Source organism: Macrosteles quadrilineatus, unplaced genomic scaffold, assembly GCF_028750875.1.
Source record: "Macrosteles quadrilineatus isolate MER2022 unplaced genomic scaffold, UCM_ALF_1.0 Scaffold_8__2_contigs__length_117827958, whole genome shotgun sequence".
Taxonomy (NCBI): domain Eukaryota; kingdom Metazoa; phylum Arthropoda; class Insecta; order Hemiptera; family Cicadellidae; genus Macrosteles; species Macrosteles quadrilineatus.
The window spans coordinates 100,186,181-100,258,269 of NW_026542601.1; the positions used below are offsets into that span (position 1 = coordinate 100,186,181).

Consider the following 72,089-nt stretch of genomic DNA (forward strand, 5'->3'; position numbering starts at 1 on the left):
CAATGATTAGTAAAACTAATCAAAGTGCACTCATGTAAATCAACTCTCGTGGTCATAGAACACGTACACCACTCACGTAATCCGTTACAATTCGCGTGGTTTACAATCAAACAAGTTTAACGAGTGAGGTTTGTGAGCTCGTAAATAATTATAAGTGTTGACAAGCTTTTTGAAGCTTGTTTACAAAACTGTGTTTTGGCAGCTCACTGTTTTATGACTTGTAAATGTTCCCGATATATTCTTAAAATTAAGTGTATTTTAATACTTTAGTGATATTCTGTATTGAGATATTCTGTCAAGAACCCAATTCTATAAAGGGAATTACGTTTAATTTAAATTGATTTACCAAAAAAAATCCAATTTTTGACGCAATTACTTTTAAAATCATTGTGGATGAAAGAACTTTTAAATTTACTGCGACAGATAAAAGACATTACTTGTAATGGTTCCTGGTAAAATTGTAATAATAAACTTTAATATTTGACAATACCCAATGTTTACACACAGTTTGTTAACAAAACCACAGGGTGCTGGTTTTACGTTATAATGCGTATTTACTTATAGTCTAATCCATAACAGTGTTTTTGCACATTTGGGAATAATTTTATTTGATATAGCTACTCCCTTGGGTATTTTTAGTTTCCGATTTGTGTCGGCTTACAATGACAAAAATGTATTGTAAATTGAGTTTCTATGGAATATCTTATGATTTTTTTCTTGGTATATAATCTGCAAGTAAAAATATATATGCCAAAATCTTCGTATTTCGTAGAAGCAGTAAACATAATATAGGCTAACTCCTAGTTTTTGCTAGAATAAAGGAAGACAAAATTCGTTTATTCACCCGGTATTCAGGGCTAATATAACTTCTAATGTGAAACGAATCTAAACATAAATGTATACATCCATCATAACCAGAACAGTTTTTTATATTTATTTTAGTTTACTTTTTAGTTTATTTTTTAAATCATTAAAATCCTCATAAATACTTCAGCATAACCAAGAGGGCTCAAGTGAGAGCTTTATAAAATGTGACTACAAAGTGCGCTTGAAACTATAATTTCCTTAAAAACACTTCTTTACATTAAGTTAAATGATAAATCACTTCACATATTTAGGTACAATTATATATATTTTCCCTTGATACATCATTTTGAGTTCCTATAATAGATATCGGTTTTATTATGCCTTTTAGCGAATTTCCCATACAGGAAATAATATTATTTAAATAGGAAATAAATATGACAATTTTAAGGGAATACTTAAGTAGAAATCCAGCCCTGTAAATGGAAATTCGCCTAGACCGCAGGTTTGCTGCGGCGGAGGTATTTTATTCATATGAAGTTCCATCAACTCCTGACATGTTAAATATGTTGCAAAGATCAACAGTTATATACACAGTGAAATAATTACAATGAGGACGAATTTCTTGGCCGTGGTTTAGAGTTGGATGAAAATTATTTGAATGTCGTCTTGATCCATGCTTTACTAAAATCCATGATTCATTAAAATAGTTTTCTCCTTGCCAGTCCCTTGATCACAACCAAGTTAAAAGAAATTCTAATTTTACGTATGTTATAAACAATGGTTTGGTCACCACATAGACACTGATTGCTGAAATAAATACGAGTTAAGGGGTTTTGTCTATTAAAACAGTTTACCAAATTAGATACATTTGCCTTTCGGATTTTGACCTCATCATCTTGGGGTTTTATCTGCCGTTCTGCTCAGCAGCATTTTCTCCCCCAGTCACTTAACAGCGTAAGAACTTTCTTAAATTACGTAACCTAAGGTCTGTGTTTAACTTGAAAAAGCTGATACAATATTTTGGAACAACATGAAATTTGTTAATAAATACAGTAGGTACCTACCTATAGTAATATCGTGAGTACAAAAATGTATTAATCTCCAACAGCTTCATCTCATTATAAAGGCATCTCAGACCTCTCTAAAGTTTAAGCTTCTCATCAGTATTCATTTCGCCAAACAGCTTTACACGAGAGCTGAAGTCACTCTTGAGCGATGAGTCAATATTATTTATCCTGGCCTAGTAAAAATAATACTCGATAATTTTCCAAAATTTGTTTAAGATTTTTTTGGTTAATATTTTATAAATTGCTTAGGGGTTAACATTATATAATTTGAGTCACCCACCCTTCTTGATAGTAGTATCGCTCTGGTTAAATATGAACGTTTTCTTCTTACACTCTTCCTCTGGATTCAAGATAATAATTTAACAACTTACCTCCCTCGACACAGGACCGAACCATTTAATCTAACAATAATTGAAAATGTTAGTTCGATTAAGAACAGTGTATTTTAACATACTATCCGGACCATGAGATTAATGCGATGTCTCCGAAGTCAATCGTGCTAACTACTAAGCCAATAACTCACCCGCAGTTTAGTTAACAAACATTACATATTGTACTGATTATTGTTATATATATTTTTTAATTAAAAAGAACCTATTATGCAAAAAATGTTATAGATGCGTGTTCAGTAAGTATAAATAATATTTTGTGTTAGTTCCATTTGATTTTATAACCCATGTTTCAAAACTGTTTCTTAACAGGTTGTTTTCATTCATATTATTTAATAAAATATTTGTGAAGTTTGTATTTTAAGTTTTATTGGAACCAAAGTTAACAGTTCTTCATGAAGCAGTTTTATAATTATTTATCAAAAGTGATATAAAAAAAATAAAATCTTGTTTAATAGTCCACGTTTAAAGAGTACAATAAGTTTATACACATTTTGGTGTGATAAATATTTATATCACAAATAAATCATTTTATGGAATTTCAATTGGCATTGTTTATCGGCTGGGTCATAGTTTCATAGAGTTTTAGGTTCTGTAATTTTTCCTTTTTTAATATGGTTAAGCAAAATATACATTTTGTAGAACTTTACTGGTCATAAATATACATTGTTATAAAGTTTTATTTAACAACCAATGTATCTACACTGAATATGTGTTAAAATAGTGTTTTATGCCCTGTAACTTTGTACCAAGTATTTTAGCTCTATCTGCATTTTTTTTTTAAATATTAAACCGTTCCGGGACTTTTCAATCACACTGTATATAAGATAGAAAATCTTTTGAAAAAACCCGTAAGCCACACATATTAACCATATACTTGAATAAAGGTTCATGATATGGGATTTACGTGCTCTCGTAAGGGATTAGTGAATATCCAATACCTGTTACATTTATTTATAATTGTTTTTGTACCTTTTTCCTGAGTTAAACTTATGAATCTTACCATAGATTTTATATATCACACCATTAGAAGTTAAAACAAGTATTTCTAAGATTGGGTTAGTAATAAACCAAAAAATATCTTTTTTATAAAATGCATGTTTATAGCATTAACAAACAATATGAATATATTTTTTTTAATTTTTAGTATTGGCTTTTGATGGTAACAAGCAGTTTATATGGGAACATATTTTTTGTTCATTACTAAAAGAAATAGACAGTAGGTGTAAATTGAAAAGTTGTTCATCTTTACAAAACGCCAAAAGTTATATGCTATTTTACATATGTTGCCTTTTTATTTTTTTTATTTACAGGGCTACCAACATTACAACAAAATGCAATGTTGGTAAAAAATTATCATTTTGAACAATGTCACATGTTACACATCATTGTAAAGCTGTAAGAATTTTTAATCAGAACGTAAAGGTTTTAAGCTTTACGAAAATACAGGGTATTACGTCAAAGGTTCAAAAAATTCACAAAAATGGCCGCCATTTTGAAACGAATTGAGATAATTGAAATCTGATTTCACCAAAATGTTGCTCTAGGGAATTTGGATATTCAAACCCGTGGTTTTCATTTCTGGAACACCCTGTGCTTGGATCATTTTCGAAGTATTTTAAATGTATTCCTCATATGGGATTTAGAGGACAATAATTCAATTGCACGTTCCTGTGTAGAAACGTACTCCCGTAAAATTATGTGTAAGGGTTGTATGATTTACCCTGTATAAAACAGTAGAAATATTAACTTAAATTAAAATCAAATACAGTTCAGGTTTCTACATCACTATTATTTGTAATGTTTGGGACATTGTTATTGCAAACACAGTTTAACTATTTACCGCAAATACAGCAGTGAAGTTTTGTGTGGCTAAAGTTTGGAGGACTTTGTCGTGGATTGTCTTTGGTAAGATCGATTCATGCTGAAATGCCCCTTGGGACTTTTGATCACATTGACGCTTTAGTGTCATATTTTGTTGAAACCTATTGAAAAAAACTTGTTGTTGAGTAGGGTGGTTTACTTCTTTTAAGAAAATTGTCCTGTTGGATATTTTTATATGAAGAAATATACATCGATACCTGCGATCGATTTAAACATCAAATTAAAACTTGAAATAAAAACCAGATATTGTAAGTTGCAAATTGTACTTGAGGTACGAGGATCTTTTCTATTTGAAAAGTAATTTGACCTTGTTTAAACCGAAACATTCTCTCTCAAAAATGATTTGTTTAGAATTTAGATGAATTCTTGGAGGTAGTAACTATCATAGGTGCTATAATGGATTACTATGATAGGTTACTGTTATCTTATTTTTTATATGACCGATTTGTTTATTTTGTATAGGTACGTGTGTATATTTAAATTCTTACGTATTTTATGGGTACGTAACACAGCTATTTCATACTTATAGCTTGACCAGATAGATATAATTCATAACCGAATGAAAAATGGCATTATGGTCCAAAATCTATACTTAGAATCTAATCAGCAACCTTCAGATCTTAGGGTGAACAAATATGCCATGTAACACAACCGCTATTAAAACAGTTTCTTTGCTTAAAAAGTAATAAATAATTACCTTAACGAGACCAGGCCTAACGGTATATGACTGAGATTAGTTAACAGATCTTATTTATTGACGCAAACTGATTAGAACAAAAACATGTTAACAGTTTTAGTCTTAAAAAATTGATCTGTATATATTCTCATTACAAAAAATAAATTAAATGTATGTATAACTCACTCTCTAACCATATACATTGCAACATTAGTTAGGAGTTTTAAGTAAATAATTGAACTTAGACCAGTTTTTCCCTGGACACAAATGAATACACCTCGTATATTTTCAGAAAGAAAGTGAATAATGATCCACTCCAACCAAACATCCCTTCTTGAAAGGTGAGGTGAATGTTGAGCTCAATATGGTACTCTGTAAATACTCTAGTCCAGTCCACAGCACGTATACAGTTGAAATATACACATACCTTTCGTCTATATATAAATATGCAAATGGTGATCTAATAAGGTATTTAGATCTATGGCATTTAAAGAAATATGTGCAAATTACATGGTTTAAAAAGGAAGAGGGCAATAGTTATATTCACTAAGGTAACACATTCTTCTCAACCTTGGTGTGATTAATGTTGTGGGCTTGTTACAAACTACCTAATAATTAAAATTAATTAGGAATAAAATTATAGGATAGGAATGTATATAAAGGTGATAATCAGATGACACATTATACATCCGAAGGATTTTCTTGGTGTGTCAAACTAATTTTTAGAAATCAATTTCCTCAACAATTACTTTTCACTAAAAGTACTGCTAACTTCGTTTGATTGAATATCGGTTTTCTACTTAAGACTAAAGTATTTAATATATTAAATTGATGTTTTATTCTGTTATCTTGGGAGTTTTATTTTCAATCAACGAAACTTCCCTTTGCAGTGTTTTAAAATGCATGTTTTACCTTCTTATAATATCAATGTTAATGAAACGCTCTCCTTAACCATGTACTGTAATGAAATCAGCAAATTTAAATATAATCAAAGTATTACCTGTACTATTTAATATTATGTAACCTGTTTCATGTAATCATTTACATATTAATATAACGTATTTGATATTGTAAAATATAATCCATAGAATACTATATATGTACTGCACGGTAAAGTTCCATGTTAGGTATGTATACTAACCTGTTATTATTAATACACCAAAACTGTATACAAATAACAAAGCAGTTATAACTATATGAACAATATAGTTATAAGTTATAGTTATAGGTGTAACTATATAGTTATATAGTTATAGTCATATAGTTATAACTATATAACTATATGAAAACACAATTATTTAATATTATATTCATCCCTGTTTGAAAACTCCATACATAAGCTTCGATCCTAAAGTCCATAGTCAGTCCCTTAATGATGCAATTATTTGTTTTTTTTTCCTTTTATTAAATATAACTTGATAATTGCTTTTCAAAATTATTCTTTACTTATTTAACAGTAACCACAGATTTGAAATTATATCTAAAAAATAATAATAGCAATAGTAAAAAAAGTAATAGTAAAAATGTAGTTATTAGGGTAATGTCTGAATATACATATTACCATTACAAGCCACCCCTTTTCACTGGGGAGGGGTAGAAGCCCCTGAGGTGATCTCAGTGGTAATTGTAATGTAATCCTCATCAGTATCAAATCTGGCCCCCAACACATGCAGTGCTTCCTTGTAATCTGTTGTGTAATAGAGTAGCGACGTGTGTTTGAATAAGGTATTGCAGTCCACTTACTATATAGGAATTATTTCAGCCAAACTATGTTTTTACCTCTTCATACTTAGACTTATTATTTTACTTTTTCTAAACAACAACAAAAATTAAAAAAAAATATCAATACGAATTAGACATTTTACAAATTTTTTGAAAGACGTACTCCATTTCACAGAACGTGTAGGTTTTAAGGGATATTAAGTTTATCATATTTTTATATTTTTACTATTGGAGTTCTATAGATAATTAACACATCAGGTCAGTCTGAGACTTGTTAGCGCTCGATTTACTACCATAAGAGTTGTCCTAAAGTCCACTGAGCTAAGATTTTATTTGTCTTAAGGATTATTGAATGAATATTTACAGTTCTTACAAGTATCAGAATCCAGTTAGTTCAAAAACTATTCTACCATCAAAAAAAAAAAAAACAATCTAAAGCATGAATAATTAAATATGATAGAAAAAAATATTAAAGTTCCTACGATGGTTACCGACTACTTTAGAAGACGTCAGCAACAATAAGCAAAACACTTGTGAAAAATATCTTGTCATTGTAACATAACACACTTTTTAAAATTTTTGTATACACGCAAAAAAAACCCTTACCATCATAATCGTACATATGACTTAACAAGATAGGACATTCCTCATTGGCTGGCGTAAAGATATTTAAAAGAATTGTCCTGGTTATTATTGACGATCCATCTAAGTAAAGCTTAATCAGTAAATTTACTTATCTTAAGAAAGGTTCTATACTTATTGACTAGAGAAAAGATTAAGTAAATTTAACGAAACCTTTCATACTAGACCATAACAATCTCATAATGAAATATATCTTTAGGCTTTGTCGAGCTCTACCAAAACGTTTTATCAAAATAAATATAAGAAAATGAAATGTAATATTACTGCCATTGTTAGATGATTTGTTTGTTTCGAGAAACGATCTTTAAAATATAAGTTTAAGTTGTTAACATGAAAAATCAACCGATGGAGAATAGTTCCTAAACTATTTTTGACAAAACTCTGTAAAGAAAATAAATTAGAAAAGGTGTTAATGTTTACGTACTTATTGTTGTTAAAGTTCTATGTATCATTTGGTAATTACAAACCAGGAGTCATTGTTATACATATATCTACGTTCAAATCATATCTAAATAACCAACAACCTACAAAGGCAGACTGTGTATGAAAAGGTAAGTTTAATGTGTGTATTCCCAAACCGGAACACTTTAATGGGACAAACGACGGAAGTAGGGTAGAAAATTACGCAACCGGAAACAGGGAAACCCGACAAAGTAGGTGAGGGGTGAGAGGGCAGCTAGTGACAATCTTACACCAACTTATCCTGGTTGTGGCGTAATAACAATAAAACTTTATAATAATGGTAACAATGTTAATTCAATTAAGCTATTTGGTTCAATCGTCTTAGAATCTAAAACGATAAATTTGTAATGTATCCTAATATCTACTAAATTAACCTTTTTTTTTTTAAATAAGTTAATCATATCAAATCAGATTTTTTCAACGAAAATATTACAAAACATGACACATAATAATATTAAAATATGTGAACTGAGAGAGGTATATATTTAAAAAATCTAAATTGAAAGTAGAAATATCATTTAATTAAGAACTACTGATAACTGTTCAAAAGTGTATTTTTAATTGATGAACCCATTGTGAATGAATGTTAAATTAAATGCGGTAACGTCCTTCCATGCTACATTGTATCGACTATGGGATAAAATATCGCCAAAACAGAAATTATAGTGCTATAAATAATTGCTTGGTAGCAACATCATTGTATTTATTTATTACTGACATATTTCTGTTGTTCTGAAATTCACTCAAAACCTTTGAAATCAATTTAACATACCTTGCGTCATCCAAAGTTACCTTGCGTTTTCTATTGTTTATTATTATTGTATATTTCAATTATAAATGTGAGAGTTCGGTCGAAACAGAACATAATACAATTATGCAAGTTAAATTAAGACCTTAGCCTACAGTAAGCCGTAGGATTAACAAATAATGCTGGTTTTCCCCTCTAAGCCTGGTCTTAGACGCGTTTTCACTTTATATCAGGAATACGCTAAACGAGTAATTCTTAATGTTATTGTTTTCAGCTTTTGCTGCTATTTTAGGGAGGCAATTTTCTAATGAATGTTAAGTGTTAAGGTTATATTAACTGTTTTTATAGCATCCATCGTTAATGCAGTTTCAATAATACTAGAAAAAGTGCATTTGCTATTCTTAATATTTAAGTTTTAAGAAATTTTAATGGTTTTGGTTTAATTTAAAACCGTGAGCTTTACAAATCATAATATTGTTTATCGTAATGTGAAAGCCTGTTAGATGAGAGCATCTGATTCAACCACTTTTTCCACACAGAACAAAGTTGTAGTTTAAGTGAATTTAGATTAAAGACAATGCTGAGGAATAAATTAAAAATACATACGACCCCATAAAATCTGCATACGCTACCAAAATCAGTGTAAAAGGAAAATCCTTTTCATCTCGAGACAAAAGATATTACGAATTGCCTGAAAGTAGTTACAGCTTCCTTAACAAATTGGTGTAATTTGCATAAACAGCTGGGTTGTAAGTTTCTTTCCTATTAACGCCACAATTAATTTAACCTCGTGTACCTTTATTTTAAAAAATGTGGTTTTATGTTATATCTAAAACGTGAAGAGTTATTTTTTTATTTTTACAGCCCCTGATGTTACCATTCAATACTGTATTGAGTAAAATACATGTAGGTATTAATCTTGAAGAACCCTGTGTTATTTAATACGTTTTTTTACTTTATTGTTGATTCATATAAACTTTTCTTTTGCCAGTTAAAAAATCTGACATTTTTATGTCATTTGCCTCTAATGTTGCCTCGGAGATGGCACTAGCCTAGGCCATAGAGTATATCTAATGCGAAAACAATATTACTCGAGAAAATAATTTCCATTTATCGAAAACTTTATGTAGAAAGTTCAATTATAATGGTATAGAGTCTCATAATTAATTGTAACTAATTAAATATAGAATTTCTTGAAATAATTACCAACGATTAAACATGTACAAGCTTTAAATAAAAAAATTTTCTTTGAAAACTGTACTACGATTTGTTTAATTTAAATTTCCAATGAAGTATCAAATAAAGGTGAATGTAATGTCTTTATTAAATGTTATACATTATATTCTTATAAATTACATTTACATTTGATATCTTAAAAATAAAGTTAACAGATTACCTTCAGGATACATAGTAACAGATTTGGATAATGTACATAAGTAATGCTGTAAGAACGACGTAAAAGAAACGAAAAATAATATCTGCGAGAGGAAAATCAAATAAATAATTCATCCAGCGAAATGTTTCTCTCAAAGATCTTTTATTCATCACAAAGTTATATCACATAAGAACACATTATGAAAATATCTTTATAAAACCTCTTACAAATAACTGGCTTTATTAAAATCTTTCAACGTTATAAAATTAAACTAAAAAGAGGGTAATATCTACAGTTTCACACATATAAAAATACATTTTTCAAATTTGAATTCTTGAAAACACTTTATACACAACTTTACATCTTGAATAAATTACTTAAATTACAATAAAAGTAATAGGTAGTTTAATTACAAAAGAAATATTTAAAATTAATGATATGTTATTTTACACATTGCCTTACTAAATATCCTGACAAATATATGTTTTAATACATTGCGTAAAACTAACAACGAATAATAATGTATAGAAAAAGTTATAACTACGTAAAAATGGTGGGAGTTTCTGGAGGAAAACAAGAATGAGCGTGCTGAAACAAAATAAAGTTGTTACCATACTTTAAATACATATGTCTTTTAACTAAAAATGCTAAGTCATTATTCCAAACCATGATTACGGGCTAGTTTTAACTTTAGTCTTTTTATGCGTTGTAATTTACTTATTTGAATATGCAATATATTAAAATAAATATATAGGTTTGCTTATTATTTTGTTTTGCTTTTTATTTTCGTCTTTATTTAGTTCTTAAGGAGTTTTATAAATATAAACTAATCTACACATCGGCTAAAATCATCTACTTTAGGTAACTTTTGGTCTTATATAGTATTATTTAAACAACCATGGATAAAAACCACAAGAAAATCAACAGTTATTTGTAACTACAACTGATAATAACAGGGGGAGTGAACCCGTTGCATGAAAACGAGCACTTGTCAAGTACCGCTATTACAGGAGTTATTTTGAAACTAATAACAGTCATATTTTTCGGCCAGTTTAAAATAATTAACTAAAAGCTTAAGTAACTAAAGGAAATACTCACGCTGTTAATAACAGTAGGCCTAAATGTTTCATCATTTTCAGAAGCTGGCCTTTTTTAGTATTTTCTACAAATATTTCCTGACTTACCCATAGCTGCACAAATTTGTCCAACTGTGTATACTTATCATTGGCAATTCGATTGCAATTTGATTTGCTTTATTGACATTATGTTGGTTTGTTGCCGTAATATCGTAAATTATATTATTTACCTGAAGAAATGGGAGTTAAAAGGCCAGATGTTGTTCAGCTTTTTTGTTTCGCTTAACTATGAATATTTAAAAATCTGAAAACTACACAGTGATAATACTTGTATACTTGTATATACTCGTATGTCTCAAAATGTATGCCAAAGACAACAAAGAAATTACCATCCCATATTATGGAAGCTAAAATAGACAAGGAGGCGTGTCCTTTTCATAGAGTTATCAAGGAAATAAAAACCTGCTGTAAACTCATTTCTTACCTATAAAGCGGATCGGAGAAGTAAACACGTCATGAGCAATATCCTTTGGAAAGCTTGAAACGATGTCGACGACGACGATAACAGCTCGAGGTTTCGCTCTGAAAATAAACAAAAACTTAATTTCACTGTCACGCAACATTTGTTTACGAGATGATTTTTCGCATTAAAACTGCAATAAAAGTTGTCTTTATACGTGTAAACTAGCTGTTCTGAATTGTACATAGTTTTAACTGACTACTCAATTCCCGTACATAGGACGGGTTAACACCTCGTTTAGTGTAAAGATAAATTATTGACGATTCAAATATCAATTAAATGAAAACTACTGTGCGAGTTTTTCCCTCGTTACATTGTAAATGTCATGTTAAAATACAGAGTTACGGTAGCACAGTCCAAGTCAAAGTAGTAGAATTTGATTTGTCTAAATTTAATATGCAGTATATGTACTCATACAGTGATTGTTATAAATTACTAATAGTAATTTTGATTCATTAGAATATAGCCGATACACTTCATATCCGTAGAATACTTCTAAACAATAATATGCTTTACTTCACAACTAAAAATCGTTGTTCCAATTTAATCATGAATTTATAAAAATGTATTAGGATAATAGTAGCTCCTTGAATATTATTTTGCAGCCAGGTAAATAATGATCTTCTCGATTCATAGAGTATACAATGTGAAAAAAATTAAATTTGACTTTTTCAATCAAAGCTAAGACAAATAGGCATATAACAGGGATAAAATTAAATGACAAGCACAAAGGCTGAAAAATCTCACATACCTTTGTCTGAAAAATAATCTGAAATTCATGTGTTACTATTTAGTAATATGTGAAGAGAAATGGTGAAATCGAAAAAATCTACTAACCGAAGAAGTCATCGTCAACTCCGCGCGTGTAGAACTGGTATACGTCGCTGAGGTCTCCCCAGCCATATCTGTTGCGTGCCTGTATGTGTACTTGGAACACCGAGGCAGGCTGAAGACTCTGCAGGTGGTACCAGACAAAGTGCTGAGGGGGCCCTGACCTGGCCTGGGGGGAGAAACTAACCTCCTGCCACGTACCCAGCTGCTGGTGTGAGTCGTTGATCTGGGTAATACATTTCACATTAGTGACGTCATAGTAGTAATATACCACTACAGAAAATTAACATTAACAATGAACACAAATTAATTAGGTTGCCCTGACTTGGCCTGGGGGGGGCAACTCACTTCCCGCCACGTACCCAGCTGCTGATCAATATTATTCAGTGTCTTCATTGAATTATCAGAAGATCATAGAGGTCGTAATACTTATAACTTGGCGAAAACAGCATATTCATCGTTTACTAAGCATTAGTGACGACAGTCTAGTAGTGAATCACAAAATGTCAGTGACAGGTCAGACTAGTGATGGATTACAGGAAGATCAGTAACGTCATATTAATTATGTATGACAACTAGTTAGGGACTTCAGTCTAGGGATGGATTACCAAATACATGACGTCATATTACTGATAACTATTCGGTGACAACAGCGTATTTGTGCTTTACTTAAGCTCAGTTATGTAAATTCAGTGAAGGATTACAACAGGTCAGTGACATTATACTAATGATGGATCACTACTAGCTAATTAAAGAGAGTGTAATAAATATTGTGTGATTATCAGTAACAACACCCTATGTGTACCCTATAGTTACAAATCAGTGATATATTGTGATGGTTATCATTTTGATAGTTTTTTCATGTCATCGAACTTTTTTAACAGCATTAAACAGAAGTATTTACCTTTGTGCTCGTGTGTATAAGCTTATGGCCACCTCTAAAGCCAAGCACTAGCATGTAAACTCAATAATATTTTCTTGACATTCAAATCACTAATACATTTAAAATCACTATAGTATATCATTTTCGCCAAATGTATAGGGTGTTTAAAAAAGGTAGGGACATATTCTACGTAGTGATTCCTTGGGCCAAAATAAAAAGAAAAAAAATTACTTACCAAAATCGCTTCGTTAACCAAATATTTTCGTTTCGTATTTTTTACATAAAAATTTTTATCCATGGCTTGTTTCCACAGATGTTTATGAAACTTAGTATGTATGAGAGATGCATGCTACAAAAAAGTTACGTTGATAAAAAAAAATTGCAAAATGGTGATAATTTTAATTTCTTAAACTTAAATTACCAAGAAATAGCAGATTTTATGAAGAAATGTCAATTAAACTTGTAATTGACATTAAAATCTTCCTATGAAATTACATCAAGTTCCCAAAGATGGAATGAAAAATAACTGAAATATAGTTTTTTGAGTTGTACAATGAGGAAAACCTCACTAGCTTAGTCTTATAAATGGTCTTATTCTACCCCGTTTTACAACTAAAAATACTGATATTTCAGTTATTTCTTATTGGATCTTTTTTTTACTTGGTGTCGTTTGATAGGACATTTTAAATGACATATAAAAATCTAATAGACAAATGAACATTTTTCCCTAACATAGATCTCTTCTATCTTAACATACATACCAGATCTTAAGGTTTATAAAGATCAGTGGAAACAATATAAAGATGAAAATGATAATGTAAAAATACAAAATGGCGGATATCTGGTAACGAAGAGATTTTGAAAAAAAAACCTATTCCTGATTTTCTCTTTATTTTTACCCAAGGAATCACTACGTAGTTAATTTTGTCCCCACCTTTTTTCCGATTAACCTGTATAGATGTATATTACTAGTTTGTGTGTATATAATTTTTTTAGATATTTTTCTTTTTAGTGAAATTATATTTTCACCTTTATTTTGTGAGAGAACTAAATCGTACTGGGGGATTTAAACTTTTTACAATGCATAATTTATGAACGTAATTAACGTAATTTTATTTTGGTAACTTGGAAACTACGTGGTAGTATAAAACACTGGCTGTGATATAAAACACTTTTAACAAATATTGGTATTGTAGAGTGTTCACTGAGTAACTGAGTACCTAACAGTGATAAAAAGATAAACAAAAGAAAATGTGATAGGAGATAGATTATGTATTACTACCATATGTATGGAAGAAATACACATTTTGCAATGTCATTATAATATTCTCAGTACATTGAATTTATCGAATACTGTTGAAAATTTTTTTTTACATAGGTAGATCAAATTATTTTACTCCGAGTCATTTATTGATTGGATAATTCAAAGACGTAGATATGAGCTTACCAATATCCTCCGGTATATGAATCTCACTTCCATAATGGACGATACAGACTCGACCACTGCAGTCAGGTTGTAGCTGTTGACAGAGTAGCTGTATGGTGAGCTCACTACCTTAGCTCGACCTGGCTTGCCTGCAACAAATAAAGATAAAAATTATTATAGTCGCAGTGGACTATAACTAAAATGTATGTAAACTAAAATGTAATGTAAAATACATAATCAAAGTGTGTTTAGATAAAACAGCATTGGACAAAACAGAATAAAGTACAGCACGAAAATCATTCATATATTAATAAGTGTGTTTTTACACCATCAATTCCTACATTTAATTATGTAGTATAATTTATCTACGGGCATTAACTCGTCAACTGAATAGCCATCATAACACACACATCTTCCTTATGATCAAGACATACATTAATTATTGAAATGACTTTTTAATATATTCAGGGAGAGTTTTGAGGACTCGTATCGCAATACGTGTCAGTAAATTTTCAACAGTTTTTTTTTTAAGTTTTTGATGTAAATAGCAAAGTTTTAGTACCTCTAGTGTCCTAGAGTGTCCGTATATTTATATTTTTAAATCCTATTTTTAATTTGGCTGTTCACTCATAGTAGTATAAAAAACTAATCCTTTCTTAGAAGATGTTAGAACTATTTTTGTGTAGTTTTTGGTAATGTAAACCAATATGTCGATCCAATGATAGGTTACGGTATCAAATTATGTCATTTTGTTTAACCTTTATCTCACTTTGAAAGGAGGTGTTTTTTTATTGTAATTGTAATGAAGACCATTCAGTAAGTGCAACCACTAACGCTTCAACGCAAGTGAGACTTGATGCTGTATTAGTGTTGATCTATTTGATAAAAATATCCAGAGTTTACCACCCTGCCATTTTTAGTTAACAGAAACAATGGTTTTACAGGCAAACATATATAACATAAAGTCTAGTTATAAAATAGTAGAGGGCTGATATTAAGATCGAACAAAAGCTGCGAGAAGTAAGAAGAAAATAACACGAGAAAACTCATATCTGCTGCATCGTGTAATGCTACTGACTAAATAATGTTCAATATGGAACATCATATGCACAAACTGTCTCGTGCACAGAGCATATGAGCTCATATTATTATGACATCAGTAACAGTAATATGCTTCCATCGTTGAACTATTGCACAATGACGCTGTAAACGATGATATAGTGTTTAACGCAGATTGGTTTTCAATCTCGTGGAGACTGTAATTGAACATATATTACAATAATAGGTTCATCAATGATGAATTAGTTGTCAAAATTGACTTTTTAATGCATGCAAGTGAATTATATTTCAATTGATGATGAATAACTCAATAGGAAATATAACTGAAACATTTTGGTATTGTTTAGAGTATTAAAAATATTTTTTGCTAACTACTGTGAAATAACGTGCTTTCGTTACATGTTTATCGCTTTTGAAAATTCTACATTACATTGTTTAATACGGCAAAAGAATGTTTACTATGAGAAGGTCGCCTATTGGGTCTGATGATGATTGGAGTGTCCAATCAAAATCGATCACAACTTACCAACTTGTATATGTATTTACCGTCTTGTGAGTCAATAGTATAAGTGTAAATATATTATTACAAGTGTTATTTGACGTACAAATTGTTGTTTTTCAGGTCTTTCTATTTTAGCAAAAAGTAACGTTAAAAACACGATTGAAAGTGGGTCCATATCAACCATTTATAAATTGTTTGATAAATCTTGCCCTTCAAACATATGGTCTCAAATGTGTAATGACTCACTTTCTACTCTTGTTATGAAATATTCTATTTTTGCGAGGAACTTTCAGGAATTTCAAGATTACTTATTTGTATTACTTGGAGGTGTAATAGATATATAAGTGAAGAAATACACGAATTTAAACACAGAAATTCGGTGGACACACAGAATATTGGATACCACAGGTAAAATGGACTCTTAAAATTTTCATTAGGATTTTTTCTTAGTTAAGCATTATTTGTTACCTAAATTTTAAAAGAGGACTCTATTCATTTGCCAAAATTTAAAATTATTTATAAAACTATTTAATCTTTGTAGATTAGAATAAACTATCATTCTTGCCCCCTTACAATTCTATTTTGCTACTATCATACCTGTTATGTGTATGTTTTCCTTGGTTTTTCCTAAGGAGTTCTCGGCGGCGCAGGTAAAGTTCCCAAAGTCTGAGGACTGTATGTTGATGATGCTGAGAGAGTGACGGTTTCCATTCTTATCAAGAGAATATCTGTTGGAGGAAGTCACTATACTACCGTCTCGTATCCACACCATCTGATGACAATATTTCTACAGTTGTAATAATTATAAAATATCTTTATGCACGTTTAGTATCAATGAACTATTTAATTCTATAGTTATCATAAATAAAAAGGGTATTTTCGTGATCAAATGATGGTATAATTACGTATATTTAATCTATAAACCAATCATTTCCTATTCAAAATGCAGATTGAAGTATGAAATATAAATTATAACCCACTTTAACTGCTACTAACAAGATGGTAATGATATCTTTCTCTGCCACTTTTGTGCAACAAGTTATTCAAAACCTTAATCTTTACTTGCTGCTTATTTGTTAAACTATCTTTCACTATATTGATTTTCATACAATAGAGTACTTTTTATGTCATAGTATATTTCTACACAACCAGCCTGAATCAATCATGCCACACAAAAATATTAAATACTTAATTTTACTTAATCGTTTATGTAACTGTATTAAAACATTACAAGACTGATACGCAATAGTTATGTGGGTTAACGTCGCTTTCATTTCAATGAGGACGTCATGGTCTGAAAAGCCAGATATTGCAGTTCAAAAGAATTTACCTACGCTATCACAGAAGTCATCACTTTCTTGCGTATGTGACAGGACTACACTGACATTATAGCAACACAAAAACCAATAAATCGTTTGTAAGGATCTAGGATAACAGAGGTTTCCTCATGTCACTCAAACGTTGTTGAATTATGTAATCAACAATTATTTGACAAGCAATAATAGAAACATCTTGTGTCGTGTCAATTCAGTTTTAGTATTTTAGTAAGGTTTAATGGTTATTATTTAGGATTATTCCCAATGTAAAAATATAAAGTTGTAAATGGATGGGGTAGGTTATTATTTAAATGCTTCGATTTTCTGGTATTCATTAAAACATTTACTGATTAAAAATCCATATTTTAGAATTGTTATACATTTATCATAATAAATTAAAAGCCCAGGTAGTAGATTATCCCTCATGAGAACCGTTCTGAATGTTAACTCCAAATATAGCTTGTCTAATACGGTTACAATACTCACGTTAGGCGTTGGGTTGCCGAAGACGGTACAGACCAAAACCTCATTTCTCCCTTCTGCTGTCTGTACACGACAACGCTCCACTTCTATTTCTGGTGCATCTGTTGATAAAACAATAGTTTTTAAATATAACAAGCATTTAAAAATTTGAATCATAGTAGTTCAACATTTATTTTTACGATTACCTCAATAAACAGTAGGAAGCTAACATCTAACTAAATTTAAGTTGTAAATAATGTGTGTAATTGTAACTTTGATGGCACACAAAGGTACAATGAATATTTTCAGGTAATCAAATTAATAAGTGAACATTGCAAAATTAATTACTTGGAAAATGTATTTTAAGAGTGGAAGGAGCAACAATTACAATTCAGAACTATAATATACGATTATTTTTTGCAATTTAAAACAATAATTCCTTCCCTTTGGAAAACTTTGTTTCAAAAACAATATTCTGGTGCCTTGTTAGAATACTAATTATATGAACTCAAAAATATTTTTTTTTACTTATTGTACTAATTACTAGTCATATTTATAAATCTTTACATTAAGGCAAGAACCCATTACTGTGTATCTCAACCGGAATCTTAGGGAAGGAAAAGCGTAGACTAGGACGATAGAGTGATCTTAAGTATCTTTGTTATTAACGACCTTTGAGGTCGGTTTATTTTTTGGCCAGAACCGATCAACCTTAATAGATCAATGACTAGGGACAGCTGGACTAGGTTTCCAATCAAAAATAAACCGACTATGTATTGATAGCCAAGTAAATACAATAATTACTAATTAACCTCCCTACAATATACTACAGTGATTATATAAGTCTATCCTTTTTCAATTGCTAACTCGAAAGCTAAATGAAAACAATCAATATGACTATTTAATCACAACTCTTTTTGCACAAATCTATGAATTTAGTACGTGTCGATTTACCAGTAAAACAGTGTTCAAAAGCATCATCAAAAGCAGAGTTTAATCGTAACAAAACTCCAGCAACGAACAAAACCACATTGCAGTAAATATAACAATACAACGGTAACATGGTTGCGCTGTTTTCCAATTTTCGTCCCAAACATAAAATCCAACTGCCCCTATTTCGTAGCGACTGGTCCATTTTCAACAAAATTTAAACTAGTTCACCATCATACAAATATTTCACTTGTTATAGAATTGCGTTTTTTAACAACGGTTACATGAAAGATATACTGTGAAGTAAACTGACTAATGTAATAAAACTAGAGGTGTAGAAAAACATAGTTATAAATAGAATTAGTTCCACATGGTAAATAGAATTCGAAATTATACGATCTAAACCAAGTTAAATCTACGCTCTCTGTTCGGATTTCAATACCTTTATAGATGTAAATTGCTCTGATCAAACGCTGTTTAGAAAAACTATGTTAATGGTCTGATTATCCTTTTTCTTTCTCCCTCATGAATGAATGGATGGTTTATGGATCTTAAAATGTGCCGTAAAAATATTCGAATCTGTATTTTAAGTGGAATTATCTTTTTGTGTCCCCTGGTTTTCAAAGTAATGTTCGTGTGTGTGTGTATACAGAGCTACAAGGTTAAAGGTTACATGTGGTCAAATTTTGACAAAATTTTATGTGGGTATTTTTTTTCTATGTCCCACCTGGCATCCTACATCCTATTTCCACATCATTTTCACGTCAACCTTCACGATAGGTTCTAGTCCGGAACAAGTTTACACATTACTTAAGGCTACTCCTACAAAGTCGCAGCACTGTCACTTGGAGAAAGTCAATTGGTGATTGGTGGGATTTGAATCCAGGACCTTGGGCTCTGAAGCCCTGTGCTCGACCATTACAGCAGCTTGCTTCCCAGGTTAATGGGTACTAACCTATATCTCCAGAATTTTTAAGTGTTTAATTTTAATGGGTATTTTAACAAACACCCCTCAAACTACTGTATTTAGATTAGAATTTAGTATTTTATCGTCCTTCTCACTGTCAACAAATTAGTACAACCCCTAAAAAGGAAAAGTTACAGTTCCAAATGCATTTCAGTACTGTAGTTGATATTACCCATAAAAGGTGTATTTAGTCCTACCACTTACGGACTTCGCGAGTTTATGGAATAGGTTATGTTTAATTGTTTATTTTGGGTTGTTGACGTTAATGGTAGAAACTATGTGTCACTTTGCCGATATCGTTTAGGTTTTAAATTGTGTTATTCCTTGAATTCATTATAATTCTTATTTGAAAAATATGCTGTAAGCCTACATGGCAAATTTTTCAATGCAATTCTTTAATGAAACAGATTATGGGTTGATCAAACTGTAAACCAAATTTCATAAAGATATCTTAATAATTTTGTTAGAAATAAATTTGATACACAAAAAACGAAATTGTTGATATCTTGCTAAAGAGGCATTTTCGGTAATAATTTTAAACTTGATTTTCATTTTATTTTTACCCATTAAACCTATTTCTAAATTAATTGGTTTATCTATTTCAGAACACCATGAATAAGCATTGGAATTTTCATTTTCCACCAATCTTTCAGTACTATGTGCCACTCCAATATAATATGCTTGAACCAACTGCCCTACAACACCAAATTTAAAATGTACTCTCAATATTTTACAGTTCAAGATAGGAATGATATACAGTATAAGAAAATCTTTAGAATATAAACATATATTATTTTTTCTGAAACATTATTGTGCACAACAGAAGATGTTCTGTCGTACATTTTCACAAAGCCTTTTTCAAAACGTAGTTCCTGAAAATATAATGTTTATTACTTTTCAGATACACATACTTTAAATAGGTTTTGTTTTAAATTTAAAATGTACACAAAATATATGACTTTAAAGTATTTGAAAGAGTGTTAACCTAGGATTATCTGTTTATTTAGTTTTGCAATCGTATAAGGAAATACTAAGAAATCGCTGTATTATGATTGTATACTTTATACATGGACAAATGTTATAGGTCAAGGTATTTTATAGGGTTTATCTTAGCTTGAGCGTATGAAATAATTCGAAATATTATATGAAGGTAGTTTATGATTAAGTGTATTATCAAATTCCAATCTGCCTGTATGATGATGGTGCAAATTAGTACGGACATACATTAAACAACGCGTTTGTTGTTCATGTTTGGGATGAAATGCCAGTTCTGCATCGATCAATTCGTTAGTTATCAATGACTTTGCCCAGACAAACATTCACGCTTAACTAATGGAAACTCCATCAATATTAACTAAAACATTATGACATGTTAATATAAATGGAATAATGCATCGTATATCAGTTTACTTATGTTTTAGATATGAGGTTTAAATAGGTACTGAATACTTAGAACCATATTAGTTTTATTATATTTTCTATTTTATTATTCATTGACTCTTTTTAGCTATATTTGTATTATTAAAAAATATTTATATTTTGTTTGGACAACTCATGTCCAACATTATTATATAATTTAGTTTCGTTTTAGGTTTTTTTGTTAAACTTTTTTGATTTTTTTTAATAACACATTTTGATAAAGCCAACCTAATCAAATGAAAGAAACAATAAAAGACCTGTTAAGTTTGTTGGTGGACATAATAGGTATTGCCTTGATGCTGTATAGTTAACCCAGTATTTAAACATCCCATTTATTTAAAGTCGTAACTTTATACTATATTACCATCTACGTGTATAGAATATAGGGGTATTAAATAGGTTTGTTTATTCGTCGGTTTGGTAGTCATTACGGCTTGTTACTGTTTTTTTTCTTTGTTGGTTTGAATTATTGATGTTATGAATGACTTTTAGGCTTGAGAAGCTTTAAAGTTTTAAAACTGTTGGATCATTAGGGAGATGCGACCGTCGTCAGTATAAGGTACAGGTTTAGGTTGTTAAGAAATACATTAAAGGGTAGTGTATATTGAGTGACGTAGGTATCTATGTTTGTGGTTCAGGAGTTGTTGGATACAAAGCAGAAGCTGATCGTAGGCCTACATGTTGATTGCGAGTCAAAAGTCACTCAGGTAATGATAAAGAGTTTTGTGGTTTTCTGTTGGATATGTTTAAGACAATGTAAGATGCAAGTTACTCACGTAAGACGTCCAGTTGCAGGTCCACAGTGACTGGTGGTCCCACCCCATTGTTGGCTGTACACTGGTACAGTCCCGCGTGATGACGATCCACCCTCTCTATCGTTATAGAAAACCCCTCGTTGTGCAGTAATGGACTTCCCTGAAATAGGATATTTTACTTTTATTTAACGATTGACAGTAGTACATTGTACTCTGAAAAAATTAAGCAGAATATATTTGGAACCTTATATTCTGATCAAATTATACACGCTAACACCTCATTCATACATACTTCATTATACATTCGTACATTTTACGTTATGATCTATTGATAGGGTAAAAACTAGGTTGTGAGAGTCAAGTCTTAAGTTCCAGGTGTCAATAAGGCATTAGCAAGCTCTTAGGGTGATTTAGGGTTATAATAACAATTTACCTACATCGTTTATACTGAACTATATTTGTAGGTACTGTTTTTTTTGTTTGTTTTTTTTGTTGTTTTTTTTTTTGTAAGTGATGATAGCCAAATACTAGGTATTTTAGGTCACATATACTAGGTAAGCATATAAGATTTACACATCGTCTAATTCATCTCACACTATTACTTTATTTATTCTTTAAGTACCCTAAACACGACCTTACATATCTAGACGTAATGACGACAAGTGATCAACATACCTGGCGGTGCCAGATGATGGACGGCATGGGGTTGCCTGACGCTGTACAAGAGAGGGTGACTGTCCCTCCTTTCCTCGAGACCAGCTGACCGTTGGGGAGGGTCGTGTGTATACTGGGAGGAACTGAGAAACAGGAGGATACTAATCAAAGAAGGTATTAACTATCAAAGTCAACCCAAAACAATACAACTGGAATATTATTTGATATCTGATAACCCTTTCGCAATGGTGTGGTACAAACTTTCTTCTAGGAAACATAGTGACCTTGACATTTCGGTAGCAGTGAAGCTGTTGCTCATATAGGAAACAAAAATAGTTCTCGGTATTATTATATTAGTCCTTGTTCTTCATTTTTTATACCGAAAATAGTTTCTTATGTAGCATGCTGCACATGCATACTTTCCTAACATTTTTGATTACTTAGATTATAACTGATAATTAGCTTATGTGAATACCTGTTTCTTGTTATACACTTATAATACTGGACAATATTTCCTAAATCCAAATTGTTTACGCAAAGAATATTTTTTAATTATTCACTTTTTCTTTTCCAAAATGGAAAATATAGTTTTATAACGGTAATGAGGTTTTGGGGTAGCACGTTTTGTCAGTAATGAAACTCTGTTCCGAAACTCGTTATCATTGGAGATATACTGTACCTCTGACAAACTATTCACAACGGCGCTCTTCGGCCTCAGACACTCTCAGGTAAGGGACGTAGTGTACTAAACAGAGCTTACCAAATCAATTGAAGATTATACCCAGTTTCGGTTTAGTAACTGTTACGTTATTTCAAAAAGAGATATATGTAATATGTATGCTGTATGCAAGTCGCAATGAATACCACTGGTAAGATATAAAGTAACGCTTACATGATATGGTTATATTAAGGATTAACAATAGGGATTTAACGTGAATTTGTCATACAAACAATTGTACATAGAGATTTAAAATCTCCATTTTCAATCGACTAATTATGTAACAATAATTTACCTTCACATATTTCCCACCAATTGATTAAATTTGGAAGCAATATGAAACTAAAGCTTAACCAGACGGCTTTAATTAGACCATGTTTGTTATTTTGTACAAACGGTGGAAACCCTGTTGGGTTTATAATTAATTAGATGGTTGATTTGGTTCCTGTTATTCCGTATAAATAATCAGAGTATGACAACAATTAATTTTTATTTTTATCTTTTACAACCCATCTATGGACAATTGTCTGAAAGTAAACTCTCATCCCTTAGTGTATCTTACTGTGATAGCTGATGAGATATAATAATATTCTATGGTTTATAGTAAGTTTTTTTTTTAGGTTGGCATTGTAGTACATTAAAAAGTTATTATCGATGACCAGCTTCAGTTGCTACAAAAAAAAAAATAAAGCAAAATATTCCATGATGTGGCTATAATATTAGGTTTGAAATCAGTCTTCAAATTCAGTCAGTGTGCTACAATATGTAATGAAAATTTATACAAAGCGTTCATTGTTGCCTTTTAACACTTTATATCCATGCCAGTGTGAGGAAAATTACTTTAAAATTGCACATTTAATGACTTAATAACCATCATAGCCTAGTATGAGCATTATGATTTCGATAGAGGCACACACTTTCATAATGGATTCCTTTAGCATCCAAACTAAATAGATGGATATACTTGGCAATATTTAAGATTATTTGTTTTCTCTGTGTACTAAGTCATACTCAAGGTCTTATAGGCATTAATAATGTTCTCAAGCACTTACCCAGAACTTGCACGCTGTGGACCTGGTCCTTGGCTGGACTGTCGGCAATCTGACACAGATACTCTCCCGCGTCTTTGGCCGTGATGTTGGCGATCTTGAGGCTGAAGCCATCGTGGAGGCTGAACCTCGGGTCCCGGACAATCATCAGCTTGTCTGCTGTCAGCACAGTGGATCCTCTCCTCCACAGCAGCACGTACGACCCTTACATAGGTAGGAAACAAATTACTAATAATGGTCTCTTGGCAACATAAAACAAGGAAAAGTTATGACGAATATTTTGGAGGACTATGAGCAACAGATAGCTACATCATAACATGAAATAACGCTCATTCGGTATAAAAGACTGTTTTCCAGGAATATCCACTGAAAGCATTGGTTATAGTTTCAAAAAGCGTAAGCATATTGTAACAGGTTGCACATGCTGTTCTCGTGAAATTAAGAGGCAACAATCCGCTGGCCAGGTGTAAGGGAACTGTGAACCGCCACGTCGTTCACTGCCACCACCACTGGGGAACCTATTTATATGGGTCATTATATGGTCTCAGGAGGTGCAGCTACTCCAAAACATCGAGGCCACTAACAGCATGTTAGACGTAGATCTTCAGAATATTTAATAATGTTCTGTTAAAACATCTTAGATGTAAAAATAGTTCAAGGTTAAGCTTCTTCAGGTTGGTAAGTCACCACTGAATAAATACTGTTAAAGAATGCTCTGTTAATATGCTCTCTATTAACATTAAAATTATACTATTTTAATGTTGTAAAACTTAACCCTGAACCTAATCGCCATAGTCACGATTTAACCATAGACCTGTGAATACTACTTTTCTCTAAATTTATTTAACTCAGTATTTAAAAAGGACAATGTATTTAACAGCATAATTTAAAATGTAACTATCCTCTATTAGGGAGTTGAAAAAAAATGAGAGGCTAGAGACAGTCTAGAATAAATTTCTTTCTCATTTAAATGTACTCACTTTTAGTCAACTCACCAAGGTGGTCCACAGCACAAGGCAGTATGATAGTCTCCCCCTCTACTGTGTGATGTGTGTCTGACTTTGTGACGAACTTAGGAGGATCCGTACCCACTCCTGGAACAACCACGTAGATATAGTAACATATATAAACAGCTACTGGATTTTATATGAAGATCAGAATACCAGAAACTATCCATAAATAATATGCAAACCACTATTAGGATTGTGCTGTTAACTTCCCGTGTCTTCATATAATTACCATAGTTTATCTAATAAATCTTGAATTCAAAGAGAAGTTGTGAGTTTAATTCACTGGAAAACATACTTAGTACTTAAAACCACACGAAAATGTGGTCCTCATGTTCTATACAGGTGAAAGATCATGACATAATACTGTATGCTATCGATGGCAAGTTTGAACCAAAGTATGTATCAATTTCAATTGGTTAATAAAATCTAACCCCAAAACGGCTCAATAGAGGACGACGAAAACAATAAAAAAATGGCTTAAATTAACCTTGTTAAGACCAAAATAAAATACCAAACTTCATCTGAAATCTTACTTATTATTAGGTAGGTTCAAAGGTTCGGGGGGGCGACTATAAAAAGCGTTACCTGTTCGGAACAAGTTTAGCCCACAATATGCTATAATGTAAAAAGCAATTATCACCCCAAAAGAAACAAATTTCAAAGAAACTGTAGTAAGAAATAAGATGTAATCTCTGTTAAAATTTAAAATGGTTTAAACCACTATGTCCATAAATCAGAGAAAAAGTGAAAAAGACTATCTCATAACACATCCATTTTGCAATACAGATTTTATGTCAAAGGTTTAAATGTTTGCGATGAAACAATAGTTTCAAAGTCAATCCCCGGAGCGGTGTAGCCGACATGCGACACACATGAGAGTTCCAGATAGCTTGTCGGGCTCTGAATATGAATATCCATCGCTTTAAACTTGCAGTAATTAAGCAAAACTCACCAGCGGTGAATACAAATGTCGAGTTTCTTTGATTAATCGTTCACTTTTTACACCATCAACATGTCATTACTGGTTTTTATCACATTTCGTTTGTTCCCGTGAGTAACATCGTTCGTCATAAATTTATATTTTATATTTTGCATCTTGTTTTGTTTCCTGTGTTGTTGTCTGTGAAGTTTTTGTCTCCATTGTTTATCGTGTGTACAGTTAGTCGTTTTTATTGTTTATGGTTCCTAAATAACTTTTGATCAGTAATATATTATGAAATATACAGAATGAAAATAAAAATACGTCTAAATACACTTAAATCAAATATTTACTTATACTGTTAATTCACGAGACACGAAATGATTGGGGTACAATTGACTATAGACTTTATATAGACTTTATTTACCGTCATGTGAGTTAATAGTATAATTGTAAATATATGATTCAACTGTTATTGGAAATTATTGTTTCAATAAATTGTTTGATTGATTGATATTAGTACAGTAGTATTTTTTATTACTTCCTATGTTTACTATTTACATGATTTATCATTTTATATGTATTTTATATTTGTAGTCTAACACTTAAATTTTATTTATCGCAACTTTATGAATTGTCTGAACAGCTTTGATAACTAGTTGCTATGTAATTTATATTTTGTTTTTTAAGTATAAATGTAGTTTTCAACAGATGTTTTCATTAATTAGTTATAGGTGAATTCGATAAATAATATTTTTAATCGAATATTATGTAGGCTATTTCAATATATTTTGTTCAAAGAAAACATGGTATGATATATTTGTGTATGCTTATCCTGTATTCACAAACGATAGTTAAATGTTGTCTTCGAACTATCAAACCATTCTTTGATATTTAAAACAAAATCTAAGAGGAGGCGATACAAGATAACTTCTACCATAAAGAAAAGAACAACTTTCAGCCCACACATTCTCAATGAGCAACTTTATGCAAACAATAAGTAAACCGTTAGAGAAAACCATTTTCCAAGGAACTATTACCCTATTGAATATGATCTAATATATGGAGTCTCCGATTAGCTTCCCAACACTTTACACGTAAAATACTGTAATATTTTCATCTGATTTGTAATTTTTTATTTAATTTTGCCTGATGAATCGTATAGGCAGAAATATTATTTATAAGTGTTTTAGGGTGGGTGCTATTAAAAGCTCCGCCACTTCACAGCGAGCTCCCTGGTAAATTTAGTTAGGCCTAGTATATTTTGCATTATTGCATTACTTTAGGGTAAAATTTTGAGAAAAGCAAACCACTTTATAATAGTGTAATAGAAAAATATGTACCAGCAGAAACCTTTACATTGGTAAAATCATAAAGTTGAAATTTGAACATTTAATGTTTAAATATGGCTCAAATATTTATATAATGTAAAATACGATAAATCGTACTAGATACTATGTTACATACTGTTCTCTTACTTTGGGTTTTACAGTTTGGATGGCAAAGAGTTGTCTAAGTCTTAGCTACGAAAACATGTTAACTGAAGCGTGGACTTGCGGGCGTTATGCAAATCATGGCTATAAATTAAATCCTTGCTTAACAAACGAGCACGTTTCCAATGGAAATTGCCTGCTGATTTTGGACTGATAAATAGGGAGAGTAACTTGTTAGCCTAAGTCACCCCATTTATACAAGTAAGGGGAAGTGTTATCTTTGATACATGAGTTGGAAAATAAGACAGACATTTGTTTAAAAAATACCTCTATTTTGATTGTAGTTGGTATGCAAAAATAAATCCAAATTAATTCTAATTAATTCTTTGGAAGAATTAATTAGTAACTACATAATTTTAAACATTTCATCGACTTAGGCCATCAATATGTAGGCCGATTATAGGCAATACGTAAAGGCAATAAGTAAAGGCAATAAGTAAAGGAGGCTTAAACTTAAATATAATTAATTATGTTTATTTTCCTTGACTAATGAATAGCTAAAATGCTTCACGAATATAAATCTAATGTTCTCATTTAAAACTTGTAGTGTTCTAATATTTTTTAAGTTAAATTAAATACAATGCGTTGATATTTCAATATTAAGTTTTCGGTAATATAAGGAAACGACATCAAAAACATTACAAGATTAATGGATTTATTTCCATGAAATTGTATTTTTATGAACAGACAGATTTGACTGTAGTCAACTGTCAATACAGACCCATCTGAATTCAGACCTAATATAGGGATTATTCTACCAAGTTTTGCAAGAGCTTCTTTCATGATTATCATCATGATCATCATCATTCAACCATCTTTTTGTTTATAAAATATAATACTCGTATATACTGGTAGGTACTAATGTATTCGAAAACATCAATGTGGATATTAAACATGTATTTATTACTAAGTATATATTATTAGTTAATAATTAAGTAAAACAAAGTAAGTGCTAACCAGCTTCCTCCCACTGCAAAGGCATCTTAGCCCGTTCAAGTTTAATCTTCTCCGCACTGTTCATTTCGCACAGCAGCGTAACACAAGAGCTGCTGAAGTGCCTCTAAGACGATCACCTTGTTTACATTGTCAAGACAATATCAAAATATTGTTTTATAATTCTGTAAAATTTGTGAGCATGTTTTGAAAAATCACTTGAATTGCTAATGACTTAATGGCATAATGTTTATTAATTATATTATATAATTATGTATCCTATTTCTCTTGACAAGAAACCTGCTTTAATAAATGTATGAAATACTCTTTTGCAGCAAACATGCATACTATGCAGATTCCCATTTGCCTGATCACATTTTCACTAAAATATTTCCTTAAACAAACCATATTTATTTCCCATTTAAATAACCCTAAGTTTATTTATTTATTTATTTATTTACGGCAAAATCGCCATTTGTACAATCAATTACATGCATAACAATTTGTGGATCAATAAATACTATTAACATGCTGTAAGTTTTACATCTTGCTTGTGTTTATCAAGTTCTAGGATTTGCTTCTGCAGGGAAGGTTAAAAGAGTATCTTTTAGGGAAATGTTAATATATTAGGGTATTTTTTTAAATATTTGTGCCAAATTTTATCAAAATTCATCCTTAAACAAGCAAACAAAACAGTAATTTATTCTCCATTTGAATAACTTGACGATTTAAAAAATGTAAAGTTTTTTTTTTCCTGTAAAAATAAATTAAGCATATAAACACGCTTCAATATAAATATTTTTTGTTTTTTTTGGCCTACAAATTGGGTTAGGGAAAAGTTTAAAGTTTTAGGGTCAAAAATACCAAAAGCAAATTTGTATACCACATAAAAGCCCATTCCTATAATCCGATCATGCTGATTTACAATCCAATAAAAAAAAACTTAAGTTTCTGTATGTACTAATTTAACACACAAAATGAGGGTCCTGTGACTAGGTTTTATCCATATTACATATGGTAATAGCTTATTATCTATATGGGGAAAAATAAAGGTATTCTTATAAAATTAAGTTTGTTTAAAAAATATATTACTTAATGCCTTCTTGATAGAAAATGTTTACAAAGAATTTCTTAAATTACTACTTTACTAATGTATTACGTCGGAACCCCTTCTGATGAACTGTGTGGTTTACTGTAAACTGAGAATTAAATCGTAATAATAATCTGATTAAAAAAAAACTGTAGGAAGAATATAAAATTAATATTTAATAATAAATACAAGACCCCTTAAATATTTCCATTATTTGTAGGATATTCAATAACTAGCAACGATGTTGAATTCCTTTCCAAACTTAAACATTAGAACTTGCTGAACAAGCGAGACTGAGGAAACTAAGATGTTTTCTTTACACAATATGCTTTGTTTTTCTTCAAAGTTCCTTCCCTTTGACGAGAAATATTAAACTTTAATAATAAACAAAAGTAGGTTATTATAATCACACTAAAGTTCTACTTCGGGGAAACATAATTCAGTAAATTTACTTAGCTTGACGAATACAATTATTCTTATCGTGTTAATTAGTGATGTAGTTTATGTATTAAAAGAAAACTCATTGCATTAATCGTGAACTTATAACCAACGTATTTTGTCTAATTATACATTTTATTTGGCAATTTTCGATTAATAAAACACTCCCCCCCCCTCGAAAGTTGGTTTTTTCCAATCCACACCGTAGAGTATGTGAATATTCTTGTCCTGTCTTTACATAAGTCTTAAAGTTTAAATGGTTAAAGGGTCTTAACAGAAAAGACGTTCAAGTAAGAGATACTCAATTAAGTACATCATGGGCAAACTAGTGACCCATCCATTGTGCGCAAATAGCTTTGGTCTGTTTAACAATGGATGTTATGTCTCTCTTGAACGGAAATAGGGGTGATTCGGTCGGAGCTCAATCATTCTACTACATTTATGTGTTACCAAGACAGTCCTTTAGGATAAATCTTATGCGTATGTGACTAGTTATTTGCCGAGTAATTTATTTTTGTTTTGGTGATTTAATTAAAATACAAAAATATACTTGTGCGTAGTAGGTATTTGCAAATAATATCCAAAATATATTTGAAACATACCATTTAAATATACACTCGTTGCAATACATGTAAACACTGCTGAATATGTAGTCTGAACTAAACTTAACTTATTACTAGAGGTTAAAATACCTTATAATCCGTAAACAAAATACAAAAATAAACTTAACTCATATAGATTGAGGAAAACAATCCAAAGTTAAGTAAGTAGAGTAAAGAACAAAATAAAACACCAAACTTCACCTGAAATCTTACTAATACGTAGATTAAATGGTTTGGTGGGTAATTATAAAATACTATACCACTTGTGGAACAAGTTTAGCCCACAATATGCTATAATGTAAAAAGCAATTATCACCCCAAAAGAAACAAATTCCAAAGAAACTGTAGCTAGAAATAAGATGTAATCTCCGTTAAAATTTTAAATGGTTTAAACCACTATGTCCATAAATCAGAGAAAAAGTGACAAAAGATTATCTCATAACACATCCATTTTGAAATACAGATTTTATGTCAAAGGTTTGAAACTTCCCCGATCAAACAATAGTTTCAAAGTCAATCCCCAAAGCAGTGTAGCCGACAAACATGAGGGTTTCGGATAGCTTGTCAGGCTCTGAATATGAATATCCATGTCGCTTTAAACTCGCAGTAATTAAGCAACTCTCACGAGCGGTGAATACAAACGTCGAATTCCTTTGATTAATCGTTCACTTTTTACACCATCAACATGTCATTACTGGTTTTTATCACATTTCGTTTGTTCCCATGAGTAACATCGTTCGTCATACATTTATATTTTACATCTTGTTTCGTTTGCCGTTTTGTCGTCTGTGTAGTTTTTGTCTATATTGTTTATGGTTTCTAAATAACTTTTTATAAGTAATGTATTATTAAATATACAGAATGCGACTGCAAATACGTTTAAATAGACTTAAATCAAATATTTACACTGCTACTGTTAGGTCACGAGACATCTAAAGATTGTAGTGTCCAATCGAAATCGATCGTCACTTACAATATTTATATAGACTTATATATTTATATATTTACTATCATGTGAGTTAATAGTATAATTGTAAATATATGATTCAACTGCTATTGGAAATTATTTTGCCAATAAATTATTCGATTGATTGATATTAGTAGTATTTTTTTAAATTACTTCCTCTGTTTATAATTTCTATAATTTACCCTTTTATATAATTTGTAGTCTTAAACTTAAACTTTATTGATTATAACTTTGACAAACTCTCTGAACAACTTTAATAACTAGTTGCTTTAAATTTCTTTTCATAAGTATAAATAGATGTTTTCATCAATTAGTTATAGGTGCATTTGAGGGGTAGTATTTATAATTGAATATTATATTTGTGTGTACTTATCTTGGAAGCAAAATAATATTTAACTGTTGTCCTTGATTTATGAAACCGTTTTTTGATGAATGAAACTAAATCAAAGATGAGACAATACTAGATAACTTCTTTAAGAAAGAAAACACAATCTGCAGCCCACACATTCTCAATGAGCAACTTTATACAAACAATAAGTAAACCGTTGGAGAAAACCAGTTTCCGAGGAACTATTATCCTATTGCATATGATCTAGTACATGAAGTCTCCGATTAGCTTCGCAACACTTTACACACACACTTTAGCTCGTGTTACTTTGCGTATGACAAGAAATTGTTTTTGAATATTCACAACGATCCTTCGTTAGAACATTGGCTACTTTTCCATTGTTAATTAAGTTAGTATATTTTGCATTATTGTATCCACATAAATACTTTAGAAGAACATTTTGAAAGAAGCAAACCACTTGATAATACTGTAATAGAAAATGTGTACCAGCAGGAAAATTTGTTCAAATATAGTGTTGAAAGTTGGCTAAAACATTAAATAAACATTGAACACATTGAACATGTACACACGCACACAACATTGAACACACCAACACACATTGAATTTTGATATGGCTCAATCGTTCATCTAATTTAACACCGCTTGACAAATCTTACTATGTTACATACTACTCCCTTATTTTGGGTTTTACATTTTGGATGGCAAAGAGTTGTATAAGTCTTAGCTACGAAAACATGATAACCGAAGCGTGAACTTGCGGGCGTTATGCAAATCATGGCTATAAATTAAATCCTTGCTCAACAAACGAGCACGTTTCCAATGTAAATTGCCTGCTGATTTTGGACTGATAAATAGGGAGAGTAACTTGTTAGACTACGCCACTCCATTTATACAAGTGAGGGGAAGTGTTATCTTTGATACATGATTAGGAAAATACGACATACATTTGTTTAAAAAATAGCTCTATTTTGATTGTAGTTGGTATGCAAAATAAAATCCAAATTTTTGGAAAACTTAGTCACAACATAATTTTACACATTTTATTGATTTAAGACGTCAATATGTAGGCCAATTATAGGCAATGCGTAAAGGCAATAAGTCAAGGAAACTCTATTGGCTTAAACCTAGAATGGAATTAATTTTGTTTCTTTTGCTAAACTAATGAGCAGCTAAAATGCTTCACAAATACGAATCTAATGTTCCCATTTAAAACTTGTAGTGTTCGAATATTTTTAAAGCTAAATTAAATACAATGTTTTGAAATTTCAATAACAAAGTTTCGCTTAACATAGGAAAGATGCATCAAAAACTTTGCAAGATTTATAAATTTATTTCCATGAAATGATGGTATTTTCATAAACAGACAGATTTAACTGTAGTCAACTGTCAATACAGACCCATCTGAATTCAGACCTAATATAGGGTTCATTCTATTAAGTTTTGCAAGAGCTTCTTCCATCATCATTCAACTATATAAGAAAGTTTACTTTTTGTTTATAAATATAATATAAACCGGTAGGTACTGATGCATTTTTAAAACATCAATTTGTATATTAAACATGTATGTTTTACTAAGAATATATTATTAGTTAATAATTAATTAAAACAAAGTGCAGCTTCTTCCCACTACAAAGGCATCTTAGCCCGCTCAAGTTTAATCTTCTCCGCACTGTTCATTTCGCAGAGCAGCGTAACACAAGAGCTGCTGAAGTGTCTCTAAGACGATCACCTTGTTTACATTGTCAAGACAATATCTAAATATTGTTTTATAATTCTGTAAAACTTTTGATCACGTATTGAAAAAGTACTTGAATTGCTTATGACTTAAAATAGCATAATGTTTATTAATTATATTATAAATTATGTGTCCTATTTATGTTGACAAAAAAACTGCATTACTAAATGTATTAAATACTGTGCCACAGCAAATATGCAAACTATGCGGTTTTCCATTTTCCTGATGACATTTTCACTAAAATATTTCCTTAAACACGTCATATTTATTTCCCAATTAAACAACTCTAAGTTTAACAAATTCTAAGATTTGCTGCTGCAGGGAAGGTTAAAAGAGTATCTTTCATGGATCGTTAATATATTAGGGTATTTTTTTAATATTTGTGCCAAATTTTATCAAAACACATCCTTAAACAAGCAAACAATAACAGTAATTTTTTTCTCCATTTGAATAACACGAAGATTTAAAATTTACATTTTTTTTAATCTTTTTCTGTAAAAATAAATTAGGCATATAAACACGCTTCAATGTACAATATTTTGTTTTATTTGGGCCTACAAAATGGGTTAGGGAAAAGTTTAAAGTTTTAGGGTCAAAAATGCCGAAAACAAATTTGTATACCACCTAAAAGCCCATTCCCATAATCCGATCATGCTGATTTGCAAGCCAATTAAAAAAACTTAAGTTTATGTATCTACTAATTTAACACACGAAATGAGGGTCCTGAGACTAGGTCTTATCCATATTACATATGGTAATAGCTTATTATCTATATGGGGAAAAATAAAAGTAGGCTATTCTTACAAAATTTTTCCTTTGGATTCAACAATATGGATAATTCCAAATTTTGTTTAAACAATATATATCGTAATGTCTTCTTGATAGAAAATGTTTACAAAGAATTTCTTAAATTACTACTTTACTAATGTATTACGTCGGAACCCCTTCTGATGAACTGTAAAGTTTACTGTAAACTGAGAATTAAATCGTAATATTAATCTTATTAAAAGAAACTGTAGGAAGAAAATAAAATAAATATTTAATAATAAATACAAGATCCCTTAAATATTTCCATTATTTGTAGGATATTCAATAACTAGCAACGATGTTGAATTATTTTCCAAACTTAAACATTAGAACTTGCTGAACAAGCGAGACTGAGGAAACTAAGATGTTTTCTTTATACAATATGCTTTGTTTTTCTTCAAAGTTCCTTCCCTTTGACGAGAAATATTAAACTTTAATAATAAACAAAAGTAGGTTATTATAATCACACTAAAGTTCTGCTTCGGGGAAACATAATTCAGTAAACTTACTTAGCTTGACGAATACAATTATTCTTATCGTGTTGATTAATGATATAGTTTGTAGTTATTTATCATGTATTGAAAAGAAAACTTATTGCTTGAAACGTGAACTTATAACCAACGTATTTTGTCGAATTATAAATTTTATTTGGCAAATTACGATATATAAAACATCCCCCCTCAAAAATTGCCCTTCCCAATCCACACCGTAGAGTATTCAAATATTCTTGTCTTGTCTTTACATTTAAGTCTTAAAGTTTAAATGGTTAAAGGGTCTTAACAGTAAAGACATTAAAGTAAGAGATACTCAATGAAGTACATCATGGGCAAACTAGTGACCCATCCATTGTGTGCAAATAGCTTTGGTCTGTTTAACAATGGATGTTATGTCTCTCTTGAACGGAAATAGGGGTGATTCGGTCGGAGCTCAATCATTCTACTACATTTATGTGTTACCAAGACAGTCCTTTAAGATGAATCTTATGCGTATGGGACTAGTTATTTGCCAAGTAATTTATTTTTTGTTTTGATGATTTAATTAAAATAATATATATACTGGTGCGTAGTAGGTATTTGCAAATAATATCCAAAATATGTTTGAAACATATCCTCTAAATATACACTCGTTGCATTTGATGTAATAACTGCTGAATATGTAGTCTGAACTAAACTAAACTTATTACTAGAGGTTAAAATACCTTATAATACGTAAAAAAATAACAAAAAAACTTAACTCATATTTAGCAAACAAATGCTGGGTATTTCGTTGAGAGTCACGTCAAATTAGTATTAACACTATTAAAATAACCATGCTAATATTGTATGCATGATATCCACCAAAACCGTGTAAATACCGATTTAACATTGCTCTCACTGGAAGATCGAGAATTTAGTGATGGCACCTGACATATAAGCCTACAAATGAATATATTATTATATATGTTTCTATTAAGCATAAGGTTCTTGTTTTTAAAGATTTTAGTGAAGATAAATATTTTGTTTTTAAATATTTTAGGGGAGGCTTAACTGCAAAGTTTTATGTAATTTTTGTCGACGAATAAATACCTATAATTTATATATTAAGACCGGGTTAATGCATACGGATTTGTTTTTCATCAAATGAGCATTTACAAACTATTTAGAAGAGGTCATTACATAGTATACATCTAGTGTATGTCCTATACCTTGGTAGACTATACGTAGTCTTGAGCTACTGGTGTGGTTATGAAGATGTATCAGTCATTACACAAGAAGCTATAAACGACAGAAGAACGCTTCTAGCGACACTTGAATAAAACAGCAGCAAGTAGATGGATAGCGCTGCTCTGGCAACTCTACATAATGTCTGTTACTGAACATTTACTCACTCGGCTACTTAAAAAAGATTTAAACAAATAACGAATGATTCAAGTTACTATCTATTTTGAATTTATCATTTCCCTCAGTAGCTTGAGGATGGAACTAACATTTCAACATAGATTACATATCGTGATTTGACAATTAGTTTTTTTTTTCAATTTCAATGTTTTGTTGAATTTTAAAATTGCTCTTTTAATTGCAGAGCCTAAATGGTTAATCATTACAAAATGTATTTATTCATTTTATATAATATCAAATACCACACTACATGTCCACTAAATGGAACCTAACCTTATCCATTGTATATTACCTATGTAGTGAAATATGGCACATGTAGGTGAAATAATTAACGTCTCTTTTAAAATACATTTAAAGGAACTATCCGATAAATTTACATTATCTGGTCAGATACAAGCTCTATATGCTTATGAAAAATGCATAAAAAATTAAATTCAATCTAAAACTAGCTGATCCGACAGACGTCGTCCTATCCTAATAATGTGGTTTTATGTCAAACGCTCGTTTATTTTCAAGATGAGCTTGTTCGCATCGCTCAATCACGTTCTGGTTGAACTTTGTTCGCTACGCTCACTCGCCTCCAGGTTGAAGTGAGTGAGCTAATGTATAGGTAATTGTTTTTCGAATTTTAAAATCAAATTACTAAATAACGGTTGGATGGATTATAAATTTCTTTACATAAAAACCTTCCCCTGGCACCAAAGAACACAACAACAAAAATCATCCAATTCCGTGCACTCGTTCTTGAGTTATGGAAAACCACCAAAAAAGGGATTCGTTTTTATTTATATAGATTACAAAGATAACATTTAGACAAGCATGCTCCTTTAGATACACAAGTAATTATACTATTGCATTATATATTAATAGCTGCTGTACCCGTGCTTCGCTACGGGAGGAAAATCAGTTTAATAATAATCATTGAAATAGATTTATAATAAATAATATATCATAAAGCTGTAGATTAAATAATCCTGCCACATTGTTGTGTAAAATATGTCTAGATTTCTTTAGATCAGCTGTCTGAAATTGTGAAATGCGCAAAAAACAAAGTTTCAAAGCTTAAAGTTTTAACGCAAAGGTAAACATTGGGAATTTTCCCTCGCTTCCATGGAGACCAATTAATATTTACTTTTGAAAACCTCACCTTAAACCATTAGACATCCAAGGGGCGTAGCCCGAGAAGAACTCAGATGAGTGAATAGACCTATGACATTCCCAGATATGTGGACCATCTTTGTGCTTAATTTTTGCTGAATCGGTTTAGTATTTTAGTCGTGACAGCTTCCCAGACAGACGTGATGTCTGTATATACTATTATATACTTTTATATACTATACTATTATAAAATTGAGGTGGTCTCAATTTTATAATAGTATAGTTTTTTTACCCTTAATTCTTTATATTAGTGTGGTATGTTATTGCTAACACACATAGTCAAAATATTGGTCGACGTGAAGACACAAACTTATAAACTTCCAATAACTTATTACACTTAAGTGATTTAATAAATGTTATTAATTATAAATGAATTGTTTTTCCCTATTCGCTCGTTGCTTACAAATAACACAAAAAGTAATTCGTTTAAGTAAGGAACAAATTGATCATATTAACAGCAACATTTATGAAACAAAGATGGAACTTGTAACTGTGTAGCAGCAGGCAATTAGTTTCATTATAACAAAATAACACTAACAAGTTTCATACTCCCAAAAGTAAATTTCACAGAACAAAACAACAAAAATGCTTTTAACGGATACGGCCAACGTTTTGTCGAAAAAACCCATTTACAAAAAACATAACCACAGAGAGAAGTCCCAAAACATAAAAACCATAAACAATTTAGGATTTGTATAAATCCATTTGCTAAACAAAACTTGGAAACACGGGTGGAGATGAACAGAGATAGAGGGCATAAAACGGGCCGGAAACAAAAAGCACTGGAGGGAGGCCAAATGCTGGAATTTCTGGACTGGTCATTTGAATACCAACTACGAGATTTGGACGCCGTTGCGACTGGATTATCAAACTAAAACGGACAGCGATACGTTTGAATATGCCATCAACGTATATAGTCAGTATAACTTTGAAAATTATCATTACTTCCATAATTTGTTGATATAACCAATATAATCGTCCGTAAACTGAAGTATTTTTTTAGTTTAAACTTAATTATGCTATATAATTATTTTTTATGTATCCCTGTTTTATGTCGTGATGGTTTGTTTTCAGACACATTGCTTATAAACTATTGTAAATTTAATTACAGCATAATATATGCTATCGATATACGTGAGTAAGCTTACTTATTTTTTAGACCCTTATTGTATTAAACAATGTGTATACTATTTCCATTTTACTGGATGGTTATAAAATGGTTTTTAGTTTAGTAAGCAAGAGTTGAAAAACAAATAGACCAGGTGTTTTGGAATTATGTTATTTTTAACAAATCGTTTGGTATATACCTTAACAATATTTACTGCATTGCTTCTGGTTGTTTTATATTTTAACCTTTTTTAATTTAACCTTATTAAATTTTCTAGCATCAATCTATTTATTTTCAATTACTGTACAATAATATTTATATGGAATGTTTTCATATAAACATTATTCATTTATGTGTAAAGTACTTAAAGTCAAAGATAAAATATTTTCGTACTTGACAAACGAATGCATTTCAGAGGATGTTACTTACATATGTATTCGTTTAGTTTAGAGAATTTTTTTTAGCTTTAAATTTAAAAAATAAAAATAAAATATTTCCATACATGAGTTCTGTTATTACCAGCTTCCATTTATTGCTAGCCATAATTTCGGATGCATGATCTGTTTATACGGGATATATAAAAATAATTGATACAAAACTTTCCCTAGACAAAACTAAACTGTTATAAGCTTTAAGTGTTTTTTTTTGTTTAGTTTTTACTTTACGTTACTATTATATTTATGTTTTATGTCAGTACAACTTTCAGTTATTAAATAATTTCTTATCTTCACAAGTTTTAATACACTTGTGAAGATAAAAAAATTATTTAATAACCGAAAGCTCATATACTATATACGTTTTAAGTATAATAAAAGCATACAGGCCATGTATAACTTATCCTTCCCTCACCTATCTGAGTTTAAGGTACGATACTTGTTCGTTATCATGGTAGGCATAATACAATAACTACACATCCAAGGATACGTCAGCAATAATATGTTGCTGCAAAAAAAACTGTAAAATTAATTTTTATTAAAATTGTTTCAGTTATTAAAAGTGTTGTATCTACTATTCAATTTGTAAAACTTATCTAAAAACTAAATTCTTAGGCTGTAAGTTGTCAAATAGTTTTACCTGCATTACTTGGTTAAAATAAATTGAATAACATCTCATATTGAGTTTATGGAAATAGGTTACAAAACTAAAAAAAGTATATTTGGAATCAATAAAAAAAAATCCTATTTAACTCAACGTGGTAGTACTGTAAACAGGGGAGATCACGTTAAAGAGAAATCTAAAATTAGTTACCACATGTAATCAATTAAGATTGTTTAAAAAATAAATACACAATGTTCAAATCCCTTTATAAACACTTTTATTTCCATTACTTACTGTCTAAACATTTCCTAAATAATTAGTGACTGTACTTAAAAAATAAACTAAAACAGCAACTAAACTATTTAATGTAAAACTACGTACCATATACAAGGGAGAACGCGATGAGGAGAAGACTTGTATCATAACCCATCCTCGGTCGCGAACATTCACCGACTGGTCTACTAGAGGGTGGTCTTCCCCCACCACCACCCACCCACTCCCACCACCACTGGCTGGTTACTCTATGCTAATTACCGTACAACCATCCCTCAGCTACACCAGATACGACGTCAGTCGTCTACCAAACTAATTATTGTGAATCGTCAAATCCACTCAGTTAATTACAGACTCGTTCTTGGACTAATTCAATTATTTGGGATTGTTTAGTATATTTTGCGGAAACCAAATTGTGTTTTCCCTAATTGAAATTAGATTGTGGTTTTTGTTTGACGAGTATTTTTTGAGTTGGAATTTAATGTTTAGGGGAGTTTGGAAATTTTGGGTGTGCTTTTCTTAGATGTTAAATTGAATGTTTATCTACTTATTGGACTTTTTTCTGCTACTAATAGTAACATTGTATAACAATTAAGTTTTATTTCATCCTTAGAGAGTTTAGGCACCCCTCAATACATAAAATCCAAGTTGATCGACCTTGACCGGGATGCGGTGTGGGTCATAAAGAATCTTTATGCCAGAAACGGCGAGAGCCCTGAGGGCTTAGGTCACATGTTGGTCTGACTTGAAGTAATGTGACAAACAATCCCAGGTCTGTGACCAACAAAGTAGAGGGGTTTTTTTTAGTGAGTACTCTGATAAATCCAGGAGTCTCACACTACAGGCTGGCTAACTGTGTGCGTAAAAGCATTTCCAATCATCTCCCTAAAAAAACCTTTATACACACATATAGTGAATAATATTATACGGAATTCTCTTGTTAATAATTATAAACGTTTTTAACGTTATACAAGGTAAAAACAAATACTGGCACAAAAAGATAAAGAACAGTTTAGTGATAGAATCGCGTTCTACGAGACAAAAAATACAATAATATTTTTTTTATAAGATTTAATTACCGTATTATTAATTATGACATTGTTTTTTCGTTCGAAAAAAAAAACTATGTTTACAGTTGAAGAAACTACTTTAACAAGTTATGGACATCGATGTATATTATGTTACATTCAAACTCAGAATTCGGATAGTATGTAAAGTATTTACCCCTTAGCATCGGCTAACCTATGCTCGTACCAATATACATGTTCTTGTTTTGTGTTTGGCTAGCCTTACGCATTTGTAAATTGTGTAAATATTTGTTTTTTCTTCTCGTTTGTTTAATGTTTAAAGTAATTTTATATTTTTCAGGTAGTTGTTAATTATGTTTGCCAAGAAAAGTATTTGAAAATGGGAATTTAACCCGAAACTAGTCGTATTATTACTCTTATTATTTTGCTATGGATTTGTTTTGTCGTATTTTTATGTTTTATTTATGTTTTATTGCATTATTTTTTCCTGTAACGTATTTTATCATATTTTTTCACTTGAAGCTTCTCTATCGAATTAATTCAAAGGTACTAATAATAACCAATTGTATAATTTGTTTTTAGAAATAATAGAAAGTTGTTCGTAAAAATATATATTACAAAGCCTATATTGATAAAAATTTTAACAAAATTTAGTTATTTGGTTTATCTTTACAGGGTTGTTTATCTCACTACAAAACTGGTTAGTGTGTACTGGAATCCCAGTTGCATAACTCTTATAACTGAAAGCAATATTTGAAATGAATACAGCACTACAGGGTACTGTTTATGACATCAACTGGAATTGTTCTGCTACAGGATGAACAGTTAGCAGATTAAATCGTAAAGTAACCAAGTTAACGTCATGACTGGTGATAACTGTGGGGTAAATGGCGCAGTTCCGTGTGTGAGGGTGATTCTACCCCGGGAAATCACCGATATTAAAATTCTACTGTATATTTTCTATGTATGTAGAGTATCTAGAGTTTTCATCTAAAGGAATTTTTATTTATTTATTGACGAAACTCTTTTTTACAAACTAAAATCTACGGATATCAACATTCCATAAGCTAGCTACCATAACCAATTAGTTAGCAAACGAAACATAATGTATTTTAATTTTGCATGAGTTTAGTTTGAAAAATCTAATATATTTCAAGTTCAGGGTGAATTCAAATATTTATAAAAAAACATATATGTATGCATGTCCAGATAGATTTATGGGCTGATAAAATGTGTGTGCATTTTAAGAGTATTCCTACGGGACATAACCAGCTTTTGTAAACCTACTCTCTATCTGTATCTCCTTTCAATGCACTTTAAAAGAAATATTTTTTAATTAAATAAAAACCTATATTTTTTAAATTAAATTCTGGTTGAACTATTAGAGAATAGCCTAGGTTTTAAATGAGCAAGTTGCCAACAAAATTTAGGCATAAATGTATATACCGAGAACCTCACTTCGGATCGGAGCAGAGCTTAAGTTGTAGGTTCACTTTATCTTAACAAGATTTTTTAGGTAGAGTTGCGTTTTCCTCTATTTGGGAATTATTTACACAAAAACGTATATAATAATAAAAAAATGTATGATTTGTTTTGCTCTTGGCATGCTACAATTAATGCGGTAATTTTTGTTCACAGTAAATATTAATGTACCACTTATTGATGACTACTTATTATGGCGAGTACATATCGAACACAAGCTAACTTGGTTGCTGTTTATAGTTTTCGAGCTTAATTTCGTAATAAAAATTTTTTGAAGACATGCAAAGACTATTCAACCATTGACTGTATTGACTGTTTTAGGTAGAGTAGGCTCAAACGATTTAAGAAGATGTCGGAAATATAACCATTGACTTTATATCTCTACACGTGTAGAGATATAAAGTCAATGATATAACGTACCAAACGTCATTAGAAACCATATAGCATCGTCACGATGAGGCATAGAGCTGTGCAGTGAAAAACGTGATCAAGCTTATAATAAGAATATACTAAAGCTACCATATTGTTTTACAGTGAGCGTTTTTAAGGGGTTTTTTTAACGGCCAAGCTAAGCCCTAGTCTAGTTATTATCTATATTCTAGCTTTTGAAAGATAACACTATCAATTAACGAAACAGTGATATCTTGAAACTAGGCCTCTTGGTATACAAATTGACACCGCTTTGAATTGAACCAGCAATCCTCAGATTTAAAGGCAAGTACTATATTTTATTTTATATTATTTAGATTATTTAGATTTATATTTAGATTATTTTATATATTAGATATCATAACACTATATCCTCTTGAATGAAGTAAACGCAAGCATCGTTTGGATTGCAAGAACTTCCATAAATTGGCACGTTCATTAAAATACTACATATTCTTAAACAAACGTTGTAAAAAACATCCTTTATGCAATTACATCTTTGTCAGAAGTAAAACTATGGGGTTATGGTATACAATACGATGATAAACATATTAAAACCACTAATGACAGAAATTACAAAATGTATATTGATGTGTCGTTGAAAGATAAAACCAGTTTAGTAAATACTCTAACGTTATATACGTGGCCAATTTTAATAAATATTATAAGTATTCTTTATACATTTTAATCTATCAACAAACTTAATAATATCTGAAGTTTTCATCCCCTACAGCATCGGATAACCTACGCTCGTACAATTATAATTTCTTATCTTCACGAGTGTATTAAAGTCCGTATATTATATAAATTTATATAATAACAAAACAAAAAATCGCCATGTCTAACTTTACCTTAAAGTTAAGTTATATAATATAACTCTATATAATTTTAATAGAATTATTCTATTGTCCTTTAATATTCTAGGAAATACTCACCGAATACTGCTATTATCATGCAAAGTGCAATTGCTTCTATAACGGTTTCCCTTTATATAAAATGCTCAATAACCGTTAAAAAAGAATGAGTATTGGTCCCCATTCACAGTAATTGTTGTGGTTTAATCCACGTGGATATTAAACACGCACTCTATTACGGACTAATCACAAGATACGAGATTGTACGAAAACATTTCTATCTTCACCAATGGGTTATTATCTTCGCCCTATAAAAAATAATAATACAATTTCAAAACTGATATTATATCCCAAGGTCTTATTACCTATTAATGTTACATCAAATACAAATTATCAATGTAATATCACAATGTATTTTCACTGTGCATTCCATTAACTTGTTTGTTTATTTGCATTCAACAAAAGGATGTAAGTTTTTACATGACCAAATAGTGTACAGAATACAGTATTTTGGCTATTTTATATAAAATATTTTTTTTTAATCGAGATGTCATTAAAAATCTGTTACATTTGTTATGTTATTTTAAATTATTGATTTTAAATGGACAATTTTATTGTTTATGAATTGGTTTTGACTCATTAAACGTTAACACATTGCGAACGAATACATTGTGAAATGCCATAAATGAACACTCTTATTCGATAGCTTTCTTCTTTCGCTATAAGTAACATAAAAAATAATGGGGTGAGTGAAGTTTCCAAAGCAATAGGCATACTAGAAACATTTTTAACATGATTATTTAATACAGTTCACCATCAAATTGTTGTAAGACTAAAATTACAAAAATGGAAATAAGAAAATACTTGAGTTAAAAGAAATACTTCTACTACTTAGAAAGAAGCTTGGAAATTGGTCTTAATGTAGAGTAGTTGTGCATTGTAGGATAGGAAGTAGTGTGTTGAAGACAAGACATAAATTACACCAAGACCCTTTCTAACCAACCATATAGCTGCAGTATTGTTGCTTAGTGCCAAAATAAGATAATAACTGACCATGCAGGACTTATATTAGTTTAAAGTGCATTGAAAGGAGATACAGTTAGAGAGTAGGTTTACAAAAGCTGGTTATATCCCGTAGGAATACTCTTAAAATATAAACACACAGATATTTATTAGCCCATAAATCTAACTAGGCCTGCATACATACTTGTTTTATAAACATTTTCATGTGCACTGAACTCGAAATATATTGGATTTTTCAAACTAAACTGATGCAAAATTCAAATACATTATGTTTCGTTTGTTAATTGATTTTAGTAGCAAGCTTATGGAATCTTGATATCCATAGATTTTAGTCCATAAAAAATAGTTTTCGTTAATAAATAAATAAAATTCCTGTAGCCGAAAATTTTACAATACATAGAAAATATACAGTAGAATTTTAATCTCACCGAGATATCCCGGGGTAGAATCACCCTCACACACGGAACTGCGCCATTTACCCCACAGTTATCACCAATCACGACGTAGCTTGGTTACTTTACGATTTAATCTGCTAACTGTTCATCCTGTAGCAGAACAATTCTAGTTGATGTCATAAAAAGTACCCTGTGGTGCTGTGTTCATTTCAAATATTGCTTTCGGATATAAGAGTTATGCAACTGGTATTCCAGTACACACTAACCAGTTTTGTAGTGAGATAAACAACCCTGTAAAGATAAACTGAAATGGACTAATTTAATTGTATTCAAATAATAACGAAGACAAAAATTTTTATCGGCTTTTTAATATGGGCTTAGTAATCTATATTTTTACCAATAACTTTCGATAATTTCTATAAAAAAATCAATTTACACAATTGGTTACCTTTAAATATATTGGATAGAGAAGCTTAAAGTGAAAAAAGTTATGATAAAATACGTTTTAGGAACAACAAATGCAATAAAATATAGATAAAACATAAGAATATGATAAAACAAATCCATAGCAATATAATAAGTTTACTTTAAACATTAACCATAAACTTAACTATACTACATTACCTATAGTATAAATTATTGTTTTGAGGTTAAATATTGTTTTGAGTTGAAATATCGTTTTGAAGTAAACAATATTTTGCCTCAAAACAATATCAAACCTCAAAACAATATTTTGCCTCAAAACAATATCAAACCTCAAAACAATATTTTTCCTCAAAACAATACTTTACCTCAAAACAATATTTAACCTCAAAAATTATTAAACCTCAAAACAATGGATCACCTAATAACAATAATTTTAACTCAGAAAAATACTTTACCTCAAAACAATATTTAACCTCAAAACAATGGATCACCTCAAAACAATAATTTTAACTCAAAACAATATTTTACTTAAAACAATATTTTACCTCAAAACAATGGTGAGGTGATCCATACAAAAAACTATATTTTACATTAAAACAATAATTTAACTCAAAACAATAATTTTAACTCAAAATAATATTTTCCCTCAAAACAATATTTTACTTTAAAACAATATTTTACCTCAAAACAATGGAATACCACAAAACAATATTTTAACTCAAAACAATGGCTTACCACAAAACAATATTTCACCTCAAAACAATAATTTAACTCAAAACAATAATTCACCGCAAAACTATACTTTACCTCAAAACCATAATTTACCTCAAGACAATATTTTACCTCAAAACAATGTTTAACCTCAAAACAATAATTTAACTCAAAACAATATTTCACCTCAAAACAATATTTTACTTCAAACCAATATTTAATCTCAAAACAATAGATCACCTCGAAAAAATAATTTAAACTCAAAACAATATTTTACTTCAAAACAATATTTTACCTTAAAACAATCAATGGATCACCTTAAAACAATAATTTAACCCAAAACAATAATTTTAACTCAAAACAATATTTTGCCTCAGAACAATTCTTTACCTCAAAACAATAACTTTAACTCAAAACAATATTTTACCTCAAAACAATGGAATACCACAAAACAATATTCCACCTCAAAACAATAATTTTAACTCGAAACAATATTTTACCTCGGAACAATGTTTTACCTCAAAACAATATTAAACCTCAAAACAATAATTTTAAATTAAAACAATAACTTTAACTCAGAACAATACTTTACCTCAAAACAATATTTAACCTCAAATCAATGGATCACCTCAAAACAATTATTTAACTCAAAACAATATTTCACCTCAAAACAATATTTTACCTAAAATGGACTAATTTAATTGTATTCAAATAATAACGAAGCAAAACAATAATATTGTATTGACTAAAAACAATATTTAACCTCAAAACAATGGATCACCTCAAAACAATAATTTTAGATCAAAACAATATTTTACCTCAAAAACAATAATTTACCTCAAAACCATAATTTACCTCAAAACAATGGGTTACCTCAAAACAATATTTTACCTCAAAACAATGGATCACTTTAAAACAATAATTTGACTCAAAACAATATTTTACCTCAAACAATATTTTACCTCAAACAACATTTCACCTCAAAACAATAATTTAATTTAAAAACAACATTTTACCTCAATACAATGCATCACTTAAAAACAATAATTTAACTTAAAACAATATATAATCTCAAAACAATGGATCACCTCAAAACAATATTTTACCTCAAAACAAGTATTTTATCACAAAACAATATTTCACCTCAAAAAAATAATTTAACTCAAAAATAGTTTACCTCAAAACAATACTTTACCTCAAAAACAATAATTTACCTAAAAAACAATATTTCACCTCAAAACAATAATTTAATCCAAAACAATGGAATACCACAAAATAATATTTAACCTCAAAACAATGGATCTCCTCAAAACAATATTTAAACTCAAAACAATGGGTTACCTCAAAACAATATTTAATCTCAAAACAATGGACCACCTTAAAACAATATTTTACCTCAAAACAATAGATCACCTCAAAACAACGATTTTAACTCAAAACAATATTTTACCTTAAAACAATGTTTTACCTCAAAACAATGAATCATCTCAAAACAACAATTTTAACTCAGAACAATACTTTACCTCAAAACAATATTTAACCTCAAAACAATAGATCACCTCAAAACAACAATTTTAACTCAAAGCAATAATTTTAACACAAAACAATATTTTTCCTCAGAACAATGTTTTACCTCAAAACAATATTTAACCTCAAAACAATGAATCACCTCTAAACAATAATTTTAACTCAGAACAATACTTTACCTCAAAACAATATTTAACCTCCAAACAATGGATCACCTCAAAACAATAATTTTAACGCAAAACAATACTTCACTTCAAAAACAATAATTTACCTCAAAACCATAATTTACCTCAAAACAATGGGTAACCTCAAACAATATTTTACCTCAAAACAATGGTTCACTTTAAAAAAATAATTTGACTCAAAACAATATTTTACCTCAAATAATATTTCACCTCAAAACAATGGAATACCACAAAACAATATTTTAACTCAAAACAATGGGTTACCACAAAACAATATTTCACCTCAAAACAATAATTTAACTCAAAGCAATACTTTACCTCAAAACAATGCTTTACCTCAAAACAATAATTAATATCAAAACAATAATTAACATCAAAACAATGGATCACCTCAAAACAATAATTTAACTCAGAACAATATTTAACCTCAAAACAATACTTAACTTAAAAAAACAATAATTTACCTCAAAACAATATATCACCTCAAAACAATAATTTAACTCAAAACAATAATTTAATCCAAAACAATGGATCACCTCAAAACAATATTTTAACTTAAAACAATGGGTTACCACAAAACAATACTTTACCTCAAAACAATGGATTACCTCAAAACAATAATTTAACTCAAAACAAGATTTTATCTCAAAACAAAACACAATATTTTACCTCAAAACAATACTTTACCTCAAAACCATGATTTACCTCAAAACAATATTTTACCTCAGAACAATATTTCACCTCAAAACAATATTTTACCTCAGAACAATATTTATCCACAAAACAATGATTTGCCTTAAAACAATGGATCACCTCAAAACGAAAAAAGCGAAAAGCTATTTGGATAGTTTGAGCTAAGATAAAAGAGTTGTCTGATTCAATGTCCTGAATGAAAGCTAAATTACATTATATTGAATGTGCACTTAGTAAAAGAACCTACTACTTGTAGTAATTTTGTGAATAAACGTAATCTAAATGACACCGTTGAGAATCATATAGTAAGCTGGGGATCCTTTATTAGTAGTACAAGTGGAATTGTGCCAAGATAGCACCATTATGTCAATTGTCTGAACAGGTTCCAAGAGACATCTTTGATCATCCTCATCAACTCAAACTATAATTCACTCACGGATGAACTGGTAGCATACCTTGCTGATCTTAAGTTGCATGTCTATAAAAATAAAAATTTTTGCTTGCTGTAGCTTAATTTATACATATTTTTTTTGACTCCGTTCACTGTTTTTAACTGTTAAATAAAAATGCAAATATATATTGTCAAAATTTACAGTTCAAACAATTTTGCAAGGTAAAATGCAACGGCAATAAAAGAAAAGTATATAAACTTACGATTTAGCAGGTGGACAGAAGGAGTCAACGATGTAATAGGCCAACTGGATGAGTTGATTTTTTTATTCAACTGAAATTTGCTGGTTTCAAGATCTTAGGTTCAAGGGTTTTCAGGCTCTCTGGCATGTTAATACAACACCAATGTCTTTACGGGTGAAGAGGCGTTGGCTGCTCGTTAGGCGATAACTAGGTAAGTTAGCTATACTGCAACTATGTGTTGCCACATAGCGTAGTGGTAGGAATCACTTATGGTAGTCCTTTTTACGCATACCAACGAGGATATGTGCAAAGGATAGACCACAGGCACGCTTATCCTCCTGAAGATGGGCTTGCTATGTTCACGCCAGACAATAGATTTTATGACTCTCAGAACCTTCTTCTGCAGTCTTCGCCTCTAACCACGTAGAGATGAAGAGTAACCTCATAGAAAAGTAGTTCAAATGAACCTTGAACGACTGGGTGTAACTTATATAGTATTGCACTAATGTATTCCTAATGAAGTAAGCCAGTAAAATCCGATTACATGTGGATTTTGAGGTTAGTAGTGATGAGATCTGTGATGTAATGAAAGCATCGACGTTAAATTAGGTTTCCGTTATCAATCTGATACCAATTATGCTTTGACGAGTTTATAATGTTAATAAAGTATTCTTAACACCACTACCCAATATAATGCTACTTATTCTTTTATTTGATTTTCTATCCAACTTAACACAGGTTATATTAAAGTGATAATGCATATATCAATGAATATTATACTTACTGAAGATTAATATCAATGTATAGTTTCAAATCGCTCCCTCAAAAAAACCAACAGTCACCTAGATAAATCTTTGGTATTACAATATTAACATCCCCACTGTATCAAATCAAAAATAAAAGTATGAAACACGTCACAGAGTCATTATCACGAATCAGTAATCATCCGACTGTGTGCTCTGATTAAACTTTTAACATTAGCAAATTACATCCAGTAAATGTAGGAAAATACATTAAGAACAGTGACGTGCTCTTTTAGCGAGAATATTGGTATTGGAATGATAACATAACGTTTCTATCTTAAAGAAAAATTGAAACACAAAAATATAGCATTAATCTTAATACATACCACTTGATTGTACTGACTCTTCTTAACAAGTGCAACTATTATCAAGGCAAGAAATATAGGAAAACTTATATCTTTATAATTAACAGCCAGTTGCAGATCAACAGTAGCATAGTTATTGGTATTGGTTTTATTGGTATTGGTATTGGTTGTATTGGTATTGGTATTGGTAAAGGTATTGGTTTTACTAGATTTCTGAAAATCCATTCGAAAACTATCTAAAAACTAATTGATAAAACAATAGTTTATTTCTTTGATTCAATAAACAAAAGGGTCATGAATAATGGCCCAAGTAAGCTAGTCATATGTATGTCCATTGGCCATTTCTATGAGTTTGCAATTAAATGTTAATCTATGAACCCAGAATACCTAGAGTATTTACGAAAGTACTATGCCATTGACTTAACAATGGAAGGAATATAATTACTTCCAGTGAATGAAACAATTGTTAACCAGAAAAAAATTGATTGTGTAGTTCACATTATATGCCACTTTGTTAATAACATGTGTAATATTAACAATGATATTTTTACTGCCACCGATCTAAAAATATTATTGATAATATTACACATGTTATTAACAAAAGTAACATAGGTTATACGTTTATTTATCCAATGAAATATCCTTGTATCTGGTAACTCCATTTAAAGAATTAGATTTTTGCGTAGCCTTCTTGGAATGAATTATGAAATCCCTGACAAAAGTCCTGGATGGAAGATGCAGATAAAGCATGTACACAAAAGGGTCCAGGTGGAGTGTAGGGTCCGAGCGGAGTGTAAGGGTGACGAAATCTAGCAGCTAATCGATTTATGAATTATTAGAAAGACCTCAGATTTACACAAAATACATGTAAACACTTTGGGTCTTATTAAATCTACCCTTTAATTTGTATAACATTACAAAATACAAAACATAGTTTTTAAGTTAGCTTTTATTTTTTTGGTAAATATTATATATTTTATAATTTCAATTATTCATGTAGTATTTAGAAACAACAAGAACATAGTAACTTTTCAATAATTGGCCCTTGAATTTGTATAGCATATGAATTCTCAATTACTAAAAGAAATACGGGTGATTTTAGTTGCAGCGAAGGAATTCTGTCTTTGAATCACCGGTTTTAAATACCAAACATTACAACAATATCTTATTATTGATCTTGAACTCTGTTGGTTCAGAGCCTTAGATTAACATGTATAAATGTATTTGGAAAAGAAAGAGTTGAAGTAAAAAATAGCCCACCATTTCTTTTGGGGGTATTCATAGAACTGTCTGTAGAAGAGACACGTTCCACCAAAAGACGTAGGGTAGTTGTACGAAACTTGTAATACAAAACTAATTTTATTTGCTCCCTGTTTTATTAGTCTGGTAGAAGATTGTTTTTATCAATACTGCATTAGATTTTATCTACTCTACCCAATATTTATATACACGTAAACTAACTTATCATGGTTACAGAGGCAACTTTACTGATATCCTACTAAGATTGCTTTATGAGATGAACAACGATAACAGTGACCTCCCCGAGGTATAATAACTGGACAGGTATGGGCATACCTCGGCCATACTGTATAATGGACAAAGGTCAACAAAGGCTGGTCAAACAAGGACGATAACAATGTATAATCCATTGTAAATCCAGCGTTTCTCAAAATAGCACACATTGTGCTAACATTTCTATTGGGTTCCAAAGGCTAGCAATAAGGAAAGTTTGAATACAAATGAATGCGTGTAAAAGCAACCGAATATTTATTTAATTTAATAGAACCAATTTAGTGTTCAATATCGAATGGCGTAATACATATTTCGTGATTTCTGTTTCAATGAAATAAGGTATTTTCGTTATCAGTTCATATGTAGTAAATTATGTTTTTTATAGTTTTTTTTTATTAATGCATTTATTCTGTCAGAAAATGCAAAAAAGATCAAATATATTTTTAAGACTACTCCGGAAAAGAAGTGTATAACTCACAAAACTTACATGCGACAGTTTTTTTTATAAAGTGATAAATAAACGTTTTCACTGTCAAGAGTTTTCCGAAACGGAAGCAGAAACCCTTCCTGACCCTCGACTGCTTAAATGACAAACACCAGCAAATGCAAATTTATCACGACTGCTCTAAGACGTAAGCTTCTTTTACAGGCGTCCTAATATTATTTCCAAAGGGAGGATACACTTCGTTTCCATTTAGGTTTTGGAATGTAAATGATGAAGTAGGTTTATATTTTATTGTTTATACTGTAGTTAATGCATTACAGTGCAATACAGGGTTGGGCAAAAGTGTGGATACCCCTAGTTAACTTTTTAACGCGTTGCAATAGGAAAACCTAACTCGACACATATTTACAACATAAGAAATTGCACTTTTTCATCAAAGTTACAACTTTGCCCCAGCCCCCAAAAAGGGGTATTTTGGGGGCAGCCCCAAATTTTTAAAAGTAAACACCTATCATGTGACCCCTCATTTTAGATGGTTTCTCAAGACAAATTAAATGGCACAAACTAGAGGTCAATATCGCACCCCTAATCAAAATGGCAGTCATTTTGGAATATCCCCTATTAATTTTTTAACAGGTTATAGCAGGAAAACTAAACTCAGCATACCTTTATGAAAAAAGAGAATTCACCTTTTGGTCAGCATTAAAATATTTAATTTTTTAAGTTAACTGGGGGTGTCTAGACTTTATCATGATTGCTCATCTTAAATAATTAAAATGGCTGCCATTTTGATTAGGCGTGTGATATTGACCTCTGGTTTGCGCCATTCAATTTCCCTTGATAAACCCTTTAAAATAATGGGTCACATGATAGGTGTTTACATTTGAAAATTTGGGGCTGCCCCCAAAATACCCCATTTTGGGGGCTGGGGCAAAGTTGTAACTTTGATGAAAAAGTTTAATTTCTTATGTTGTAAATATGTGCTGAGTTTGGTTTTCCTATTGCAACGCGTTAAAAAGTTAACTAGGGGTATCCACACATTTGCCCAACCCTGTATAACATTTTATGGTATACAACTCTAAATATGTACCGGCTTGTAAAACTTAAACGACCTTTCTGTCATGGCTAATTCTAATATATGCGGTTTCACATTTGTAAAAATGATTTACAGATAAGTAAGTGGTGTCAATAGTAACTCTATAAGCTCTTAATTTTTGTGTGGCTGCACGCTTACGATTGTGTGTGCATTGAATTACAATTTCAGAACTAATATTCCCCTTAAAGGGGCACGTTTGGTTGAATATAAGGAAACTATGGTCCAGACATTTAAATTGGCAATATCTTTTAGCCATATTTAAATGCTTTTGATCTAGATTTGGAGTCTGTATGTAGATAGATGTATTTAGAGTTAAAACAGTTTTCTTAGGTGGGGTACATCTTGGATAGGGTAATGAGGTATTTCTTCCTAGAAAGAATATATGATAATTCAATACAATTTCAACAGCTTGTTGTCCTTGGTATTTACGGTTACTTGGTCATGAAACTGGTTATGAAAACTATACAGTTATCACATGGTTTGATTTACAGTAAAGTCACAGCCGAAAGTTGTCAAAACAACTAATATTCACATAAATCTCTCCGTCGTTATCCTAAGTCTAAATGTTATTGGGTAAACTTATATTGAAACTTACTTTTCCCATTCCCTTTTTCGTAAGTACTAAAAGTATGGATTAGCATACAATTATTGGCATAATCAGGGTAAACAAGAATAATGTTATTGGCATATTAACTGATAAAATGCGTCACTATATGGATATAGATTGTAAATGTTACAAGACCAAGGCAATCAGCGTATGTCAAAAAAAAATCTATTAACAATTATTTTATTCATCCTTTAGCCTTATAGAAATAAATGAGTCCGGATAAAATGTATAAAATACGCATTTGAAACCGTACACTACTCTGTAATACTTAAAAGCACGCAACTTAAACTGTTATTAACATGCAAAGTGCAATTGTCTCCTTTATTGTTTCCATTTACATAACATTCTCGATAACCGTTAAAAAAGGATGTGTATTGTGAATTGGTTCCCATTTACTGATATTTTTGTATTTTAAACCATCTAGATATTTGAAAAATTGACTTGTGCGGACTAAGTACAAGATACAAGATTTTATGAAAGCTAGGATTTACATTTGTATTATCGTGTTGTAAGCTTCGTCCATACAAAGATAAATGAAAGAAAAATATGATGTCAAGAATAATTAGAAGATGACATAATATGTTAACTCTAATTACTTCTAATTTTTAGCCCTAATAATAATGTTAATAATCATATAACGATTTATTGTTGATGTAGCTTAAAGGCATTTTCCTACTGATTTTATTTCATACATGTTAAAAACCACGAAAACCTTAAAACTACTTAAAATCTCTATTTCCTAGTAAAATATGAATTCAAATAGTTTAATTTTAAACTAATAATGAAATATTGCATACCACAATAATGAGGACGAATTAAATGTCCCCGGTACTTTCCTGTTAAAGGGATCATTCATTATTATCGATGATCTTTTCGATATATTGATATTTTTGTTTTCCGAGCCATTACACATTTACAACTGATCTTGTTTAGGCTAAAATAGTCTATTATATGGATTAAGAAATGAAACTGTTCTAAGCTAACCTAACATAACCGATCAAACTTGCTGTACCATTTAAAAATTCCGTTTGATAACAGAAAAGGAAAGTTAAACAAGGAATTTTTAAATGTTGCACAGCAAGTTTGGTTAGTTATGTTAGGTTATTTTTTATAGCAGTTTCATTTCATTATCGTTTGTTGATACTGAACAATATTTATCGTAGTTGTCATCTGCTATGTTTCAATTTGTTAATATCGATATATTGAAAGAAAAAATCATCGATAATAATGAATGTTCCCTTTAACAGGAAAGTACCATGTTCCCTTCCCAGACTCATATCCTAGGTGCCATAAATGTCCAGCTCCAGTTAAAGCTAATAAGTTTGATGAGAGTTTACTGTTGAAAATTTTAAAAGATAAAAATGATAAAGTATAAAAGAGAAAATGGCGGATATCTGTACACCTTCACATTAATCGATTCCTTTCTTTTGGTATGAGGGATCATATGACCAAAGTCCTGAAAGGTTTTTTTTGGACACCCTGCATAATCTACGCTCAATACTTGTAGGACGCCTATTCATCAGACCGTATTTTTTTAGAGCATAATGTGGTAAGGATCTCTTATAAGTTCTCAACTTCGTCTCGAACTTAAAAAAATGATCTCTAGACGGCAAAAAAATATTTCCGGCCCTAGGTACGAAATATACTAATATGCCTACGACAGTAATAATTTTTGGTAACTGTTTGACAGCTCAAAAAAGAATCATCGATGTAACTAACGTAGAACGCATGTATAGCTAATCTACGTTATAAACATGTGTTCATGTGTTGGAAAAATCATAGCGTAGAAAGGGATTAATTTACAGAGAGCATGAGAGCTTGGAGATAAGAGGAATGGTGATAACAGTGACATCCCTAAGGTATGATAGCTCGACAGGGATTGTTATATCTCGGTCACACTGTATAATGGACAAAGGTTAACAAAGGCCTGGAAAACTGTAAAGGACGAGAACAATGTATAATGCATTGTAAATCGTCATTTCTTCAAAAGCACTTATTGTGCTAATGTTTAGATGGAATTTCAAGGTCTGATAATAAAGAAATGTTTAAACTTATATAAATATAAATACCAACGTCTTAATGCTAAATCAATTTTAAAAAATCCAATCAACGTCAAATTTTGATACAGTTCAATATAGTAATTGACGGTTATTTCAATGAAAAAATACATCGTTTTACTATTTTGCGTGCAATATAATAAAGTATTATAAAGGTATATAAGTCTCATATACATATTTTTTCTGACATTGTAGAGTATTTTAAAAGTTTTGGGTTTTTTGGAATAGTAAGCGAAAAAGTATACAAATTAAACAGCTATTTCAGTAAAAGTATTAAACTAGCTGAACATTTTTTTTACAAATCTGATCTGTGAAATAAATAAACGTTTTCACTGTCTAGTGTTTTCTGAAACGGAAGCAGAAACCCTTCCTGACCCTCGACTGCTTAAATGACAAACACCAGCAAATGCAAATTTATCACGACTGCTCTAAGACGTAAGCTTATTTTACAGGCGGTCTAATCTTATTTTCTAAGAGAGGATGCATTTTCCATTGAGGTTTTAGATCCCATGTTATTAAAATGTATTGTAACTGCACTAAAGACTTCTAAAGTACACGATTACAGTATTTTAGTATGTTAATACTACTTATTGTACATAAATTTCTTCTAAGCACCATCTATAGTATTGATATAGATAGAAATGGTTTGAAATGATTAAATTTGTTATGGAACTCCATTATACTAGCAAATAAATACGTATTATTCATGACGATAGGTAGGAATTTGTATCTTAAGACTTTCAAAGTCACTATGTTATGAAAATAACGGGAGTGTTAATTACACATAATTGTGATATAGTAATTGTGATTAGTTATGTGACTGGTTATAGCTTCGACGTTGTCTCAGGGAATATGCCAAGTCGTGATCAGTGAGGATTATTCCAAAGCCATGTAACACAAGTGATATGGTAATTTCTGTTCAATTCCAATATGAATGTAAAATACTGGAGATATTATGTTTTTTCTAACTTATGGAAAAAGATCGTTTCCTTACTAATTATGACTTTATTTTAAATGGTAATGAGGTTTCAGGCAAACTGTTAATGGGGAATAAAATCTTCTTAATGGAAATATGGAGGGTTGTGCCCAAAATATTTTCTTTTTTTATTTCTGTTCAACTATTTCAACTACATTAAAAACTAAGAGGAAGTAGTGATTTATATATTACCGTTAAATTGTTGGTAGAATGACAATAAAAGTTTCAACAAGATTCCGTGTTTTCTTATTCATTTATTTAAAAAAATTTAATAGTTTGACAAGTTTTATATCGGTTGTTTTACTAAAAATAATCTTTTAAATGTTAGCTGGAGGTTTAAGATTTTCTAAAATCGATAACATGATGAAATAAAATTTAACAATATGATACGTACCCATGCTTATGTAGATTTAATAAAATAATCAATTAAAATTTTTTTTGTTCTTAACAAAGAGTTATGTTCTTTGAAAAAGTTATATTATATATCAAAGGTATTAATACCATAAAATTATCTATCAATAAATAGTAATATAAAAAGAACTACAATTATAAGTATTTTTGTTTTACAACTTTTACTAAACGACTTGGCGTGAGTCCCACCCTATAAACGACAGACAGCACTGGTGCATGAAGTCGCTATCAAAGTCACATCTAACTGTCGTTTAAAACAATGGCTTGAAGCTCAGGTATTCCATAATGTAATATAATATACCTTTTTAATATATTAAAATTGATTCTTGTATTTGACCTTACAATATGAGTTCAAAGCATCTGGTGTATAAGTTTAGTTAATTAGAAAAATTTAGTTTATTACAAAAATCTAATAAACTACAACTTGAAAAATTATTTTTGTACACGCTTTTAGTATTGCACGCATAGGCAACTAATATGTTTATTCATAAACCAAATAACATCTGGAAACCATACTTTTAATCTCTAGAGAGGGGAAACCTCTTTGTTTTGCGGAATTTCCTCAATAAAATACATAACAAATCTAATTATAGTTTAACCCGGTAGAAATTTATGTATCTCTGAATGATGTGTTTACCAATTTGGTAGTAAGAGTGTTACGTGAGACTAACAGTTAGCATTAATTAAATATTGATTTAAAAGAACTTCTGTAATGGAAGCCTAGTGACAAACCCGAAGGTGGTTTGTAAAAACAACAACACTGAAGGATAAGTTTTACTGTACAGTCGTGAATTGTTCAGTGGCAGGATGAACAGTTAGCAGATTAAATCGTAAAGTAACCAAGTTAACGTCGTGATTGGTGATAACTGAGGGGTAAATGGCGCCGTACCGTGTGTGAGGGTGATTCTACCCTGGGATATCACGGTGAGATTAAAATTGTAATGTAACAATGCAAGAGAATATAAATTATATTTATCGTAGTAAATAAATGAAATTTCTTTACAAACATAAACATGGTGAGGAAAAAGTCCCTGGATAATTTAATATTACAAAAAAATTATCAGGATAGAGCTACGAAACTTGGTACAAATTTACTGGTCATCAAACCAATTTAAACATATGATTCTCATTTACATTATTTTAACTCTGATAGTTAATGTTTTGAAACGTCGAACCAACCCGGTTTTGATGGTTGGAATAAAATATTACTACAGATTAATTTAGTTTAGTTAAATTTAAAGACAGCTATCACATTTCTTTAAACATTTTCTTACTTTCTAGTTTAATAAAAAGAAGAAATGTTCTCTGACTTGAATCGTTTCCAAGCTATTGTAGCAGTTTCTCATTCCCGGACACTACAACATTGGCAGCTCGTTTGACGTTGTCCTTTGTTGACGTCACCAGCCACATTACACGTTGTTGAATCCTTTCATCTTACGTCAGCGAACCGATACAACACTGAAACTAATCTTGGGCAGAAATGAGCTGTCAGTAATAGAAACGCTGACTATAAGTCTTTGACTTGTTGATACTGTGATAATCTATCTAATAAACATTATCTGATTCTTCCAACCTTAGAGCCGTAATTGAGATTCCTTAACTCATTTCTAGATCAACAAAAATCGTATCAGCTGTATCTATTATCAATTATTGAGATTGGACGCCACCTAGGTGCGTATTTTAACCAAAATGTGAGTAAAGGATAAATGTAGAATAAAGCCAAAAGTACCCATGAACTTTTGAGAAAACTACAAGTCACACCCCCATAAACCATATACTTAAAATGTTCGTCATGACGAGAATCCTTGTGCAAAATTATCCATTATTTCTTAAATTGCCCTATAAGGTCGTAATTGCTTTCCAAAGGGAACTTTCCATATACCTAATGTTAAAAATACCTCAGCTGTATTCATTTGTATGTTATTCTTTCAATTTATTACCTTATTAAAATCAGGTGAGATTATTTGTTTGTAAAGGGTGTCCCAGTAAGAACGCCGGATTTGAGGAGCGTCTTATCCTTATCTGTATTTCAATAGGAATACCCAAATTATCAGCAATGTTATCAGTATTATGTCCCATTTGTAGTCATGAATCGTTACACTACGGATCAACGCGTGGTCATAGATAAAGTGCACTACAAGTACGGAAGCTGCGCACTATTTTACGGCCGGGACAATGCACCAAATGATCCATCTGTCCGAAGATTGATTTATAAGTTCGAATAAATGGGCTCAGTTCTATTCTGGGGATATTAAAAGTCGCTTGTTTTCGCCAATAATCCTCAACCAATCCAAGACTTGAAGGAGGAAATGATTCGTTCCATTAATGGAATTCAAATGGAAGTGTGTGAAAAAGTGATGGAAAACTTTGTCAAGAGTTGTCGGGCCTGTCAGTATTTAGCAGGTTGGCACTTACAAGACATAATACTCAATTACTAATCGGAGATACTATGCTTTAAGATTCATGTATCATATTGTAAATTTAGCATGAAAATATATGGTTTGTTAACATTTCAAATCCGGCGTTCTTATTGGGACACCCTTTATTACTGTATTCTGTTTTGTTTATTTCAGCTTAACCTAACCAATCAATAGTTTTATTAATACTTATGAAGTCAAACGGGGTGAAGCCCATGGGTAACAACTAGTTTATTTAAAGCCAAATGATCAGTAACAGCTGGATCCAGTTTCGAACCGTCAAAGCATTAATGGCTTATCTCAGGATCGAACCGGTGGAACCGATGACGTATTGTCAGGTGCACACTATAAAAATCTTAGAGAGAAACGTGGAAGCTGTTTACAGTTTATCTGTGCATTGTGAGACAAGAATATGTGTGTTGCCGAGACTTTTTAACCATATGGCTGAAATAAATTTCGGAATCCTTGTAATTATCTTTAGGTTTCAGGAAGGTAAATATATTTCAGTTTAATTATCGTCGGAAGACAAAAACGTCGTCAGCCGCAGTGACACAAAGACCTTTGTGGGGGCGTTGACAATAAACAGGAAATTGGCTTGTTTGTAGAAACCTAAATAGGGGCTGATCTGAAACCTATCAACACGATTTTCACTTTGTCGTGAAAATTTGAAAAAGTATATTTAATATGGTTTTACGAGGTGCGTGAAGAAAATAAATTATGGTATTAGTATATATTATTTTTAATATATTATCCCTTTACTTCCCATAGTATCCTTTTGGATACATATTATTTTTCATTTTTTTTACCTCTCTGTAGGTAGAGATTTGAGTCTATACCTCTATGCATTTGGTTTCTAGGCTTATTAGAAAGGGTATTTAATTTTCTTAGTGTTGGTAAGCCTGCGAAAAGAAGAAAAATATAATTTCAAATTGATGCAAACCAGGTTGTTGATAAATCTTGAAATTTAAGATTTTCAAGATAAGATTTTTTATGTTTATAATTAGTTAGGGAACTGGGAAAAATTATGTTTCACTTCATTGCACCTTTAGCAACTGAAATATACATAGAATTACAGTCTTCTGTTACTTACTTTTTATATATTTGGTATAAAATAACTGAATCCAAATGGATACTATGGGAACACAGAGTATGCTGACAATATTTAAAGAGTCCTTTGTGCTCCCATAGTATCCTTTTGGATACAGGTTATTTTTAATAATAGCTACGGTGAGTCGTCTGTGTTCCCATAGTATCCATATGGATACTGATTTTCTTTTGTATTTTCTTCGATATAAGTCTGTTTTTTAAGTCTGCACAATGATAAATATAGGCCTATAAGTGTTGCAATGCTTGTTTCAGTCCAATATTATTAAAATCATGATGTGTCTTACAGATGAATGACAATGAAGAAATTGACGAGTGGCTTATGATGCCATCTAGTGATATTGTAATAATTTTGTTTACATAATACGTCTATTTGTACTCATTCTAAATAAATTTGTTTTAATTGATGAACAAGTAACTTATTCTTCAATTTGATACAACTTTTAAGAAACTTGTATCCATATGGATACCATGGGAGTGTCAAGGCAAAATTAAAATTATTAACTTATGAAAATTAGCGAACAATGGTACTTTAGGTTTCCATGGTATCCATATGGATACATATTTCTAACTTTTAATTCTATGAGGGAAAATTTAAAAAAAAAACACATGTTTAGCCTTAAAATAAAAAAAATAAAAATTAAATTCACAATAAAAGTTTTTGTTTTTAAATTTCATAATCCCGGGAAATAAAGGGTTAATTATGAAATAATTATGATTTTGTAAGATTGGATCATATCCCTATCGGTTATCTAGTGCATATCTATCAATGACTCCGAAATTTAAATGTTAAATAAAATTTTAAAATTAAAATATTGTTTAATAATTTCTACAAAATAATCGTACTTTAGTACAAACTAATTACAACCCTAATTGTAGCAACGGACACTGTATAATCAAATATATTTGCATGATAAAAGAATATGTCTGCATGATAAATTATTATTTGCGTTTTACCGAAGTTAAGAGAAGTTGTTACGAGAGTTTATGAGCGGACTTTAACACTTTGGGTTTTCTGGTGAACCATTTAAAGAAATATATGTTTGGGGTAAGAGGGCGGAAACTATGCTTATTTTAAGTTAACCTTTTTGCATTTGTTTGTACAGCTAAATCCAAAGATGAGTAAACTGAGTCGTAATGGTTTAGTCTTATACTTATAAGATTTTTAAATCAAACAGCAAAACAAAAATACACTTGTAAATTAGACATGGTTTTGCGTTCGAATGGTTTTAAAACAATTGCATCATTGATTAAAATGTATTTGTTGGATACATTACACAGGATTTACTTTGTAAACATACATACTGCTTAATTATTAATAATACGTTTTCTTTATATCACGAACAAATTTTGGAATGAATCGAAATTCGATAAAACAAAATACTGTATTCTATGCTCCAAAGAGGTTCACAACATGTTCCTGTTTTTATATTTTTTATTAGAACCCAACGTTATCTTCCCGTGGCGAGGCACGAGTATAGCATCTAGTTACCTTTAAAAATATAAGCCTAAAGGGGAATCAACAAACATTGATTACAAACTATACATGGATCAATTTTTACATCCAATCAACAAAATACGCAAGTAAGGTGCTGAACATTTTTATTTTTTCAGTTTTTAAATGCCAGAATTGAATATCTGACTCCTTGAATTAATGAAACTTATAACGAAACATTCCCACAAACAACAAAAAATAAAGATTAAACCCTCTTGTCCTACAGTTACTTGACAGAGTGGGCTTCCAGGACTGATTGTAGCACGCCAAGTAGCTAATCGCTGCATTTACTTAATTTTACCGCACTCATTTTTTGTCGAAAGCTAATATCCAAACTAAACAACACAAAACATTGTGCTTTTATTAAGCACGTAATACTTGTACGCTTAAAAATAAGTTGGCAGCGCTTAAAAATACTACGACTATGATCAGCTGTTGCAGTGTTTTCCAATTCGTCCAACGCTTGGAGTTCCAATTTAATCCTTATCCTAAAACCGTGTTGTATAGTGTTGGAAAGACTAACTATTTATTTTTTGTAACTGCATGAAACATATAATGTGTAACGCGAGTGCAAAGTGTCACTTTGCACACTACCTTAATACTTTTCAATCATCAGTTGGAGTGTAGGCTTGTATGTTTTTGAAAGTTTTCTCGTCTTATATTATCCTGGTTTTGATTTACGGCATTGGAATTACTGTTGTAATTGGTAGCTAAACTTATGCAGTAAAAGGCAAAATTCATTTTGTATACAAGCCAAGAAATAATAAACACTGTTCCACTTCTTAACTAATACAAAAAGTTTTAAATTTTCGGTTGTACTTACGACTACTTGGAAAATGTATGTACATTTACTCAATTTTTCAGGTAATTGTATATCACATCTATGAAATTGAAATTGAATAGCCATCCCTTTATACTATCTCACAGTATCATTAAATTATAATGTTGGTAAAGGATTAAATGTATTTTATATAGGAATAATATACTATTTTTATCATACTGTCCGGAAACAGCCCTTTTAGTTCTCTAAATCGACCGCAAAATTAACATATTTGGGTAACTTTAAATAGGGAACATAAAAACATATAGCACATTATTCAGGTCACTAATCTCAAAATTTGTTTATTTTTTAAGTAATGTTTAAAATATTTTCAGTTATGTTGGTAAAGAACAAAAATCTAAACATTGGCGACGAATTTGTATGTGGTCTATTATGTGGCTGAAATTATGTGGTCTAATTTTGTAACGATTATAACGTTAGAAAACCCAACATACCACAACAGTTCTACAGTCAGTGAACCACAGTTTGATGAAAATAATTGTTCATCACCAGGAGCGAAAGTGTCTTTTTGGTACTTGTCGTACTTCCAAGTTCGGCTGCACCTCACATGTAAAAACCATTGCGTACCAAAAAGAGCCACTTTCGCTCCTACTGATGAAACCTACTATAAGCAGTTTACACGATGACCAAATCATCGTTAATCTCCAGTTCAACCGCCAATCTAACAGATAAAGCATACAGGGTGTGAGATAACACAAGAGATTCTTGCAGCCCCTACCCTCAACAAGAGTGTTGAGGGGTAAGTTATGTCAATGGAAGAATTAACCCACAATATTCTTTGACATATGAGAAAATGGTCACAGTTTTTATCGTGTAAAAAATCCAAAATCCATGATCGAATATGTACATCAATTCAAATAAAATGTTTAACATTTGATTTCAAGGCTTTTTATTTCCCCCTATCAAGAGCACTTTGTCCCATGTTTACTTGACTTTCTAATTACGCTATAAGTGAATACAGTTTATTGCGAGTCTGATATAGGGTACATCGATGGAGATCAACAATGATAACAAAGCCGACCGAAAGGTACGAAAACATGTCAGGTATTGTTTGATCTTGATCATGACGGAGGCTGCAAAAAGGATAGGCAAAGCCAGTATGTATGGAGACACTGTAGTGCGTAAACATTCAAGAATTGAGGGTAAGTTATTATAAGGGATTTTATACAGTTTCTTAAGCATATCAATCATGTAGATGGTGACTCCATCTAGGTACGTATTTTAACCCAAATATGAGTGAAGGATGACTGTAGAATGGTGTGATATGATTTGTGTGGCTTTGTTATTGTATAAGATCCAGCGAACACAGAATAGAAAACTTATAGAACAATTTTTATTATTAATTTTCTATTCTGTGTTTCCTGCTAAGACCAGCTGTTTCATTAGCCAAGATCATTTATTTAAACCTCAAAGATCAGGAACAGTTGGGTCGAGTTTCGAACCTTTAAAAAGCTACTGACTTAAATAAGGATCGAACCAGTGACCGTTTCATTGTTAGGTGAGCCCTGTACGTCAATTTCTATAAAGGTGATACCTTGAAACTGGTTCAAAATAATCTTGAGTCACTGTCATCAGTGGCTACTCATGCTTTTGTATAACCCTCAATAACACATAATACGTAACAGTTTAAAATATAAAAATATTATAAAAGGTTTATGTCTCTAAAATGTAGGCTATGCTTAAAAGGTTTTTATTTTTGTAGTAATGTTTTGTGTCTTTGTTTTATTTCATAATAAAATTTTAAAGGATGTTTAGCTGATCAATATATAATGCTTAGAGTTCACTTGATTAAACAGGAAAACTTTCTATTGAACGGATATTTCAATAGGAAACATATTGAACATCAATTATTAAAAATACTTAAGGAATATCTGGAGAAAAGGTTGAACGTTGATTTATATTCTAGCCATGGCAGGGTTTCCGATAAATCTCATTCTTTTCAACCAGACATTTCATAGAAAACTACACGATTGTGTATTATATTCTTTTCTTCTAACAAACGTTTTAGTGTAATATAAGACACTAAATATAAATATATATTACTAGCCACATAATATATATTATAAATATGTATAACCTTACAGCAAAATTTAATTTTAAAGAGAATTTCGATTTTCCTGGTCGGATTTCCACTGAAATATTCCATAGACAAATCAGGTTCATTCCCCATTTGAATACAATTTTGGTTCAGTTAGTACTTAGACTAAAAGAATGTTTAGCCCTCTGAAGACACCAAAATAAAAAAGTAAATGGGTCCTATATCTCGGTCTTACCGTGCAAACTACTGTAATATCGTTTCTTTAAAAGAAAATATCGCTAAAATACGGTATTTTCTTTACAAAGGTGAGTTCAATGCTAAATCCGACTTCGAGTCAAGACTGGGTTGTTTCATCCAAACCACGATGCGACGGAGATGTGACCAACTATACGTACAAATAGAATTTTAGGATTGTTTTTCTCTAATTTTATTGCGTGTATGATTAAACTGACCTTTTTATTCATGTATATTTGAGAATAAATGAAGCCATATTTTAATTGTATTTATGAACCCCACTACTAAAACAGGCTAGACGGACTGACTCGATGCAATTTAGGAGGTAAAAGAAAGCTTATACGAGTTAATTAGTTTAATCTTCAAAAAACATAGTAAACAGGTGTTGACATAGAGCCTGGCTAAAAAAAACGCATTACAAGTTTAAAAGCTCCATAGCTTTTAACACGTTATCGTATAAAACTTAAAGCTTTACTACTAAGCAAAGTTAGAAAGTTATTGCTGTATCACAATCTAGGGGGGATTTCTTTAGGATTTTATTTCGTTTTTACTAGATGCAGAGCATGGTATTTAAAAATAGCAGTACATAGAACATGCTAGACACAGTTTTTGTATGGATACATTACGAGAAATTACCTATTTTCCGTTTACTCTATTATAATATCAAAAGTCTTACTTTTTTCTAACCCCAAAAACATATATTGCAAAAAAACAGTAACATTTTGTTCATTGTTATATTTTAAATAGCTTAGCATAACAATACAACGTGTCGAACATGAAAAATCTGCAACTTGATAACATTAAACACTGTAAAACAGCCTAAACATTTGAATCTTCATGAATATGACATTATCTTGGCAAGACATGAACTCATTTATAATGCAATCCCATGGTCTACTTATAAGCCCAGCCCTCTTTTTGGCAAGACAGGACGACACTGCAGTTAAGGTATGGACCTTTTCCCAACTCAGGGCTCAGAAATAGTCAACATTATACAGAGGTACAGAGCCTAGGCAATTTTAGCTCTGTTCGGATGAGGCTCCAACGAGGTAAACAAGACTGTTCCAACACTAAATAGCCCCAGTTCTTAGCTTAGTAGTTAATAGTTAATCAATTTTTGTCTGGTAAATTTCCTAATAAACTTAAGCTATCATGAGTAAAAACAATTTTTAAGAAAGGGGAAGGAACAGAGATATTAATAATTACAGACGAAGTAACTTCGCAAAAATCTTAGAAAAAGCAATTAATTTCCGCTTACACATTACTTATAATAGAAACAGGACAATCTATATAAACAATCACAATTTGGTTCCATCCTGGGCCAACACTATTTTTAATATTTATTGATGATGTAGAAATAATATATCAGACGAACTTTTCTCGTATGCGCAAATGTGATATCAAAATCACCAAAAAGACATAAATTATAAATAATTAGTCAGAAAACAGTAAAAGAACTAGAGGAATAGTTGTCTCAAAATTGGCTAATGTTTAACAATTAAAAACACAAATTATGAAATTTAAGAGGGAAAAATGCATTAAATAGTAGCTTATAAATCCCGTCAGATTCACACAAAGTATTAGGAATACACATTGATTCAAATTAAATTGGGGAGATGATATTCAATATGTAACACAAATTGATTTTCTTTTCACTATGCAATAAGCTTAATGATTGATGCAACATCTCTGGTAATATTTAAATTAGTATATTATGTCTATATTGATTCTATACTTAGGTATGGGATAGTACTTTAGGGATCCAGTTTCAAAACAAAAAACCGTCTTAACGTAAAAAATCATTTGTACGGACAACGGTTAAAGTGTCTTAGAAAACAAGCTGTATACCTTTTTTTTAAAAAAAATAGGCATTTTAACCGTCACGAGCCTGTACAATTTTGAAATTATTAAGCCATTAATAGGATTTTTCGCATAACAGTTTTGAAAATTTTAAACTTACCCAGGCATTCAACACGTCACAAACATTTATTTCAATTCCCAATACATATACTCACTCTTTTTAAACATAGACCAAAGTTCATGGCTATTAGAATGTTTAATAAACTACCAAAAAGAATCATTCATTTTTAAGGTTTGAGGTCGTCTAGACCTACACCCTGAACCCGCAGCCGCACCATGATAATTAGTTCTCTTGTATGGCCATACTGTGTTATTTATTCGTTTCAATGTTTGTTCGTGTAATGTATCCGTGTTTTAAGACCTTATTGTGACTTCCTAGGAGCGACAGCACGACTTAAGGCTTGACAATGACACCATGAGTGTCGAAACCGGTCGCCATCCTGACGACCAAGGATTACATCCGCAGCAAAAAGATATTTAACCTCCAGAGTAATTTGTAGTTGTGTGAATTTATTATTTATAGTTTACTTATTAACATGGCGGCACCCCTATCGTTGTACTTTGTACTGTTTAAGATGTTTATGGTTAAATAAGTTATTTTCATTTGAAAATATGAATACCTGCAATCCCATTATCTTTACATCCTAGAGAGACAAAAACAGTATATGTTTTATAGATTTATGTTTTTTTTTTTTTTTTAAGAGGTTGGCGGCCTCTTTTAACCTTGCATTTGCCCGTCCACATAGACTAAGCGCCCGTGCGTGGATCGTTAACAGCAAAGCAAGGAGTGAGCCGGAACATTACAAAGGTGAACTGTACTGATAAAATGTTATCGGCAGTGACCAGGATCCGAACCCACGACATCGCTGACTTGGGCCCGAAGTCCGCGACGCTACCGACTGAGCCACCGACTCACTAAATGATGTCTAGACAAAAAATAAATATCCCTGACGAAGGGATTTTCCCTATCCTACAAGTTTATAGTTATAAAATTAAATTTATGTCTAAAATTAAATGATTAACTGAGTTATGAATATGCTTACCTAGTCTTAGAGGACCAAATATATTAAACCCCACCAAATATAATTTGTAATGCTTTATCACCCACCCCAAACGTGTTTATTTGTTTGTAATACTACAAAGACCTCTTAAAAGACATATAATATCAAACTACCATTCATAACATTTTTCTCATTTGTTTCTCTTTATCTGAAAAATATTCGTATTAGCTAAAAAACAAACAGTTTGTATATTTAAAGAGTGTTTAATTCCAACCATATTAAACGGACAAAAACAATAAATGTTGTTTTCTTGTAAATTAATTCAAAAGATAAATCACAGTGTTATTATTTTATTGCCAAACCAAAATATAGAACTTTTTAAGTAGATAGCCAATTTAATTTTCGACGAGATTAAATAAGTAAAGAACCAAAGGACCTTGTAGATTGACTCAAAGACTACTAGAGTCATTGTAAGAGCATCTCTTTTGTTGATGGGAGACCTCCTCAAAAACCGTCGGTGAAAACCATTACTTTTTCAGTTACTTACAGTACAGTAACAGTTACAGTAACAGAGTTACTTAACAGCTTAGAGAATTTTTAAAACATTATAATTTTTACGACTGTTTAATGCCAATAACTTTGAGTGAATTAATAATATACTAGGTAATATATCTTCATAGGAATAATAAAAGAAAAATCCACTATTTATTTGGTTCTTTAACAATGTCATACATGTTTTAGTTACCTAATATAAAAGGAGGCACCGTGCAATAGAATGTAGTCGGTTAGGTACCAATTCAACTTATCTTGTGCATTACATTGTTTAAATATAAATTTTTAAACCTCATTTTATTACATAAATGAAAGCAGAAATAACAAATATTGTTAAAATTACAATCAACATAGCCTAGGCTAGTGATTTCAAAATATAAATCAAGAACAAGAATCCTGAATATTCTAAGTATGTGTATTCCTAAAGCAGACACCGTTTAAGAACACTTATAACAATAATATTCATTTTCGTCTACAAGTTACAATGCAAAACTTAGTTAGCACTTTTTAAATAATGAAATTAGCTTCAGTCATGGAGAATAATGAGTCAGTGTTACACTATGTCCAATAGCAGAATTAGATTACATTCCTATGAATTAAAACTACACACATTTACTTTAAATTTTTATTAACTTTAAATTTTACTTAAAACACATATATGGACTTTCCGAGCCTGGTAAAATACAGTTATATAAATTGTATATATGTAAATGTATTACAACAAATATGTTATTTTAAATCATTCAACAGACAGATTCATATCAGATAAGTTCGATATGCAAAAATTGAAATTAATTTATCGTATCAAAAATGGTTTATAAAAATCAAACTACTAAACCTTACTAGGTTCCTTTACACAGTTTTCTGCAAGAAGGTGACACATAACAGTAAGGTAATGTGGCCCAGAGTTACTACTAATGGCAACATACAACTCTACAAAAGCAGACAACTGGAAAACATAACTTTCAGTCGCACCTGAGACCTGGCAAAGGATACAAAGAGAAATATTGTTATGTATCTGGCTTAGAATCAGAACGTCGAGTGTTTTGTGTTATTTCCACCTAAATCTAAATGTCATGAGTCGTAAACTATACAATTGTTATGAAATGTACGCCAAATATGTAATACAAAATACAAAGCTATCAACGAGCGAAGTAAAGCGTATTTTTACCAAACACTATGCAAGAACTTTAAGCTCTTGAAATAAAATTATTTTCAATTTATTTTATGAGTCAATTAGGAGCCGTTGGGAATTCATTGGGGTTTAGCAAGGATTTGTGATCTCTAGACATCGCCAAGCACTCAGTATGTCAAACATAGACCAGGATCACGTACATGAGAGTATGTCAGTATGTCAGGTGGTAATATATTGCTTTCCGCACTCAGTATGTCAAACATAGACCAGGATCATGTACATGAGAGTATGTCAGTATGTCAGGTGGTAATATATTGCTATCCCCACTCAGTATGTCAAACATAGACCAGGATCACGTACATGAGAGTATGTCAGTATGTCAGGTGGTAATATTGCTTTCCATCCCACTGTCGGCCGCATTGAATGCTGGTACAACAGATTTTCACCTGTTTTATATTCATTTATCAAGTAAGTCCAAATAAATACATTTGAAATTATATATTTCCTTTTACAAATCCAATTTGGAAAAAAATCATAATCGTGTAAAATTTAAGTGTTACTAATCCTTTCTGAATATAAAGGTACTGTCGATGAATTATTTCCCAACAGAGATTTCAATTTAAAAGTACTGTAAGGATATTAGTTTTTAGTACCACTTCATCCTTGTAAGTAATACTTTATTCTAAATTAAACTAATGTTTTTGCTTGATAATATCTTTCTAGTTTTAGGCAAAATAGTATATTTACAACATAAATTCCGTCGAATCATGGATTTATATTTTATTCTCATTCCATTTACATTACCATCAACGATTAGAAAAACTGGTTTTCTATTATACAATAAAAAACTTCTCATATCTTTGAACTAAATGTAACAAGAACAACTATATTGTTATCCAAAGTAAAACAGTGTCAGTTATAAATCGTCAACAGTGTTGCACTAAGTTAACAACGTAGAAAACAATGTATCATGAACAACGTAAACACTTACTGAGGTAAACGAAAACTTTAATGAACTAAACTAAGCTGCATTGTACTGTGATATTTGAGATTAAGAGATCACAGTAGATTCTTTAGTATGTAGCCAAGTCAAGCTAACTAAAGAAGAACAATTGTATACCTTGACGATATTAAACAGTGTAGTTCGTCATTAAATTATAATTTCACATAATTAAATATTAATTATAGTTGTATGTACTCCAAAAACTACCCTTGTAATATAAAATTTCCTTTTCAAACGAATATTATGGTTTGGTTTATGCTTAGAAATTATTTTACAAAAAGACATTGTAATATTATTATTTTTTACTACACCACTGTGTTTTTATTTGCATACATTGACATTTGCATATTGCTTAACATGTTTTAGATTTATTTAGAACGTTTACAGATGTAAATATTGCCCTGCCACATCAAACCTGCAAACTAAGTGAATTATGATTTGTCTGATTGGATTGTTACTCAAATATCCCCATAAACATTTTGTATTATCTGTTCTTAAATAACATTAGTTTAAACGAGTACTTACAAATAACATTAGGTTAAACGATTACTTAGGTTTTCTGCTCAGAGAAATTGGAAGGGGTTTCTTGAATAAATGTGAATATTGAAGGATAAAATAAACAAATTGTCAAATGTTTTTCAAAATATATTTATGTAAAAGCAAACAACAACATTC

General features: G+C 30.7%; 1 protein-coding gene across 2 annotated transcripts; it reads right to left on the bottom strand.

Moving 5' to 3' along the window:
* Positions 1-10,138: 10,138 nt before the first annotated feature.
* On the bottom strand, positions 10,139-40,305 carry LOC129001619 (limbic system-associated membrane protein-like). Of its 2 annotated transcripts, none has more exons than XM_054428983.1 (11): positions 40,245-40,305; positions 25,335-25,433; positions 24,343-24,543; positions 22,594-22,715; positions 21,940-22,078; positions 17,872-17,969; positions 16,667-16,841; positions 14,530-14,657; positions 12,206-12,425; positions 11,333-11,430; positions 10,139-10,360 (listed from the first exon to the last, which is right to left on the bottom strand). In XM_054428983.1, the coding sequence occupies exons 1-10, from the start codon at positions 40,291-40,293 to the stop codon at positions 11,333-11,335; spliced, it is 1,329 nt and encodes a 442-aa protein (XP_054284958.1). In that variant the 5' UTR covers positions 40,294-40,305; the 3' UTR covers positions 10,139-10,360. The 2 variants fall into 2 exon arrangements, with proteins under 2 accessions (XP_054284958.1, XP_054284957.1); XM_054428982.1 differs by having other exon boundaries at positions 10,140-10,360; positions 25,320-25,433.
* Positions 40,306-72,089: the final 31,784 nt, after the last annotated feature.

Coding starts and splice junctions, on each gene's coding strand:
- LOC129001619 (XM_054428982.1), bottom strand. CDS start 40,293: ATGGGTTATGATACAAGTCTTCTCCTCATCGCGTTCTCCCTTGTATAT. Junction 24,544..25,319: donor CCTTGGTGAGTTGACTAAAA/GTGAGTACATTT, acceptor TACCTATGTAAG/GGTCGTACGTGCTGCTGTGG. Junction 14,658..16,666: donor GGAAAACATACACATAACAG/GTATGATAGTAG, acceptor TATTTGTTGCAG/GCAAGCCAGGTCGAGCTAAG.